Raw genomic sequence first — 68,175 nt, forward strand, 5'->3', positions numbered from 1 at the left:
GATGAGATCCAGATTGGTGTGTGCTGAGACAGAAAGTTGCTGTGCTCCCCCATATGAGGTAGCAGACTAGTTGTTGTCTGTATTCGGTTAGACAGTCCATGTGTACACTTCAGGAGTCATTACTTGCCCCAGCCAAATGAATAGCAGACATGATAGAGATGGGCAGGATTTCTTAGGGGGAGGTATGGTACAAGATTGTAAGAGAATGGGTTTTGATAGTCTTCCTGATCACAGAACAGCTTATTACTTGCTGGAATATGGAGATTATTTGGGGCGGGGCGGGGGGGGGAAGTATATAGGAAAAGTACTTGGAACATCTGTGTGTCTATTCAGCACCTCATTTCTAAACTTGTTTTCCTATGACTCTTGTTCTAGGAGTGCTTACTACGAACTGACATCATGTTGGCCCCGTCTGCTAATAGTAGGAAAAGCGGGATATGGACATGGTTTCTTATTTGGCACCCGCGGTGTTGCATGCTTTGGAGAAGTTTCCCGTTCACACCCTGGACTTATCCATTCTGTTTAAAAACGTTGCACCGCCAGAAGAAATATGCGGAGAGGTATCTTTTTTCTTTTTATTCTCATAGGATTCATTGACTGTACGTAAAGGATCAATTGAGTTGCAAGTAAGGTAAACAAAATTCATTGGTAATGGAGGTGGCCTTGTTTTCATGTGCTGTTATGTTTGCTTCTGTCTGAAAATCCACTTTTCTTTTAGATAAAACCATAAACAATATGGATGTTGTACACATCCACATTTTCGATACCAAATTTTACAGTGATGATGTTGCTAGCAGCTCAGGAAGCTGGGAGGTGCTGCTAATAGACCTCTCTTTGTGGAAAGAAATGCTGCTCATCTCAGTGGGATCCAGAAAGTAGTTTTCAATTGCCTCATAAGACTGTGTGCTCCAAGTAGATGGCTCTGTATCAGATTGCATGTCGTGTACTTTTTGTAGCCTTGTTTTTTATTCTGTTTGTAGGGCAAGCAAGGTTTGGGGCTTCGGTTTTGTTTTTACATGTACATATACAACTAGTGCTGTTGCAGTATGTGCAATAAAAGCATTAAAATTCATAAAATGCTTCATTTGCACACTGATGTGGTTTTAACTTGAAAAAATAAACATAAACAGATATGGTGTTTTTACATTTAGGCAGGAAATCCTTTTTGTTGTTTGGCATCACTATCTTAAAATATTTTTACCTTTAGTAAAAACATTTGAGAGCCACACAAGTAAGGACAGACCCGTTACATGACTGGATGTCTTAACAGGCTGTTCTACGTATTTTAGTTTTCTTATCCAAGCTTTCCTTTTCACTAGCTGATCTGAAATACTCAGAAGACAGCACCAAGCATAATTTATGTCCCAGATATCCATTTGTGGTGGGACAACGTTGGACCTGCTTTGAAACTTACTTTTCTAACTCTACCAGAGAACATTCCAGCATTTTCTCCAGTTTTGCTGCTTGCTACATCTGATGTGTGTCACTCAGATCTTCCAGAAGATGTATTTCTGTCAATACTTTGCTTCCTATTTCTTCAGTTTATTGTTAATTTAGGAATGCTTTCAGCATCAAAACGCTGCACTTTCTTAAATGCATACTGTTATTACTCAGCCACCCTAACAAATCTCTTAAAATTTGCTTAGAGAAAAAGAATACTGTGAAAGAATTTGCTTACGTTTTTTTTCTGAGTCAGGCAAGCAACTTTGACCCCCCTCTCACGCACGCAAATAGTAAATTTATTTAAGACAATAATTCTGATGGCTACAAAGTGGTTTAGTCAAGAATATGTAGTGCTTGAAATGTAAATGTCAAAAAGATATTTTTACTGAAGAGAGTTCTGACAGTCTGCCATTTCATGCTCTACTGGGTAAACTGCTAATAATGCAATTTATTAGAGAATAGAAACGCTTTAATAAAAAGTTCAACTTCTTTTTTCATATAGGCCAAAGCTTTCCAACTGGAAAGCTGAGTTCCAATTTCTGCTTAAGTAACTTTGAAATTAATTTTTACGTGTATTCCTAAACAAACTGTAGTAAAAGTACATGCATAACTTGGTTGACTTCTGAGAGTTTACATTAAAGGAAGGTGTTCAAAACAAGAACACGCTGTTCTCATTCTGATTATTTGTCTCAGTTATTGGGGGAGAGAATGGGTCTTACCTAGATGTGTTTATTGTCAACTGCTTTGAAAGTGCTTAAGTTTCCACAGAAGTTTTTGTGCTGGTTCTAAATTCCTTCTAAAATAAGTATTGAAATTCCTTACCTACCTTTTGATACTAGAAATTGAATAATGGAGGAAACCCGAGAAGTACTAGCTACTTCAGACACCTTCTTTTGGTACAGAAATAAAAACTCAGCAAAAAGCCCTCACTTGTCTACTGAAGCCCTTCTCTTCCCTCTATAGCCATAAAGGTTCTAACTAAAGGACAGCAAGGCAAGTAAATACGAAGTAAGCGATGATGGATATGGTGAATGCCATTACTTTATCAGCATATCGTACAATCCCTTCATTGAGATGTAATTCTACAGGTGCTTCTTAGAGGTGATATTTGAACTTGCCATGCCAAGATGTGGCAGCAACTATCCTACAAAGAGGATCCTGTCATTCCCTGCTGCTTTGGAAGCAGCTGACTTGCAATCATGGCCATAGATGTGATAGATTTATTAGTAATAAAAGATTGTCTGAAATGTAAGCCTTTCCTTTCTCTGAAGTATGAAAAATGAACTCATTTTCTCCACTGAAATCACATGGGATACTTAATCTGTTCTCTGAAGTGTCACATTCTATTTAATAGTGTAAGAAAAGTAGGATGTCACATATTGTTACTGTTTAACCTCTGCAAACATAAAGAACGTATTCAAAAGATCTTGTGTTCTTGTAAAGTTTTTTTTTTTTCCCATTGTTTTCTTCAGAAACTCCTGCACGCTGTCATTGAGCTAACTAAGGGATTTGACGTATTTCACTTGGAAAAAGTATATGGCACGATTAATCAATGTATTTACAAACATTGGGAAGACTATGACAAAACTGATTTCGTGGAAGTAACTTTTGTTTTGTATTATAGCACTTTCTCTCACTGTTATGCAGGATTTGTGCATTCTGGCTATCATGGTTATTTAGCATTGCTCTTTACTGCTTAGTTGTCTGTGCACAGACAACAACAAAAGTCAGACTTTCTCGTTTCAGTGTGGAAGACGTTTATCTGTATTGCAAAACCATTGTTATACTTGGCATAATTGTTGGCAGTTTCAGCAGGAAAAAGCTTGACCTTGAAGACAATGGGTCCACCCATACAGATCTTTCAAAGCAGTTAACCTTAGTCTGTCAGTAGTTTTTCAAGAGAACCATTGTGGGGGCAGGAGAGCTATGAAGGGAAGGTGCTTTTCTAAGTCTTTCACTTCCTCTCTCTCCCTCTACAGCCAGTCAGGCATGGTAATACTTTGTGGTCGTTCCATCTTTGGAGAGAAATTAAAATATATGACAAGAGTTTGAGACTTCTGTCTAGTCACACTCTAATCTCTTTTTAACTAATACGCATGACCATCTGTAATTTGGGAGATTTCTGCCTGTGCCAGTTTTACACTAATGAGTCAAATTCTCTGGTCTCTTCCTGTAAAAGATGATTTCCAAGTTGTCAGAACTCAGCAGAAATCTTCATGAGGCATCCATGGTGCAAGTTAGGTGTTCCCAGTATACGTTGGATATTCAGTCTTCAGATTCAAGATCCTTGAACCCATTTGTCTTGGGGTTGCTCGTGCTTGAGAACAGATAAAATTTGTTATGCCTATCAGTCTGCCCTAAAAAGAGAGTTCCTCTTTTTTCAGGCACTGGTCATCTCGATCTCTTCTTCCACATCTGAGAAAGAGTTAGAACGGACACTCTGTTCTGCCTGTGAAAGAGAGAGGATTATTTGGATTCAGGGAGACCGCTCCTGAAAACATGAGATCTTTCAGCTAGAGAAGGGCTTTATTTATGTTATCTCAGGGCCTGTGAACTTTTGTAACTTAACTTTTAATACTTAAGTTAAAAGTAATTAGCTTTCTTGGTTTTCCATTTCTTCCTTTAGCTTTAACAAACAAATCTCTCCTATTCAGAGAGCACTGTGCAAGTTAGTCAGGAGGATGCTCTACTGTAAGAAGAGAGAGGACTTAATGGGTAATTATTCAAAATCTAGACATTAACTTCTTGAGCTTGTTGTGGCTTTTCAGGAACTGTTTCTAACTCTTTCTAATTGTTGTGAAACCACTGCTGATACAGGTCCATACAGTTTATATCCTACTCTCTATTTTGGATGCATAAGGATGCATCTGAACGTAGAAGGGGTAATAGGTCATTGTGATGGTGGTAGCACACTATTTGCTAAATATTACTAACTCTATTACAGTCTTTATTTTTATAGTAATAGAAAGTGTTCTTAAGCTTTCATTTCTGCTTTCTGCTAATTTGTCTTTGTTTTTCTTATTAGCAGATTAAGAAAGAAATCACAGTCTTCCAGTATTACAAGTAATGGGATCTTCAACATACTTGATTTCTATTCTCCAAGGCACCTAAGTTTCAAAGCAGTGAAAAATAAGAAAAAAACATCATCCCAAGGTACCCAAGCACATAACCAGAGAACACAAGCTCCCCGTTTGAGCACCAAAGCATCTTCCCAGTGCATTCAAGCACCATTCTGGAGCACCCAAGCTTCTTCTTGGACGTGGTCTTAAACTGAGGACTCATTTCCATTAGATATTTGGAGGAAATTCTTCACACTGCCCTCCTGTGACAGCTGGGTGACACAGCCACCACTGCCCTCCTGCTCACCAAGGCCTCTCCTTTCAATACCCAACCACCTCTGTAGGACACAAAAGCATCTACAGGACTACTTGCTCATCTCCTGGGGACACCCAAGAACATCCTGGGAGCACCCAACTCTCTCCCCAACACACACTACCATATTCCATGGGAAACCAAGCACCTCCAAGAATGCCCCATGGCATTCAAGTACCTTCCTGGAGCACCCAAGCAAATTCCTGAGGCACTCAAGCATATCCCAAGCAAAAAACAAGCAGCTTTACAGAGCACACAATGCACTCACTGGAACATTCTTATATCAGTCCAGGGAACCCAAGCACCTCCAGGGAAAAGAAGGCATCAACCTGGAGCACCCAAGCAGCTCATTGCAGCACCTGACTGTCTCCCTGGACACAAAAATATTTCCCTGGAGCATTCAGTCTTTAAGAAGCAGGCTCCTGCCTTGGAGCACCCAAACACCTCCAGGGGAACACAAGCACCTCTTTGGGCACCTAAGCATATCCCCAGGAAAACCAATTACCTCCTGATGTACTCAGACACTCCCCCAAGGGTGCTTAGTTTCTTGCTGACTCACCAAGCATCTCCCTGGAACACCCAAGTTCCCCCCTGGAGAAAGCAAGCATTGCCCTGGTGATACGCAGAAACACTCCACAACTCACAATGAAGTTAAAAAGTGGGTATGCCTTTATTTCAGCGCCGTGAGCGTAAGGGATAATTCCTCGAAGTTACACTCACAGTTAACAATGTGTGCTCTAGCTATATACAGTGTAAGTTTACATATGCATGAATTTTGTAATGCGCTTATACATAAGCATACCCTATGCCCATCTGGTATTATAATTAGTTCCAAGAACTAATCTACATGTGGTCTTCCCATCCGCGCCTGTGTACTGCTCTCTGGTGGTCGTCTCAGGTGGTTGAGATGAAGTAAGGCTCTTCCTTCCTCTTCCTTGCATCTGAACTTTTTACCTCTTCTTCTGGTGCTTGCGCTTTGGGTCCTTGGCTCTTGTCTGAACCACAGGAGCGGTTTCAGCTGGTTCTTGAGACAGGTCCTCTATCTTCGTTAGGAGTTACCCTTTGTGAAAGGCCCCAAAATTTCTTGCTCCAATTACTTTGTACAGTAGTTAACAACAACATCTGCTAGTTCAATACAGCAATCTAGATATTCGTTAATCAGCATCCCATCTACTGAGATTCTCTTATCTCCATTTCACTGGGGCCAACAAGCACCTCCAGGGATCAGAGAATCAGAGAAGTGTGGAGATGTTTGAGTTCCCTGGGAAATTCCTGCCTGCCTAAGTGAGATGATTGTGGCATACAGGGAATTGCTAGAGCCTACAGCAACCAAGCACCTCCAGGGGGCACAAAAGCATCAATCATAGCTATCCCAGCATCGCTAGAGGGCATGCAAGAACATCCTTGGAACTCCCAAGCACCTCCGTACAGCCATCAAGCGCCTCCCAGGAGAAGACACACATCTCCCTGGAATGCCCAAGGATCTTTCTGGGTCACCCACAAACCTCCATGGACAACCTAAGCCCCTCATTTGGGCACACCACATGTCCCTGGGGCACTCAAGCATCTCTTTGGAGCACCCAAGCTTATCCAAACAGTAGATAAGCATCTCCCTTGAGGTTCCAAGGACCTCCTTGGGGTAGCATGGCATTTCCACAAGGCACCCAATCATCTTCCCAAGGGAAACAAGCACCTCTCTTGAGGCACCAAGCATCTCTGTGCAACACTCAGAAATCCCCCTGGAGCAATCAAGTATCTCCCCAGGCAACAGAAGCACCTCCATCAGGGCATCCAAGCACCTTCCTGCAGCACCCAAGCATCTCCCCAGAGCATACAAGCACATTCCTGGAACACTCAAGTAACTTCTGGGGACAGGTAAGAATGTAACCAGGGGATCCTTGAATATCTTGTGGGGTCCCGAGCATGTTTCTGGACCACTGTAGGAACATTCCAAGGCACTTTCCATGCCCCTGAAGGCTCCACGAATCTCCCTGAACCACGCAAGCATTAGTGCTGGACACCCAAGCATGGACGTTTTCAGGACCCAAGCAGTCCACAGGAGCAGAAAAACATTTCCAAGAGCACACAGGCATCTCCTATGAGCACAGAATCATATGCCTGGGGCACACAAACACCTCTTGGAAGCAAACAAGAGTATCTTTCAAGCACCCAGGAATGTCCCTCCTGCAATGAAGCTCCTCTCTGGAGAAACTATATGTCGACCTGGGTCAGCCAAACATCTTCCTGGGTACACAAGCATCTCCCTGGGGAATCCAAGCACCTGCCCAGAGGACCCAAGGAGTTTCTTGGGGTATGCAAGCATTTCTCTATGGCACGCCAGCACCGCAAGTGGCACCTAAGCACCTCCCTAGAGGCAGCCAGCACCTGCCTTTGGGTCACAACCTCCTCCCAGGAACACTCAAACTGCTCACAGGGACACCCAAGCAAATTCCTAAGGCAATCAAGAGCACAATTGGAGCACTCCAGCACCTTCCTGTAGAACACAAACTGCTCTCTGCAGTACCCAGGCACCTCCTTGGGCATCCAAGCGACCCCTGGGAACTGAGCAGCTTCCTAGAGAGCCCAAGGATATTCCCAAAGCTTACAAGCTTCTCCCCAGGGAAATAAGGCCAGGTTAGCTGACTTCAAAACCAAGTAAGATGAGAACCTGAGCAACGTGATCTAGTGTGTTGCATCCCTGCCTATGGCAGGAGGGTTGGAGTTAGATGATCCTTGAGTTCCCTTCTAACCAAGGCCATTCTATGATTCCATGATTGTATGATAAGTATATCTCTTGGGCACACAAAAAACCTCCCTGAGGCACACAAAGTTACCCCCTAATCACACGAGGTTCTCCCACAGTCACCCAAGCATCTCCCTGCAGCACAGAAGCACCTGCCTGGAACACCCAAGCACCTCACTGGAGCGCCCAACAATCTCCCCAAAGCACTCCTGCATCTGAATGGAGAACCCAAGCATCTCCCCAGGGCTCCAAAACACCACCTGGCGCACACAAGGCATCTCCCCAGAGGATGCTTCCATTTTCCTGGGGGACCCATGCATCTTCTAGTTGCACTCAAGCATCTCACTATAGATGCACTGAAAAATTCTCCCACACCACAAAAGCATCTCCTTGAAGAAGTAAAGAACCTACCTAGAGCACTGAACCATCTCCCTAGGACATCCAGGTACATCCTTCCAGGATCTCTCCTGTTGCATCCCAACACCTCTTTGCATTACCCAAAAGCATCTCCCCTTAGAAAAGAAGCATCTCCTTGGAGGACCCAAGCACCTTCCTGGGAAACAGTAGGCACCCAACTGTCTAAAAGGGGCACCCAAGAGCATCCTTGTAGCACCCAAGCATCTCCCTAAGGCAAACCAGCACATTCCGGGAGAAACCATTCATTTCCCTGGGACAGACAAACACCTCCCTGGGCAACACAATCACCTCCCTTGAATACCAAGGATCTCCCTGGTGTACCCAAGCATTTTCCCAGGGCATGCTGGCATCTCCTCAGGGCATTCAAGCACCTTTCAGGAGCACACAGTCTTGTCTGCAGAACAGAGTCTTATCCTGGAGGCACACAAGAACATTCCAAGAGCACCCAAGCATCAATTTAGAGCTGGAAAGTATAACACAGGGCGCACCCAGGCATGTCTCTGGAGTACCCAAGCATCTCCTTTGTGCACTGTAGCATCTCCTCAAGGTACACAAACACCACCAGGGGCATCCAGGCATCTTCCTAGGGACACCCAGTGCTTCCCTGTGGTGCACAAACACCTCCCAGGGGAACACAAGCTTGTTTTCAGAAAACTAGTGCTTGTCACCTGAGGAAACATATATCTCCCCAAAGCATCCAAGCATCATTCTTGAACACTCAGCAATCTTGTTGGTGCACCCAAGCATCTCAACGGGGCAAACAAGCACCTGCCCAGGGAACTCAACAATACTCCCGGAGCATTCAAGCCCCTTCCTGGAGGAGACAAACTGCTCTCTGCAGTACTCAAGCACCTCCTGGGGCACCCAAGTATCTCCCAGGGGAACCTTCCAGAGCATCTTCCTAGAGAGCCCAAGGACATTCCCAGAGCACACAAGCACCTCCCTCCCCAGAGCACATAAGCATTTCTCTGCTGCACCCAAGGTTCTCCCCTGGTCACTCATTCATCTCCCTGGAAGTCCTAAAACATCTTGGTGGAACATGCAAGCACGTCCCTGGGCACACCACCCATCTTTGTGGACCTGTCAAGCATCTCCCCAAGGAATCCAACATCTTCCTAGAGCACCCGACTGCCTTGCTCAAGTCAAGCAAGCACCTCCCTTGACACCAAAACATATCCCTGGAGAACCCATGCCTCTTCCCAGAGTAACCAAGGATCTCCCCAAGATACCCAAGCATCTTCCCAGGACACTCAAAAACTTTCATATCACTGCTTGGGCTGAAGGTCTGCAACACCATTTCTGCAGCAGATACTTGGTTCCCATTCTGCTGTGGGGGCTGCTCAAAGCCAGCCCTTGCTCGAGCAGCTGCTGAGCTCCAGCCCCTGCTCAGGCTGCAGCGGGACTCTGGCCCTGCTCAGCCTCGGACACTGCTTCAGCCCCTGCTCCATCGCTCACTCACCTCCCTGTCCTGCCCTGCTCCGCCCTCTGCTGCCTGCTTCCAAGGGCTTCCATCCTGACTGGGGCCTGCCTGCACCCCTGGCACTTTTTCCCACTTGGGCTGCCATGTCACAGCCCCACTGTGACAGCTGGGTGACACAAGCACCGCTGCCCTCCTGCCCGCTGTGACACCTGGGTGACACAGGCAGCGCTACCCTCCTATCCACTTTGACACCTGGGTGACACAGCCACAGCTGCTCCCCTGCCCCACTATGACACCTCGATCAGACAGCCACCAGTGCCCTCCTGCCCACTGGGACACCACTCAGTACCTATTTTTTTGGGCTCAAAGGTTTGTCAGTGACACTTAAATTTAAAAGAATTTGACAGATTCACCCCCAGAAAAAAATATTTCTGGCAAATTCTGTAAACCTCACTGGTAATGAATACCAAATAATTCCTGAAGTTTTAATCAAAAGTGATGGTGTTTTTATTTCTTTGTGTGTTTCTTGTCCATATTTAGCAAGTTTTTAATTTTCTTAAAGTTTAAAGTTGCACACATATGCTTTCCTCTTTCTCTAGCTAGGAAAGTTCTCTTATAAAAAGATCTATTTCTAGCTGCTTTCTTTACTCTTCTGTTAAAAAGAATCCTCATGGTTTGTGTCTTCTTGTCTCTATGTTTGCTTGGTCTGGTCTGTGTCTCAGCAATTCTGTTTATTATCATAGAATCGTCGAATCATTTAGGCTGGAAAAAAGCTCTGAGGTCATCAAGTCCAACCACTAACCCAGCCCTGCCAAGTCTACCACCAAACCACAGCCCCAAGCACCACATCTACACGTCTTTTACATAGCTGCAGGGACAGTGACTCGACTGCTTCCCTGGGCAGCCTATTCCAAGGCCTCACAAGCCTTTCAGGGAAGAAATTTTTCCTCATATCCACCCCACACCTCCCCTGGTGAAACTTGAAGCCATTTCCTCTTCTCCTGTTGCTTGCTGCTTGGTAGAAAGACCGACCCCCACCCTGCTACAACCTCTTAGGAGGGAGTTGTGAGAGCATTAAGGTCTCCCCTGAGCCTCCTCTTCTCCAGGCTAAGCAACCCCAGCTCCCTCAACGTCTCCCCACCAGACTTGTTCTCTAGAGCTTTCACCAGCTCTGTTACCCTTCTTTGCACACGCTGCAGCACCTCGATGTCCTTCTTGTAGTCAGGGGCCCCAAACTGAACACGGTATTCGAGGTGTGGCTTCAACAGAGCTGACTACAGTGGACAGTCACTTTCCTCGCCCTGATGGCTGCACTATTTCTGATCCCAGCCAAGACGCTGATGGCCTTGTTGGCCACCTGAGCATATTCCTGTGTCATAGTCATATTGTTGACCTTATTGGTGCCCCTTCTTGCTCTTATCTCAATTTAGAACCCCTCAATCGGGCAGCGTTGTGTGAGTCAGCATCCCCATGTTCTGTCCCTTTCCTTATCAATTGGCACAACTGACCAGGTATGGCTCCCATCATGGCCTCCCTTATCAGCATCCCTTGGTGCACTGGAAAAGGTCCTTGACCAGATATCCGGGCAGGAGCAGACCCTCTGCTTCTGCATACCCTTACACTAACCCTCCAGGAGGGTTTGAGAGCTCCTTGATGACATCCGGCTGACACGGGTGACTGAGGAGTCGGTGAGGTGAGGTGACCTGCAGGACCTCATACTTAGAACGCAACATAAATTTCTCAGGGATTTGAAAAAAGTGAGAAGGTAGAGTGGAGGATGCTGAGAGAGGGGACCAAGGCAAAGGAGAAGAATTGAGGTGAGCAGATTTGGGCCTGCTGAGGGACCTGCTTGGAGGATTCCTTTGGGATATGGCCCTGCAGAGAGGAGGGGTGCAGGGAGCTGGTTGGTGTTGGAGCATTGACAGATAGAATGGATTGGGTTGGAAGGGACTTTAAAGATTATATAAATATTACAGCCCTGCCATGGGCAGGGACACCTTCCACTAGACCAGTTTGCTCAAAGCCCCGTCCAACCTGGCCTTGAACACTTTCTGGGATGGGGCATCCACAGGTTCTCTGGGCAACCTCTTCCTAGGACTCACCACCCTGATAAGAAAATAATTTCTTCCTCATATCTAATCTACATCTACCCTTCTTTAAGATTCAAACCATTGTTCTTTGGTCTATCATCTCTTCGTCAAGCTCATGAATGATCCAACCTGACACATAGCAAGTGAGCAAAGGTGGCAGGAGGCTGGCACAAATGAGAAAGGAACTCCTGACCAAAATCAACAGCAGAAGGAGGCAGATAAATGGTGGGAGCTTGCTGCCTCCCAGCATCAAAGGTTCAGTGATTCTGTGCAGGAGAGACTCAGTACGGTTTGTGTGTTTAGGGAATGGGAGGGGATCGTGGGACAAGCTCCTGCCTAGACAGAAGGTCCAAGTCCAGCTGCTGGAGGGGTCCATGTTTTATGTGTGCCTGTGTAGGTATACATTTTCCTGTAAAATACCCTAGCAGGCAAACAGTCCAACATTCACTTACTCTGGTCCTGGTTTTGCTTGCTTTGTAGTGTCACTGGGTGTTTCAGAGATGGTTCTCATGGTAATTCCTGCCTGGGTCAGAAGTTCCACTAAACAAGTACCTCTTTTAGTGCCTGTAGAGTCCTGACACTCCTCATGGTGTTACATAATGAGTCACCACCATCAGGATGAGCCATCTGCACCCAACCATGAACAGGTGACAAAATGGAGCTTCAGGGCAGGGGGAATTGACCTTGGGAATTTCCATGCTTTCAGCCAATAGAACCCCCCTGAAGGTGGCAAGGAGATGTCGCCAGTGCTGCATGTGGGCCATCCATCAGGGTGGGGTTGGACGTGAGCAGCTGAGGAGGGACCCTGAGGAGAAGGGCCTGGGTGCTACGAGGACACCATAGGAGCCAGTGGGACATGCTGACAGGGAACAAGGCCAGCTCCTTATGGGGCTGCACTAGAGGCAATGGGGGCCACCCAGACCGCTTGAGTTATCATCCCCCTTGACTCAGTGCTGCTGTGGCTACCTCTGGAGCAGTGTATCTCAGGGTGCGGCTCCAGGTTTTGGAGGAGTGCAGAGAAACTGGAGAGTGTGGAGGGGAGGTCTGCCAATGTGGGCTTCAGGGACTGAAGTACATGAGATGAACAGTTTGAGAGACCTGGGATCCTTTGCCCCTGGTGTATGGAGGCTCCAGGCAGTAGAGAAGTACGCAGAGACTGCTTGAGGGGTGGTTTCAGATATGTAGGTGCTTTTCCTCCCAGTAGGAAAGAGCACGAGAAAGAATGAATATCACAAAATACAGCTGGGGGCACTGGGACTGAGGTGGAGGAGAAAGGTTTATTGAAGGACAGAGGTCACCCAGAGCCCCTGGCTTTGTGTTTCATGGATTACTGAGGGCAGATGGAGAGACATCAGTCAAGGCAGGAAGGTGCCTCAGTGCTGCTGTGGCAATTTCTGGAGCAGCGTGGCACAGGCTGAGGGATTTAGGCTTCTTTGGCCCTAAGTCATGCAGGCTCTGGGCAGCAGAGAATTATGCAGAGACTACTTGAGGGGTGGTTGCAGTGATGGTGGAGTTTTTCCTCTTTGTATGAAAGAGCATGAAAGAAAGAATATCACAAAATTCAGGTTTGGGCGTGGTTAGATGGGGGCTGAGTTGAAATGTTAATTGAAGGGTAAAGCTGTGGTGCAAGAGATCATCTTTATCTGCTGATCTGTGACTCTTGTCTTTGTCAATGACGCCTATAAGGAGACACTTTATTGTTACAGCATTAGGGTCTCAATGCCTCCTCATCCCCCTCCAAGAGCCTAGGAGATGTCCTCCTGTAGCCTTGTACTTGGCATTGCCCATCCCCACACTGAACTGACCAAGCAAGAGCCCTAAACCCCACTGGAGGGACAGGATCTCCCTTCCCAGAGGCTGGGCTTAGCGCCTGACTGTTGGACTTGATGAGACACATCAAGGTTTCCTGAGCATCAGGGCCACCTTAACTTTACCTTTGCATCCGTGTCATCACTGCCTGCACTTTTCTGCTCTCACAAGCCCATGGCGGGGGGGAGCTTTGTCAGTAATGTCCCTCAGTGGGACTCATTAACACTGAGAGAGGCTTTGGAGTTTGCATCAGACTTTGACTATTTGAGAAATATGTCTTCCGTTTCCTCTCAGTGTATGAGGCTCCTGGGCTCTGCTCAAACCCACTGGGGTTTGGGGGGTTCAGTAACATGCTTTGGCCTGAGCCTGTGCTGCTAAGCTGGGACGGCTCATGGGTTGGAGGGACGGAGCTCCTGGCAAGCAGGCAGCAATGCAGAGAGACAGCTCTGCCCAGGCGTATCTCCTCTGCAAGGTGCAGCAGGGCTGGGGAAACTGCTTGCAGCTGGCATGGGGAGCATGGAGAGGAGTGGGAGAGGTTCATGGTAGCCTGGGTTGGGAAGGCAGAGGAGAGCTCACTGGGGGAGAAATCTTCACACCTACCTCCCCATGGTAAGACTCTGGGTGCAGGGTAATGCCGCTGTGCACCCTGCCAGGCTCTCCTGGAGCTGGCACATCCCTCAGCCAATGGGAGCAGTCAGGAGGACACTTGGTGTTGGAGTGGATTTGGGATGGATGATCAGGAACTCGTCTGTACAAGTCACCTTCTCCTCCATTCTCCCCAGTACTGACAGCAACAGGAACAAAAGGATAGTGTCCATTAGCACATGGCTCTGTGTCTGGTGTCATCGCCAAAATATCAGGTTCTTTGGTGACAGAAAGATTTACCTGGCACCAGGCTTGCTAGCATTGGACACGATTCATCTTTCCCAAAGGGAGAAGAGTGTTCTCGGTCATGAGCTGGCAGGGCTGATTGATTGGGCTTTAAGCTATACTCGATGGGGGAGGGGGATAGCATCATGCATGCTGGTGATAAGGTACAGGATGACATGCTGTACCACTCAGGCCAGTTGAACACCACAGACAGCAAAGGATGCCCAGAGCCCAGAGAGAGAACAGAGTTTAACAGGAGAGCTACTGTTGGCCCACAAGGATGAGTTATAGTTGCCCCATCCAGAAAGGCAGACGCATTGGGAGCCCAACTCAAATGTCTCTGCATAAACACACATAGCACAGGGAATAAACAAGGGGAACTGGAGGTGTGCATGCTGTTGCAGGGCTATGATCTCGTTGCAATTACTGAGGCATGGTGGGACAGCTTCCATAACTGGAACATGGCCATGGACGGCTTTGTGTCTTTTAGGAAGGAGAGGCAAGGAAAGCGAGGTGGAGGAGTTGCTCTTTACGTGAGTGAGCAACTGGAATCTATGCAACTCTGCCTAGGGGGGGACAAAGTGTGAGTTGAGAGCCTATGGGTGAGGATTTAAGGGCAGGCCAACAGGGGTGACATTGTGGTGGTTGTTTACCACAGGCCACTGGATCAGAAAGAGGAAGTGGATGAGGCCTTCTACAGGCAGCTGCAAGTTGCCTCACATTCTCAGGCACTGGTTCTTACGGGGGACTTTAACCACACCGATATTTGCTTGAAGACAACACAACTCAGAACAAACCTTCCAGGAGGTTAGTGTAGAACATTGCAGGTAACTTCTTGATGCAGGTGGTAGGTGAGCCAACAAGGAGAGGGACACTGCTGGACCTGGTACTAACAAACAAAGATAGCTTAGTTGGAAACATGAAGGCTGAGGGCAGTCTCGGCTGCAGTGATCACGAGATATTGGAGTTCAAGATCCTGAGAGGAGGAAGAAGGGCAAAAAGGAGGGCTGCAACCCTGGATTTCAAGAGAGCTAACTTTGACCTCTTCAGGGACCTAACTGGAGGAATCCCCTGGGCCAGGGCCCCAGTGGGAAAGGGGGTCCAGGAGAGTTGGCTAATATTCAAGCACCACTTCCTCCAAGTTCAGGATTGGTGCATCCCTACGAGAAAGAAGTTGAGCACGGGAGGCAGGAGACCTGTGTGGATGGGTAAGGAGCTCTTGGGTAAACTTAAGCAGAAAAAGAAAGTGTATATGACATGGAAGAAGGGACAGACCACTTGAGCAGAATATAGGAACATTGTCAGAAAATGCAGGGATGCAATGAGGAAGGTCAAGGTCTAGTTAGAATTAAATTTGGCAAGAGACATCAAGGACTACAAGGGCTTTTTCAAATAAATCAGCAGCAAAAGGAAGACTAAGGAAAATGTGGGTGTACCGTTAAATGGGGCGGGTGCCTTTGTGACAGTGGATACAGAGAACGCAGAATTACTGAATGTTTTCTTTGCTTCAGTCTTCACTGCTAAGGCTAGCCTCCATGTGCCACTGAGCCCAGAAACAAGAAGAGAAAATCTGGAGGAAGACTTTCTCCTGGTTGAAGAGGATTGGGTTAGAGGTTATTTAGGCAAGCTAGTCACCTACAAATGACCCTGATGGGATGCACCTGAGGGTGCTGAGATAGTTGGTGGATGTGATTGCTGGGCCGTTTTCCATCATCTGTCAGTGGTCATGGTCATCTGGAGAGGTCCCAGATGACTGAAGACTTGCTAATGTGACGCCCATCTATAAGAAGTGTCGTAAGAAGGAATTGGGGAACTACAGCCTCAATGCCATTAAAGGTGATGGAACAGGTCATCTTGAATGCATATGCGGGACCACCAGGGGATCAGGCCCAGTCAACATGTGTTCATGAACTGCAAGTCCTGCCTGGCCAACCACATCTCCTTCTACGACCGGGTGATCCATCTGGTGGATGAGGGAAACACTGTTGACGTAGTCTACCTAGACTTCAGCAAGGCCTTAGACATGGTCTCCCACAGTATTCTCCTGGAGCAGCTGGAGGCCCATGGGGTCGGTGTTGGGGCCCATTCTCTTTAATATCTTTACTGATGAGTTAGACAAGGGAATTGAGTGCACCCTCAGTAAGTTTGCAGATGACACCAAGCTGGGAGGAATTATCGATCTGCCAGAGGGTAGAAAGGCCCAGCAGAGGAACCTGTATAAGTTGGACCAATGTGCAGAGGCCAATGGGATGAGGTTCAACATGGCTGAGTGCCAGGTCCTGCACTTTGGCCACAACAACCCCATGCAATGCTACAGGCTTGGGGCAGAGTGGCTGGAAAGCTGTGCAAAGGGAAGGGATATGGGGGTGTTGGTCGACGTTTGCCTGAACATGAGCCGGCAGTGTGCCAAGGTGGCCAAGAATGCCAATGGCATCTTGGCTTGTATCAGCAGCAGTGTAAACAGCTGGACCAGGGGCGAGATTGTCCCCCTGTACTCGGCTCTGGTGAGGCCACACCTCAAGTACTGAGTACTGAGGGGAAGGAATTCGCAGGTGGCCTTGCGCTGTTTCACACATCCCTGAACTACAGATAATGAGGAAGTAAGCAGTAGAAACAAAAACTTGAGCAAGGTTGAGATAAATACCTTGGCTGCAGTGTTAAAGATGAGCTTTGCGCAGTGGCCAACTGCTGGCTGGCTTGAGGCGCATGTCTGAGGATCTCTAACCAATTGTATGACAGGTTCAGGCGCTTGGACAGAGCATGGGGCTACAGGGAAAGTATATGTAGTGGAGAAAAATGGCAATAAATGTCTTCTGTTCAAAAGCCATCGGGAGTCCATGTCTTTCATCCCTTCAAATGGTGACCCCGACGTGATCGGGAAGAGAGCAATGCTAGAGAAGTGTCCAAAGGGACCCCAGCCGAATGACTCAAGCTGGTGGCAGGACCGCAGCTTTAATCCCAGGACATCACCTCAAGAAGCAGATGAGCGGCTGGGGCATTTACTATGGGAGCTAATCTATCGGCTGAGGAGGAGGAGATAGCTAACTGACTCAACTCCTGGTAAAAAGAGGAGTGAAATATGACCTGTATAAAGTGAAACGATTGCTAAAGTTCTTATGAAAGAATGGAGCCCCGGCAACAGCTTCGGTGGTGTTTGATGTAAAAACTTGGGAGAACGCGGGAACAACTATATGGGACACTGCCTCACGGGGAGATACAACAGCTGCTGAGGTGATGACGACCTGGCACTTAGTAACTGAGACACTGAAATCATGGCAAACGGAAAAAAGGGTACAGACAGCGGCTGCTCAGGGTACGCAGGCGGGTGAAATAAAAGGCGGTGACTGCGTACTGCCAGAGGAAGTAAACCTGACAGACTTGGGAACAGAGGCAGAGACAATATCTCAGCGGCTGTCAGCACTGCCACTGCCACCGCCCACAAGGCCAGCGGTGCCGCCCATGGGGGGTCCCTTTGCTCCTTGAGATCGTTCAATATCTCAGTGGCCCTCAGCACTGCTGTTGCCACTGCCCACAAGGTCAGCGGTGCCACCTGCAGGGGATCCTTTTGACCCCCGAGATCGTTGGAAATAACTTCATAGAGAAGCAATAAAGGGGGGGGGGGAGGGGGCGCAGGACTCGTTTTTCCAGTCCAAGTTCGGAATCGCGGGCAAAATGACTGAAACCCCTTCCAGTGGGACCTTATTAAAGAACTGTGTAAGACGGTGATCACTTATGGGTTATCGGCGCCGTATACGCAGTCCCTGCTGGAGAATGTCATGACAGGACAGCTTTTAACCCCCTTTGACATACGACAAATGGCGGAGATAATATTAACTCCAACACAAAAATTATTATGGGAAGAGAAATGGAGAGACTTGTGCGAACATGCAGTGCTTCAAAATTTAGAAAGGAAGTCAGGGGATCCGCTTTTCAGAGCCGGTATACCTCAACTGATGGATACAGACCCGATAGTGCATCCATGCCTTCAGGCGTGTCTAGATCCAGGCATCCTCCGGCTGACTGCAACCCTAGCCCTCCAAGCAATGTTAAGAATTCCAGAGACCAGAAAGCCCACGCTGTCCTTTACAAAGGTCCAGCAAGGGGTGTCTGAACCATACATGCAGTTCATAGATCAGCTTCACGATGCACTAGATAAGCAGATTGACAATAGGGAAGCAAAAGGCACCTTGCTACAAAAGCTAGTGGTAGAAAACGCAAATACCAACTGTAAAAAGGTGATACAGGCTCTGCCCATGAATACAACAATAGCTCAGATGATAGAGGCATGTAACCGAGTGGGTTCTATCGAACTTCATACTGAATTGCTGGTGTCCGCTTTTGCAACGCTAACCATCAGTCAGGACCGCAAGGGTCAGCAAAAATGCTATAGGTGTGGACACCCGAGCCACATAGTCTTCGCATGCACCCAGAGTGGGCGGGAGGGCAGCTCGCCAGCAGTTCCACCCACTTTGTGTCCCAGATATGGGAGGGAACGCCACTGGGCGAGCCAATGCCGCTCTAAATACAACGCGGAAGGGCAGCCTTTGCCGCCACGGCAGGGAAACGTGAAGAGAAGCGCGGGACAGGGCCGCGTGACGACACAAGCACCCCCGCCTCCCGGTCAAAGAAGGAACCTCCCACGAGGGAGGGCTCCAAATGTAATGCTAACGCAGGGTCCAGCGCCACCTGCAGCCCCGCTGCCACGGTTACCACCGTGGTCACCCTCTCAGCCAGAACCAGAGGGAGTGCCGGAGTGGATGTCTCCACAGTAACAGATGCCACTTCGTGGGATACTCACGTTCATAAAGTTCCATTGAACGTCAAAGGACCAATTGGGAATGACTGTAGTGCATTGATGCTAGAACGATCAAGTACAACTTTGACCGGATTCTTTGTTTTGCCGGGGATAATTGATGACAAGTATAATGGACAAATCCAAACTATGGCTTGGACACCGTCTCCACCATTGTCGATACCAAAGGGAACTAGAATTGCTCAATTGATTCTTTTCCAAGCGGTAGTACCAAAGGCTGTGGACGCTATCAGGGGAGCGGCAAGATTCGGGTCAACCGGATTCCCCAAGGTGTTTTGGGCCGCTGACATAACCCAGCATCGGGCAATGCTTACTGTTACCCTTTGGAATAACTCTGAGCACCCACACTCCAGTCAATGCAAGATGCTGGTGGACACTGGAGCGGATGTTACAGTCATTGCCATTAAAGACTGGCCCTCTTCTTGGCCCATGACAACTCCCACAGGCGGATTGGTTGGAGTGGGAGGAATGTCATACACCTTTCAGAGTGTGACGATGCTTACTATAAAAACCCAAGAAGGTACTACGGGCACAGTATGCCCTTACATTGCTAATATCCCCATCAGCCTGATGGGGTGAGAAGTGATGGGACAATGTAAATTCACCATCTCCTCCCCTGAAAATTTTCAGTAGCGGCCATTGATGGGCGACCGACACTCCGTCTCACATAGAAAGGTGAATCACCGGTATGGGTGGACCAATGGCCGCTTACAAGAGATAGGGTCACAGCGCTGCAGGAGGTGGTTCAAGAAAAACTCCAACAACGACATATTGTTCCGACAAAGAGCCCATGGAATTCACCAGTGTTTGTCATCAAGAAGAAGAGCGGGAAATGGAGATTACTGCATGATTTGTGACTAATCAATGCAGTGATCGAGGACATGGGCTCCTTGCAGCCAGGATTACCCTCACCTACAATGATACCCCATAATTGGGACATCGCTGTTATGGACTTGAAAGATTGTTTTTTCACAATTCCTTTGCATCCTGACGACGCTCCTCGTTTTGCCTTCTCGGTACCAAAGATCAATTGGAAGGAGCCTATGGACCGATATCATTGGACCGTACTACCACAGGGCATGAAAAACTCCCCAACTATGTGTCAAAACCATGTTGCAAAAGCTATCCAACCATTATGCCAATGCTTCCTGGAGATATATATATACCACTACATGGATGATATCCTACTAGCTGGACCATCTGGTGATAAGGTCCAAGAGGCACTGCCTGCCTTAAAACAAGCGTTACAGACAGCAGGACTCCAAATTGCCCCTGGAAAGGTGCAGACCCAAGCACCTTGGAAGTATCTGGGGTGGAAGATTTTGCAGCAAACCATTCAACCACAGCAGATATCCATTAATGCAGATGTTAAGACACTGAATGATGTAAAGAAATTACTAGGGAATATAAACTGGATTAGAGTACAGTGTGGGATGGACAATTTGATAAATGCCCCGAGGCGATGGATTGAGGAGGCTCATAAAGCATTGCAAATGGTTAACGAAAGAATCTCGGCACAGCAATGTCGTCGCCGTAGTGAGAACTTCCCCCTTCAATTATATATTTGTAATCAAGAACAACAACCAGTGACTATTATTGGGCAATGGGATCCCTGTCATAAGGACCCCCTTAGTAGTCCTGGAATGGGTCTTTTTACCCCATCAACACTCAAAAACTATTGCAATGTGAGTGGAAATGTTCGCTGTCCTAATAAAGAAAGGATGTGAGAGAATAGTTGAATTAGTGGGAGAAGAGCCCAATCTGATTATAATTCCCATAGTAAAAGACTATTTCATCTGGTGCTTGCAGAATAGTTTAGAGCCCCCAATAGTGTTAATGGGACTTGAAGGACAGGTTGATACCCACCATCCACCTCATAAAATGTTCTCCTTTTATAATAATATAAAAATTGAAAAGCGGCCGTTGTGCCAACAGCAACCAGTGAATGGGTGGATGGTCTTTACAGATGGGTCCAGAAAAACAGGGAAAGTTGTAGTAACTTGGGAAGAAGGTGGAAAATGGCAACACCGAATTGAGCAGATCCAAGGTTCCCCACAGATAGTTGAATTACATGCTATTATAATGGCTTTTAAGCACTGGCCAACAGTACCTTTGAATATTGTATCGGATTCGCAATATGCTGTAGGTGTCGCTCAGTGCATTGAGAGGGCACATTTGAGACATATCCCAAAGGAAAACTTGTTTCTAAAATTTAAGAAGCTGTTATTTTTGGTAGAGCAGCGAGTGCACCCATATTGTATTATTCGCATGCGGAGCCACACCATGTTACCCGGTATTTTTGCAGAGGATAACACACGTGCTGACCAGCTAACTAATATGACCCTGACTGCCCCTGTGCCTAAGGTGCTGGAGCAAACATGGTTATCCCATGCTTTTTTCCATCAATCCACCAAAGTCTTGGCAAAACAATTTGCTATATGGATCATTGATGCCAAATTGATTGTCCAAACATGTCCTGACTGTCAACAACATGTTTCGACCCCGTCTTTAACGGCAAACCCTAGAGGTCTACGGTCCCTACAGTTATGGTAGACTGACGTAATGCATATTCCAGAATTTGGTCGCTTGAAATATGTTCACGTATCGGTAGACACTTTCTCTCATGCTATTTGGGCGACAGCTGTGGCCGGTGACATTAGTCGCCATGTCCAGGCTCACTTCCATGTTGCTTTCGCAGTGCTAGGCATCCCAAAGGAAATAAAAACCGACAATGGCCCCACCTATGGTCACCCTTCAAACCTTTTTTAAAACTTGGGGTATTCAACACATCACAGAAATTCCTCATTCCCCCATGTGTCAAGCCATTGTTGAGCGCACACATCGCACCTTGAAAGCGCTGCTAAATAAACAAAAATGGGAAGACACCCAGGAAACACCACAGAACAGGTTGGGAAAGGCATTTCACGTAATGAATCACCTATCATTACCATTTCCTCACGAAGAAGTAGCACCCATAGTAAAACATTACAAAAATATGAATTCCACACTGTCACAGGTGCCACAACCAGAGCAGGCCTTAGTAATGGTAAAAAATTTAAATACAGGTCTTTGGGAGGGACCCCATCCTCTAATAACTTGGGGTTGAGGGTATGCTTGTGTCTCCACAGGTCACGGACCAACTTGGGTACCAGCAAGGGTGTAAGGCCATGGTTGGCCTCCTCCTCACTATCGCCACTGTCATCGGTCATTGCCAGCCCTGGGTCTCCATCCAACCAAGGCCGCAACTTCTGGGTCACCCTCACCAACATGACAGGACAAGAAGCGATGTGTCTGTCCCTGGCTAGTGCTAATGACCTATTTACAACATGACTTACTGTGGGGAGGTGGCTGTGAAAATTTCTCCGCCCGCAACCTCTCCTCTACCTTCCCCCCCCCCCACACACAGGGTGCCTTAAACCACTTTCACCCTTCTCTCCTCTCCCCATGTCAGCTGCAGGCAGTGCCCGTGGCCCTGCTGCACTTTGCAGAGGAGCTGCTCCTGGGTGGCTGAAGCAGCTTCTCAGGTAGTCCAAGCCTGATGCAAACTCCAAAGCCTCTCACAGTGTTAATGGTCCCACTGAGGGACATTACTGTCAGTGCCTCCCCAGGGACTTGTTAGAGCAGAAAAATGCAGGCAGTGATGATGGAGAGACTAAGCAAAGGTGGCCCTGAGGCTGAGGAAACCTTGATGTGCCCCATGAAGTCCAACAGTCGGGCCCTGACCCCATGTAGTGAGTTTACGTGGCAAGGTTTTGGCCCCCCTGCTAGGGGGCCATAGGGGTGACTTTTGTGAGAAGGATCTAGAAGCTGCCCCATCTTTGGTAAGGGCCCCACTGCTGACCAGAGCTGAGCCAATAAGTGACATTATTTTGCGCCTCTGTGAGAACATATTTAAGACAGGGAAAAAAAAACGCTGTGCCACACAGCAGCTAAGAGAGTGAGAGGAGTGAGGAACAGCCTTGCAGGCACCAAGGTCAGTGAAGAAGGAGGGGGAGAGGTGCTCCAGGCGCCAGAACAGAAGTCCCCTGTGGCCTGTGGTGAGGACCATGGTGAAGCAGGCTGTCCCCCTGCAGCCCATGGAGTACCACGGTGGAGTAGGGTTCCACGCTGCAGCCCGTGGAGGAGACCATGGTGGAGCAGGTGGACCTACACTGATGGAGAATGCGGCCTGTGGGAGACCCCTGCCGAAGCAGATTCTGGGCCGGACCTGTAGCCTGTGGAGAGGAGACCACGCAGGAGTAGGTGACCTGGCAGGAGCTGCTGCCCATGGGGGATCCAGGTTGGAGCAGTTTGCTCCTGATGGATGGACCCCATGGTACGGACCCATATCTGGAGTTCTTGAAGAGCTGCTGCCTGTGGGTAGTCCACGCTGGATCAGTTCAGCAAGGAGTGCATCCTGTGGGAGGGACCCCACAGCACAGGGGACAAGAGTGACCGAGAAGGAGCGGCGGAGAAGAAGCGCTAGAGACTGACCATAACCCCCATTCCCCCATTCCCCTGCGCTGCTCGGGGGGAGGAGGTGGAAGAGGGTGGATGGGGGGGAAGGTGCTTTTGGTTTCTTTCCTTTGTTTCTCACTTCTCTAGCTTGTCAGTAATAGGTAATAAATGTTACTATCTCCCTACGCTGAGTCTGTTTTGCCTGTCATGTTAATTACTGGGCAATCTCCCGGTCCTTATCTCAACCCTTGAGCCCTTTTCATGGTATTTTCTCCCCATTCCTCTTTGAGGAGGGGGAGTGAGAGAGCGGTTGTGGTGGAGCTCGGCTGCCCACCCGAGTAAAACCACCATACCCCAGCCTCTGGGAAGGGAGATCCTGTCCCTCCAGTGGGGTTTAGGGCTCTTGCTTGGTCAGTTCAGTGTGGGGATGGGCAATGCCAAGTACAAGGCTACAGGAGGACATCTCCTAGGCTCTTGGAGGGGGATGAGGAAGCATTGAGACCCTGTTGCTGTAAGGATAACGTGTCTCCTCATAGGCATTGCTGACAGAGACAAGAGACAGAGATCAGCAGATAAAGATGTCCTGTCTGTTGGGGACTTTCAGCCTTGCAAAAGAACCTTGACCATAATCAACACACGCTGTCCTATGCTGTCCCATGTCTACACCTGTTTCCATGTAGGACTTAGATACACACGGTGCTTTTCATCCTGCTCTGACCTCAGACCCTTTGCCTTGACTGATGTCTCTCCATCTGCCCTCAGTAATCCATGAAACACAAAGCCAAGGGCTGATCCAAACACCCTCTCCGTGATCTCTTGCACCACAGCTCTGCTCGTCAAGTAAGATTTCACCTCAGCCCCCATCTCCCCACGCCCAAACCTGAATTTTGTGACATTTTCTTTCTCGTGCTCTTTCCTACTAGGAGGAAAAACTCCACCATCACTGCAACCACCCCTCAAGCAGTCTCAGCGTACTTCTTTACTGCCCAGAGCCTTCATGACACAGGGCCAAAGAAGCCCTCAGCCTGTGCCACACTGCTCCAGAAATAGCCATGGCAGCACTGAGTCGAGGGGGATGATAACTCAAGTGGTCTGGGTGGCCCCCATTGCCTCTAGTGCAGTCCCGTAAGGGCCTTGCTCCCTGTCAGCATGTCCCACTGGCTCCTATGGTGTCCTCGTAGCACCCAGGCCCTTCTCCTCAGGGTCCCTCCTCAGCTGCTCACGTCCAACCCCACCCTGATGGATGGCCCACATGCAGCACTGGCGACATCTCCTTGCCACCTTCAGGGGGGTTCTATTGGCTGAAAGCATGGAAATTCCCAAGGTCAATTCCCCCTGCCCTGAAGCTCCATTTTATCACCTGTTCGTGGTTGGGTGCAGATGGCTCATCCTGATGGTGGTGACTCATTATGTAACACCATGAGGAGTGTCAGGACTCTACAGGCACTAAAAGAGGTACTTGTTTAGTGGAACTTCTGACCCAGGCAGGAATTACCATGAGAACCATCTCTGAAACACCCAGTGACACTACAAAGCAAGCAAAACCAGGACCAGAGTAAATGAATGTTGGTCTGTTTGCCTGCTAGGGTATTTTACAGGAAAATGTATACCTACACAGGCACACATGCAATGTGGAATCTTCCAGCAGCTGGTCTTGGACCCTGTGTAAAGCCAGGACTAGGCCCCAAGATCCCCTCACATTTGCTGAGCAGATAAATTTGAAGGGGAATCTCCCACGTAGAATCACTGACTCTCTTTCAGCATCAATGATGATGGAAGGCATCCAGATGCAACGATTTAACTGCTTCCTTCTCCTGTTTGGTTTTAGTTAGGAGCTCCTTTCTCATCCGTGACAGGCTCCTGCCACCTTTTCTTGACTTCGTTTGTATCTGGGTGGACCGCACTTGGGTTCAAAGATGAAATCCTCAAGCATTAACTGTTCCTTGTACCACTGCTCTCTGCAGGGCCATATCCCATGGGATTCCTCCAAGCAGGTCCACCAGCAGGCCCAAGTCTGCTCACCTTAAGGCCTCTGCTTTGCCTTGTTCCCCTCTCTCAGCAGCCTCAACTCTATCTTCTCATCCCTGCCTTTTACACCCCTAACCACCTCATCCTGGTTTATAATATGAGGTCCTGCAGGGCACCTCATCTCATTGGCTCCTCAGTCTCCCATGCAATCAAGATGTTGTCAAGAAGCTCCCAAATCCTCCTGGACGTTTTGTGTAAAGGTATGCTGAAGAAGAGAGTCTGCTCCTTCCAGTTTATCTGGTCAAGTACCTTTTCCAATGCACCAAGAGACGATGTAAGGGGACCAGATCTAGATACCAGATCTTGGGGCCAGGTCTGGGGACGAGATCTGGGTCAGCCACGGGCTCTGGGGCCCAGAGTTGGCGCTCAGGGTGAGCCGCGGGGCCTGGGGCACAGACTCGGTGTTTGGGGTCAGCCACGGGCTCTGGGCTCTGGAGTCAGTGCTTGGGGTCAGCTGCAGTGTGTGGGGTCCAGAGTCGGCGCTCAGGGTCAGCCTCGGGTTCTGGGGCCCAGAGTCGGTGCTCGGGATCAGCCGCGGGGTCTGGGGCCCAGAGTCGGCACTCGGGGTCAGCTGTGGTGTCTGGGGCTCCGAGTCAGTGCTCGGGGTCAGCCGCGGGCTGTGGGGTCCAGAGTTGGCACTCAGGGTGAGCCGTGGGGTCTGGGGCCCAGAGTCAGTGCTCGGGTTCAGCCACGCTGTGTGGGGTCCGGAGTCGGTGCTCGGGGTCAGCCGCAGGGTCTGGGACCCGGAGTCGGCGCTCGGGCTCAGCCGCGGCGTGTGGGGCCTGCCGTCGGTGCTCGGGGTGAGCCGTGGGCTCTGGGGCCCGGAGTCGGAGTTGCTCCACTCAGAATACAGTCTGTTGACGGAGCTTGGTTGTCCCTGTGAGATACTTGGGTGACCCTGGACTCTGGGACCCTGTCTTTCTTCACGTTGGTGCAGGGTGTGAAGAAGTTGGAGTGGGGTAAAGGGGCTCATCTTAGAGACTTTGGTCCCTGATGGGGGCAGCAGGAGAGGTCCCCAGATGGGGTAGGGTGCCTCTGAAGGTTGGTTAATTCCCAGAGAGAAGGCCTGTGCATGGTGTGAGCAGAGATGGACAAAAGGAGGACACCACGATTTGCGTTGCCCTGATGGGCAGTGCAAGGAGCCTCAAAGAATACCCCCCCCCCCCCCCCCCCCCCGCCAGGTGCTCTCTTGCTTGCAGAAATTTATTCACAAGTAAACACAGAGGTTTGTGTAAGATCACTGGCATGAACAGTGTGCTGCCTGAGATAGGGAAAAGCAAAATCAGGATTATTTGGGGGTTGGACCTGATGACATCTTGAGGTCCCGCCCAACCCCTACAATTCTGTGATTCTGTGATTATGAGTGAGGATCTTCTGCAAATGACTCCGCCTATGTGATATCGATCAAAACAGAGATGCTAATCATCTAAAATTGTTACTTTCACAGTTAATGCTGAGCAGAGGTACTGCATTGTCTGGAAAGATTACGGTCTGGGGATGCTGTTGCAATTCACTCTACAGGATTTTTATGTTAGATGAGTAGCAAGATACTTTTTCAGTTTAAGAATGGAAACTTCTGTCCACTGTCAGCCCAGTTGAAGTCTGGTTGTTCATCATAGGAAAGACTGTTACGTTTAGGGCAAGAAAACTAAAGCTTGAGGACAAAATGTCTAAGCAGAATGTTGTGGAAGTCATCTGACTAATGTGTGACCTCCTGGGACTGTGTCTGGGCAGTTTTTGGTCCTCTTCCAGCTTTGTGTGTAGGAGGGGAAGGAATTGCAAAGGAATACCCATTCCCTGCTGGCTTTAGAAGTGGCTGGTGAGTAAAAAAAAAATCTGCTGTGGGTATGAGTGGAAAAACTTACCGCCTTTTGAGCATGTTTTTTCCCTTCAAGGAGATAGATCTCTGCACTAATAGCAGGGTCTACATTCCTAGCCTTTTATATTTAATGCTCTTCCATTTGCTTTTCATATAGGAAATTTTAACAGCCAGGGCCCTTGGGCTTCTGGCATTACTCCCCAGCCCTGCCTAGCAGCCTTGGGTCTTCGTCCCCATACTGAGTGTGCCAGTGCGAGACGAGCAGAGCCAGCAGTGTTACAGCTATGGCCACCGAAATCTCCCCAGGATTACCTCCTTCACACTCTCTGGCCATCCCATCACGACTTAAATCACCCAATGTCACTCCCATCCAGCAGCTGACACCCAACAGCTCCTCTGCAGATGAAAGGAACAGGACAAGAAAGTATTTTGTGGCTGACGATTAAAGGAATATTCATTGGCTCTCCCCTGCTGTTTCTCCCTAGGAAGGGTTTAGTCAAGAGGCTTTGTGCTGAGATTCAGCACCTGCCTTTCTCAAGGTCTCGGCCCCGGCCACGCACAGATCCAGGCTGATCACTGCAGAAGTTCCCCGTCCTGAACAGTAGGGGTCTCTAGAGGATCACAAAAGCTGCCGAAATTCAGTAGCGGCTCCAGTAACACATGAGGTGGGGCTGAGGTTTTACTTTGCTTTCCTCCATTTGACTAAAGGTTCCTTTAGCTACAGCTTCCTACATGTCTTTTTAATCCTTTGGCATTCAGGGTGTCATGCTGTGTGCTTGGGACAAATATTTCAGTATTGGCAACCAGAACAACATCCCTTCTCAGCAGAGTTTATGTTAGTTTAATTGAAATTTCAGGAATCTTAATCATAATGTGACTGGTTCATCGTCATCCCGTCACAGGAATTAGGCAGTCGCGGCTCAGATCGAGCTGATACACCACCACCTTCCTGGGTGCGAGGGTTGGAGAGATGGTAAAGTGCTTCAGCACCTTCCTCCTGCCAAAGCTCTGCTCTGAGCTCCTGCCTCCTGCTTGGGGTGTCTAAGTGCAAGCTCTTGGGGTGGCTGCCACTTTTTGATGCAGTCCTAGATCTCCTCGCCCATAGCAGAACTGCAACTTGATGTGGCAATGCAACACGATCTGCTCTTCTGCTCTGTTCGTCTTCCACTCTTTGGCGGTTTTCTCTGGGCTTCCCTGCAGAGTGTGGGGCTGTGGAGTTCACCTGCCAGCCTGCAAATGGCCTGGCTGCTATTGTAGCTGAGTTGGAGGGACCAGTATCTGCAGTCCTGTGTGTCTGACAGCCCCCTTCCACCAAACCAAAGCCCTGAGGAATGGTTTGTGAGCCAGGACACCTCCCTCCAACAGTAAAAGGAACAGAGGGAGTGATAAAGTCATTAGTCTTAGCCATTACGGTGGGCTTCGAATGCATTGCTTTCCAAGAGGGCCTCCAACACCTGCTAGCAGATTTACCACTATGCATCACAAAAAGATAAAAACCAGGGGAGTACTTGGATTGGTAAAGAGCCAGCTTGTCTCTGTGCAAAAGGGGGGAACAAAATGGGGAAACAAAGCACCCTCAGTCACTGCTGAGTGTAAAAGGTGATGCAAAATGAAATAAGTGCCTGCCTCCGAGTCACTTAAATGAGCTGCCAACTTCTGTTTTGCTGCAGCTGGACATGTTTCCTTCATTATCTCCATGTACTCCTGTTGGATCTGCATCAGGGGATGGGGGTGACACGGGGTGATTTAAGAAAGCCAGGGAGGTGACCCTGGGGGACCCCAGGGAGATATCTGAATCTACATCACTGTCAACTCTCACCCCTGTACAGTACTCCTGTATGGCTTCATGCTGAATTGGCTAAATAGCTAGAAACATTAAAATTACCAGAGGAGGTCACTGTTGAGCAGCCTACGGATGGATGTCTTCAGAGGTGGCCTCGCTGCAAACTTGTGAACCAGGCTGTGGATAAGGTTACTACACACCTGCAGTCCCTTGAGATAGGGAGGGCTCCTAGAGGAGAAGAACCAGGGACACGGTCAGGAAGGAATCTTTTGGTAGTCAGATGGAAAGGTGGAGGAAAAACAGCCCTCACTGAAGAACTACAAAAAATCCAGTAGTTACTCATCCCTTATAATTAAAAAGGAGTTACATGTGCTAGGGACACTGAGGTTTTAGAGAACATGTATTTTGGGTTTTAATATAACTGCCCAACCACTCGATAGCTTCATAAAAAGAAATGCAGTCTGGTGGTTGACCCCAAAACATGAAGACTCAGGACTGTGTGCATGACTGGTGACCCAAGGTTTATTGCATGTTGGCCCGCTCAAGATGTGGTGCTCAAGCTGTGGTGCAGCTTGACCAGCTACAGAAGAGCATAGTGTAAGCTCCCTGAGGCTTCACTGTGATTGCCTTGGAGACACGTCTTGTTGGAAATCTGGTATTGCCATACTTTCCCCAGTCCTTAGCTTATGAAAAGTAGCCTTTTGGGGAACAGATTATTGGATACTGTTGCCAGTTTTGCATACCAAAGTTTGCCACCACTGTGCATTCAACTCTAACACATTCTGCAGACTGGGGGATGAATGGACTGAGAGCAGCTCTGTGGAGAAGTACTTTGGAGTGTCAGTGGATGAAATACTCAACCATGAGCCAGAAGAGTGTGCTTGCAGCCCAGAAAGCCATTTGTTTCCTGGACTGTATCAAAAGGAACCCAGCAGCAGGCTGAGGAAGGTGGTTCTCACCCTCTGCTCCACTCTCATGAGACCCATCTCGAGCACTGCATCCAGCCCTGGGGTCCCCAACACAGGAAGGACATGGACATGTTGGATCGGGTCCAGAGGAGGGCCATGAAGATGATCAAGGGAGCACCTCTCCTATGAAGACAGGCTGAGGGAGCTGGGGTTGTTCAGCCTGGAGAAGAGAAGGCTCTGGGGAGACCTTAGAGCAGCCTTCCAGTACCCAAAGGGGGCTACAAGAAAGCTGGGGAGGGACTCTTTATCAGGGGTTGTAGTGATAGGACAAGTGGCCATGGTTTTAAACTTAAAGAGGGTAGATTTAGATGAAATATAAGGGAAAAAAATGATGTAAGTGATGAGACATGGGAACAAGTTGCCCAGTTGTTCCCCTGTGGATGCCCCATTCCTGGAAGTGTTTAAGGCCAGGTTGGATGGGGCTTTGAGCAACCTGGTCTAGTGGGAGGTGTCCCTTCCCATGGCAGGGCACTGGAACTACATTACCTTTAAGGTCCCTTCCACTCCATACCATTACAAAATTCTATAAATGTGATGTTCATAAGGAACTGAGAAAGAGAACTCAGACTTCCCAACTTTAAAGAGAAAAGAAATGAAGTTTCAGCACAGCTTGGCAACCTTTGTACAGTTGTTCACTGCATTACTTTTCTCAACAAATTACAACACGGTCCAACAGATACAGCAACACCCAGTCTCCCACAATATAAGGCAGAATTTGTTATTCGCAAAGCTCTTAAACAATCCCCTATATTTTTACTCCTTTCTGCACAATGAAACTGATAACATAGAAGAGTTATATTCTAGTGAAGAGAATGCAAGGGCAAAATGCACCTCAGCACTATCAACTGCAATTGGTGGTGCTGAGCTCTCCTAGGCCTTACTCTAAAATAAGCCCCTCAATATTTACCAGAGGGGGATATGTAGAGGCACAGAAGGTGCAGCCCGTTATTCCAGGCCTCTCATTGTAATCCGGGCTCTAAGCATGCACCAGCAATGAAAATAAAGAAAAGGTACAGACCTCTACCAGAAATCAGCAGTTTCGTTACCAAAAATGGTTACTTCAGTCCATACTTTTGGTTTCTTCTCTTCTTCAGGGAAAGAAGATTCCCTGATTTCCGGGGGAAATTTGTCAGCTATTTTTCATGTGCTTTCATAGCCTGGAGTCTGAAGAAAAAGGAAGAAGACAGTAATTTGAAGGGAGATTAGAATAGCTCCTTTGTGACTTTCAGTAATATCGGGGTCATTAAAATATCTTAACGTTATATGAAAGTTCAGACTTTCTGAAAGCAGACACCACCACCAAACTTGAGCTGAGCAGATCCTAGCTCAGTCAGAACAGGGCTGCTCAAACAAATCCAGTGGAAACAGGTCACATGGATCTGAATAAATAAAAAAATAAAGCTTTACTTGGTACGATGAACCCTTCTTCTGTGAACACTGCAAAAAGAAACATTCAACATGACTCCAAGGAAATGATATCACTGCTTACAAAAGGCCTTTGTGTAGCTCCAAGGATTATCTGTCTTTCAGCAAACCTCTTACCAAGTCCTCTCATCTCAGTGCCTTGCTCAAATGAGCTGCAAAGCCTAAGATTGTGAATAAGTTCAAGTACAAAAAACTTGTAACCAAGTGCAAGGTCCTGCACCTGTGTCAAGTCAATCCCAAACACAACTACAGGCAAAAAATGGCTTGAAAGCAGCCCTGAGGAGAAGGACCTGGGGGTGTTGGATGACAAGAAGCTCAACATGAGCTGGGAATGTGAGCTCGTAGCCCAGAAAGCCAACCATATCCTGGGCTGCATCAAAAGAAGCATGGCCAGCAGGGCGAGGAAGGGGATTCTCCCCCTCTACTCAACTCTCATGAGACCCCACCTGGAGCACTGTGTTCAGTTCTAGGTCCCCCAGCACCAGAAGGTCATGGACCTATTAGAACAAGTCCAGAGGAGGCCCACAGAGATGATCGAGGGGCTGGAGCACCTCTCCTGTGAAGACAGGCTGAGAGAATTGGGATTGTTCAGCCTGGAGAAGAGAAGGCTCCAGGGAGACTTTAGAGCAGCCTTCCAGTACCTAAAGGGGGCCTGCAGAAAAGCTGGGGAGGGACTTTTTGTCAGGGAGTGTAGTGATAGGACAAAGAGGAATGGCTTTAAACTAAAAGAGGATAGATTTAGATTACATTTTAAGACTTTTTTTTTTTTCCTGTGAGGGTGGTGAGGCACTGGAACAGATTGCCCAGAGAAGCTGTGGATGCGCCATCCCTTGAAGTGTTCAAGGCAAGGTTGGATGGGGCTTTGAGCAATCTGGTCTAGGGGAAGGTGTCCCTGCCCATGGAAGGGAGGGTTGTAATGAGATGATCTTTAAGGGCCCTTCAACCCAAACCATTCTATGATTTATTCTGTGATTCTAATCTCACAGGGCTAGGAACACACAACCTTTTTGCAAGAGCTCAGAGCCTCGGCCAGAAGACTGCTTGTTTGCAAGAAGTCATCAGTGGAGGCAAGCACAAGGGAAGGCACACTGTAGAATCCAAGAAAAGTTGGGTTTGGAAGGAACCTTAAGGATGATCCAGTCCAACCCCCCAAAACCAAACACCAGGGACCCTTCCCACCTCTTGGGACATCATGCTTCTTGAAGGAGTCTGTAGGATGCAGAGAGAAACAAGGTGAAAGGACACTGCCTTCATCCAATTTCCTCTTGAAAGACTAAAAAATAATACTAAAACAAAGTTAAAATAAACATTTAAAAAATAATTAAATTTAAAAAATAATCCACTCATGATTGTCAATGATGACAAGGAGGTGCTTTGCTTTTAATTCAGGTTGGGCTGACAGCTGAGTTTGAGGGAGCTTTTCAGAATCTAAAAACCAACAACAACCCTGTCAAAGTATTATCGATTTCAATGCAGCAAGTAGTAGTTTCCCATAAAGCAATCCTAAAGAACTGAACTACCAGATCCTTAACATAACTTTAGGATTTTGCAGTAACCCACTACTATTCTCAAGAATATAAGCTGCACCAGCTTCAGACCAAAGCAGATGGTGCAAGGTTTTCTATCCTCAAGCACCCAAGACTTACAGGTAATGCACTCCCTGGATGAACCCCTGAGACCCTCTAGAGCCTGCTAACTGCATCTCTCCACCAGTGCTGGTGTATCCTGTAGTTGTATTCCTGTCTTTCTTCTCCCACTATTAAAGTCCATCCTGAAAGAGCAATTACGAGTAATCCCATGTCTGACATTAATGGGAGAGTTTCCTGCAGGATGTGCTGTAACCCACGATGGCATAGACGGCCCTTGAGGGTTACATCTAAATGGGGCTCTCAGATTTTGCTGCTAGTGTGTCAGCTGAATACACCCAGCTGTAACAAGCTGTGCATATTGGTGTACAAATCCAGAACACATCCATATCCAAAGCACATTGTTTCTCCATAGCATGGTGAACTGTTTTGGCAGCCGCTGGCCCTGGGTTTTGCAGCATATCCCCAAAAGCCCTGTCACTGTGACACTGGGGCTGGAGACAGAACTGTTAATAAAAATCCCATGGACCTTGAGACCCAGCAAGTTTTCTCATTCCTGGTACCCTAGAGCTGAGATTGGTGGACCAGGAGGTTTCTCCCATCCTGGCACCATAGATGCAGCCACTGCTTTTACCACTTACAGGTACAGCTGCTCCACCTCATAACTGATGCAAGGCATTAGTGCAAGATTGCACTTTTTGCACAATGCTTTTGTGCATTGCTTGTTGCAAATATCATCCAATGCGTTGTCCACCGAATGTTGCTGTGGCGAGCCTGCAGGTGCTGCCTGGGGAGGCTTCAGTGCCATGAAAACCAGGCTGCTCTGGAGGAATTTGGTGACACCAGGATCCCACCCTACCCCCTCAGCTGCAGAGGGCTCATGGGCACCTCACTACGATTTGAATGCCAAGAGTTACAGCGGTGAAAATCCCTCTTCAATGCAGCTCAATTTCAGCTTCATCAGCAGTTTGATGGAGCTGAAACATGGGACTGAGCTGGTTCCTCTGGGATGAGGGAGTTTTCCACCCCTGGCTGCAGGGATCAACACTGTCCAGCCCAGCATTGCTGCCTCCAGGTCCACAGTCCCTGGGCTGGGATTTAGGAGAGACAGCTATAATTGAAAAGCATCTGTACACATTTCAGCTGCCGGTGTCAGGCTCTCGGCACGAGTCCCAGCTGCTAGGCACCCCATCCACATTCCCTGTGCCTCTCCCATCCCCTTCATCCCTCCAGCCTGTCCAGCTCCTGCAGAGAGCTGGGGCCCAAAGCCCTGTGGGGTTTGAGCTTTGCTCGGGATCTGCCTACCCCAAGGAGAGATGCTAACAAGTGCACGTGCAGGGCATTGGGAGGAGTGGTGATGCCAAGAGAGGGTGAAATCATAAAATATAGAATGGCTCAAGTTGGAAGGGACCTTAAAAATCATTCCATAGGCAGAGATGCCACCCAGCACATCAGGTTGCTCAGGGCCTCATCTAACCTGGTCCTGAACACCTCCAGGGATGGAGCATCCACAGCTTCTCTGGGCAACCTGTGCCAGTGCCTTACTACCCTCTGAGTGAAGAATTTCCTCCTAGTGTCTAATCCATTTCTCTGCAATGTGGAGATCAGGATGTCATGTGGGACCATATCAAAGGCCTTGCAGAAGTTCAGGTTGGTGACATCAATTGGTTTTCTGTTGTCGACTGATGCAGTCACTCCATCATAGGCCACCAAGTTGGTCAGGCATGATTTGCCGCTGGTGAAGCCATGCTGGCTGTCTCGAATCACCTCCTTGTCTTGCATGTGCCTTGACGTTGCTTCCAGGAGGATCTTTTCTATGATCTTTCCTGGCACAGAGGTGAGGCTGACTGGCCTGTACTTCCCTGGGCCCTCCTTTCTACCCCTTTTAAAAATGGGAGTGATGTTTCCCTTTTTCCAGTCACTGGGGACTTTGCCTGACTGCCAGGACTTCAAATATGATGAAGAGAGGCTTGGTGACTCCATCAGCCAGTTCCCTCAGGACGCTGGGACGCATGTCATCAGGCCCCATAGTCTTGGGTGCTTTCTTACCCAGGGGATGTGCTCTTAAGTCCTTGTGCTCTAAGGGAAACATCCTTAAGGAGCTGCCAGCCCTGCTCAGCTCCTTTTCCAGCAGACACCGGGTACTGGAAGTCCCCCATCAGGATGACAGCATGTGAGCATGATGCTTCTTGTAGCTGAAGCAAGAAGACCTCATCCACAGGCTGCCTTCAGTCAGGCAGCCTGGAGCAGACCCCGACCACAAGGTGTCCTTTATTGGTGTGGTCCATAACTCTTACTCAAGCTCTCAGCCCAGCCAGCTTACTGCCCACAACACTCTTGCCCCACCTGGACAGCTGCACCCCATCCAGCATCAGCACACCTGGTCCCTCAACAATGCATCCAATGTCACAGAACCCAAACCCTTGGGCATGGCACCAGCCTCTCAGCCAAGCATTCGCTTGTCCCATGTGTCTCCTTCTTCGTGCGTCCCAGTCACCAACTGGGAGGCCAAAGGAGAACACTAATTGTGCTCCCAATCCCTTCAATATTTTTCCAAGGAACGTAAGATCCTTTTAGATATTTCAGAATTTCTTTGTTAGAGCATCATCTTGCTACTTGACAATGTAGGAAGGGGTGGTGGTCTTTGGGACCCAAGAGAATTGTTAGTCCTAATATCATGAATACAGGCCCCAGGCAGGCAGCAATTCTCTCAGAAGAGATTGTCTGGATGGCAAATGGGAGCCTTGGTGCCTCTTGTAGAGGAGTCTCCAATGACTTAACACCCTTCGTGTCTTCTTTGTGGCACTGGTTTGGATGCAGTTGGGAGAGAATGAGCCAACCATGTGCATTGGTCTTTCTGAGGTCTTTACTATTCCTCCCCGAGTCTTCTCTCTCCGGCCTTAGGACCTCATTTCTATTGTGCAGGGGCACTTCAGGGGCAGGGGGAGGTTTCTCATCCAGCTCCGATCAGACAAGGGTCTGCTCTCCCTCATCCTGTGAGTCCAATACCCTTCCAATACCTCCCTCTGCAAGCGTGGCACCCAGAGGAGATTCAGGGCTCGTGGGAAAACACAGTTATAAAAAGGCAAAACAACAGAGAATTTTATTAACTTTCAGCACCTCAGCTGATTTCCATCTCTCCTTCCACTGTGCAGCGGGGCTCCTCTCACTTGGCAGGAGATCACAGAACCAAAGAACGGTTTGGGCTGGGAAGGACCTTAAAGACCATCTCTTTCTAGGTACCCAGGACACCTCCCACCATACCAGGTTGCCCAAAGCCCCATCCAACCTGACCTTGAGTACTTCCAGGGATGGGGCATCCACAGCTTCTCTGCATGACCTGGACCACTGTCATCATGAAGTATTTCTTTCTAAGATCTAATCTAAATCTACACCCTTTTATTTTAAAGCTGTTACCCCCCATCCTATCACTACACAACCCAATAAATCCCTCCCCAGCTTTCTGGTGGGCTCCCACCAGCGATGGGAAGGGCTGGCATGCTGCTGGCAGCACTCAGCAACCCTCTGGGCTCCCTGGGCAGAGCAGGGTGAGCCTGGAGGGAGCAGGTTTTTTGTCCAACCGGCATGCACTGTGCTCACCCCAGGTGAGCTCCACTTTGGTGCAAACAGCCCAGACCTCAGCGGCTTCACCTCTGGAACCCCTCTGCTGATATCTGTGACACTTCAAGCTGCTGATGCCCGTTCTCCTGACACGCCCCCCCCACCACCACCTCCTCCACATCCATTGCCATCCCAGCTCACTCTCTCTGCTCTCTTCAGACTTTTGTATTACCCAGTCCTTGTGGTGCAGATTATCCCGCCTGTGGCAGAGCCTTGCATAGCTCAGAGGGAGCTGAATCCCACGTTGATCAGGTTTCCACCAAGCACTAAATTCGCCCTGCGGCTCCTCCCAGCCCAGCTGTGTGCCTGGAGGGCTCATGCTTGGTTCTTCAGCTCATTAACCCCAAGGAGACTGCTTGGCATCTTAACTAATTACAGCAGGGATGACAGCCTCCTCACACACACGTGCAAGTAGGGGAGGTTGGACCCATTTCTGAGTTCCCCTGCTGTTACTGAGCCGTTTTTGCAGCTGCTCCTGCCAAGGCCTTGCTCCAGCCTTAATGATTTCTGACTGATTGCTCTCCTCCCACTCCTCTGTCAACCTTTGGCTGCTTTTCCCTTGGCTTCTCCTTGCCACCCTAGCACATTTGTTAATCAGGCATTTTGTCATCATGAGTGATGTTCATTAACAGCAGGTGAGGTGCTGAGATGGGACTGGCATCCCTGACCCCCCCCCCAAAATGCTGCCCCGAGCATTGCTCCTCCTTCCCTTGCCTGCAGCACTTTCTGGCACTGTTTGCTGCCTCTGACCCTTACACCCAGGGTACTGCGTGCAGACCAAGTTTTCACCCCAGCCCACAAGAAGACCCTGGCCCAGACCTCAGGACCCCCCTTGCTGCCTATCCCCGGGGCTGATGGAGATGCTGACTAGTGGCACAGGGCGAGGGTACCAGAAGGCGGTGTGGGTACACCGTCCCCGCTACTGTAGCTGCCATCACCCTGCTCCCCAGCACCTGCAGCATCCCTCACACCCCCTCCTGAGCCACCGGCTGGGGCACAGCCCTGGGTAATGGGGGTCTGGGAGTTTCCTGCTGCTGCCTCCCCCCTGTTGCCACCATCCAGCCGAGCCCCGGTGTCCTGTCCTGTCAGCCACGGCAGGGACAGGTATTTCTGCACCTCGATGGCTGGGCTCCGGCGATCGGGGTCCAGCCTCAGCAGGCGACGGAACATCTCCTGCGCCCCGTAGCCAAAGGCCTGCCAGGATGGAGGCGCCTCCCGCCCCTCTGCACCGCTCTGCCAGGCGCTGAAGTCCTCGAACTGGGGGTCAGGGCTGGCAGCCACAGCCCAGGGGAAGCAGCCGGTGCAGAGGCAGAAGAGCAGCACGGCAAAGGCCCAGACATCGAGGCTGGAGTCCAGCTCCAGCGTGTCCAAGCCCTGGAGCAGACAGAGCTCTGGTGGGGAATAGGGCAGGGTGCTGGACATCGCACGAACGGCAGAGCCCTGCAGGCGGGTGAGCCCGAAGTCGCCCAGCTTCACCCGCCGGCACTCACGGTCGAAGAGCAGCACATTGTCCAGCTTGACATCCCGGTGGACCAGGGCCCGGCTGTGCATGAAATCCAGAGCCTCCGCCAGCTGGGAGGCGCAGCGCTTCACCAGCACCTCCGCCAAGCCCTCCTGTGGGAATGGCAGCACCGTCACTGCCTGCCACAGAGGGTGCTGCAGCCCCCAGCACCCTGCCTGGTGCCACCAGCATGGGCTTCAGCCCAGAGCAGCCCCCAGACACATCCCCGTGCTGCCAAGTGTGTCCCAATTCACAGCAAGAGGTTGGTTAGGCTTAGGCTTAGGCTTAGGGTTAGGGTTAGGGTTAGGGTTAGGGTTAGAGTTAGGGTTCCTGCCCCCTCCCTGCACCCCTTGCCAAGCCACCCCGGTACCTTCTCCTCCCTATTCCCTCCCCAGCGGCCCCTCATCAGCCCCTCAGCCCTTGGCAGAGCCCCTGTACGGCACTCACCCCAGGGGTGAGGAGTGTGCACAGGTCCCCAGCAGGAGCGAGCTCCTGTCCGAAGGCGAAGTGTGTGGCACTCTCGAAGGCGACGGGCAGGGCACGGATGCAGGCGGTGTGGCCAGAGAGGCACAGGGCAATGCAGTACTCCCTCAGGAACGCCCTCCACTCCGTGTGCTCCTTCAGCATCAGCTTGAGGACCACTGGTGAGCCTGAGAAGTGGGGAGAGGGTCAGCACTTTGGAGGGATGTCAGGGATGAAGTGGCCATGGGGCGAACCAGGGCAGGGACCCCCCAGAGCTCCTCACCACCGTCGCGGGGCTCGGTGAGCACCACACGGCCATAGGTGCCGCTGCCCAGCTCCTCCAGCACGGTGTACTGCTCCTCCAGCTCCTGCCGCGGCACGGCCTGGCCTGTCCGCATCATCAGCTGCTCCAGGAACACCTCGTTGTCCTCCCCGTCCTCCTCTGACTCCTCCATGGGCCCTGCGGAGCCAAAGCACCCCACACCAGTGTGATGTCCCCCCTTGTCACATGCAGGGGAAGCCTGGGGACACCCAGCTGGTGCTGCCCAGTCTAGCCCAGCTTAGTCCAGCTGAGTGCAGCCCACACCAGTATGGTCTGAAACAGCCCAGTACAGCCCTCTTCAGTCCTGTTCAGCTCTCCCAGCCCAATGCTGCCCAGTCCAGTCCAGTCTAGCTCAGTTCAGTCTAGTGAAGTGTGAGGTCCAATCCTCTCCAGTCCAGCTCATTCCAACCCAGTTCAGCCCAGCTCAGTCCAGTCCAATGCAGCCTAGCCCAGTCCAACCCATTCTAGCCCAGTCCAGCCCAGCCCAACCCAGTTAGCCCAGTCCAGCCCAGCCGGGATGCTCGGCCCCCATGGACAGCCCCACATCCCACCCCACATCCCCCCACGGCAGTGGGTCAGTGCTGGCTCGGCCCTTTGCCCACTCCCAGCACTTCTCTCCTCCATCCCCACCTGTGAAACAGGACCCGGACCCTTCTCCCATCCCGCTGGCTGCAGCCCCCTGCACCGGCACAGCCACAGGGGGGTCACAGCCACCCCCGGGTGTGTGGGGCAGGAACAACAGCCCTGTCCCCCCCTCCCTGTCCCCTGCCATGGGGGCTGAGCTGTGCAAGAAAGCCACAGAGCGAAAGCTGGCATCTGCTGGGGTTGCACAGGGACAGCCCGAGCAGCGTGAGGCTCACCGGTGTCTCTGCGCTGTCCCTGGGGCACGGCGCGGTGCCACTGGCCCCGCAGCCGCCCCGGAGCCCGGAGCCGTGACTCAGATTTTCCTGCGTGCTCCGAAGCCGCTGGACCCAGGGCAGCGCCGGCCCGTGCTAATCTCTCCCGCTCGAGCTGGGAACATGTGTCAGGCACAACGCGTGCCGACCTCCAAACATAGGCAGGGGCAGGACGGACAGGGTATTGCGTGGGGACAGACAGACAGGATGGAGAGAGGCATTGGGGGACTGACGGACAGAACGGAGTATGGAAGGGAAAGACAGACAGGGCAGTCCAGGTGGGGACAGACAGAAGGGATGGAGCACGGCAGGCAGGGGCACATGGAGCACGGTGCATGGCCAGATGGACAGAGCACCAAGGGCATGGACGGAAAGACAGACATGGGGCATGGCGCGGGGGGAACAGACAGGTCTGGGTGCGTGGGTGGGTGGGCAGACAGCACAGCACCCTGCAGGAAGGGACAGCTGAAAGAAGGAGCAGAGTGTGTGGGGGACAGATGGACAGGGAGCTGTGTGGGATGGACGGATGGACAGAACGGAGGACAGCTTGCAGGGATGGCTGGACAAAGTGTGGTGTGTGGGACAGGCACCCTGCTTGGACAGACAGACGGCGCAGGGATGGACAGACACATGGCACGGAGCCTGCACTCTGTACCAGTGCACTGCTAATGTCAGCGGGAATGTCACAGCTCCTTGACATCCCCAAGCCACTGACCCCGCACAGGACACCTCCAGCAGCAACCCCCCACACCTTCACTCCCCTGTCCCCTGCTTGCAGCAGCTCCCTGGCCACTGCTACCACCCCGCAAAGCCACGGCTCCAGCCTTGCCAACACTTGTTGCATGTTCGTCCCTCCTCTGCCTCAGTTTCCCCACTCCCATATCTGGGCCCTTCTGTGCTCCCTCCCCCTCCCCAGCGTCTCACCACACTCCCCCCTGAGGTTGGCCCCTATTCCCATGGAGGTTTGCCCCACTGGTCCTATGGAGCTGCGGGAGCAAGCAATGGGCACCAGACCCCCAGGTGTGGGGCAGGACAGTCCAGGGACAGGTTTTGGGGTGTATGTATGGATCAGCCCCAGCTGATGGCCCAAGGATGGGGGGCACTGACCCCAGGCTGACACCATCCCTGCACGGAGCCCCCTCTGCCACCATTCCCAGCACCCCCTGCCCACAAATTAACCCGCGTCCCACCACTCTGACTCACATCTGGGCCCCTCTGCAGGAGCGCTCCCGGGGTCTATTTTGAGCTGGGGCTGGCAGAGCCCTGCTGGTGGCGCGCGCGCGCACTCACACACGCGTGCATGTGTGTGTGCGCATTGCCCTGCCAAGGAAGCAGCGCTCAGACGCAGCGCACCCAGCGCTCGTAGGGGCAGGAGGAGTAGGCACTAGTCAGGCTTTGCCCCACAGGAGATGCGGGGGGCCCCTTGATGCTGCTCTGTGCATGGGGGGGTGGCACTGGCACCGGATGGGGGGAGCAGGGGGTGTGAGGCTGGGCTCATCCCTGCACCTGCTCAGCGCCCCGATATCAAATCTGCCCCACAGCTGCACCCCCAAAGCTGCTCCTGCCCTGTGCCCCTGGGATGTGGCCTGTCTCTCTCCTCCGCCCCAGTTCCCAGGCTGTATCCCTCCCTCTCCCCCTTTTCCTATGTCCATATCTGCCCCATCCCCCTGTTCCCATGTCCCTTCCTCTCCCTCTTTTCCCACATCCATACCCTTTCCCCGTTTTCCCCTGTCCATACCACTCCCTTTCCCCCTTTTCCCACACCCACAGCCCTCCCTTTCCCCCTTTCCCCATGTCCATATCCTCCCTCTCCCCGATTTCCCGTGGCCTGCTCCCTCCTCCCCATTTCCCACATCCTCATCCATCCCACTCCCCAGTTCCCACAGCCACATCCCTGCCTCTCCCCAGGCCCCCTGCCCTGGGAGCTGTTGTTTCTCCCTCTCCCTCCCCACCTGCTCTTTCCCCCCATCCCAGCTGCTTACGGCTGCCCTGACCCCAGCCTGCTGGGAGGTAATTAATACTTGACAGCACATTAACAGGACCCGCTTGGCACGTGGCCGGACGGGAGAAGGTCACATAACCCCATCACTCACCCTGCCCTCTCCGTCCCCAGTATGGGGAGCAGAGGCTGCTGCTGGGGTTGTCCCCCCTGCCCTGGAGCAGTGGTTTTGGGGCTGGCCCCCTGCATTGCCCTCCTGCCCTGCCAGGAACCATCCCCAGGGGCCAGTGCCAGCCCCACAAATTTCAGCCCCACCGGCACGTCTCCGGCCCCGGCGGCATGCAGAGGATGCAGAGGACAGGGACAGGCAGTGGCCTTTGCTGGCCAGGTCCCCAGTGCGTGGGAGGGAGCGTGGTGGCCAGGCTGCGGGGGTGGCGGGGGGCGGAGGTACCAACAGCTGCGGGGGCACCGAAATAGCCGGCGGGCAGCCGGGCCAGGTGGCGAGAGCTCAGGCCCGTCCCTGTCGCTGGGCTGGGGACAGAGCCCGGCATGGCCCCATGCTACAAGAGGAGCTGGGGACGTCCCTCTGCCCCCAATTTGTCCCCTGTCCCCTTCTGCTGCCAGGGATGGATTGTGCTTCCCCCCCCCCCCCAATCATCCCTACCACCCACAGTCCCCAACTTCTGCCCCTGAGCTCACTGCCCCATGCTATGACCCTCTGCCCCCCAGCCCCCATTTCCAATTCCCTGCCCCTCTTCTCCTCCAGCTCCCATTTCCAACTCCCTGCCCCTCTTCTCCTCCAGCACACATTGCCCCACTCCCTGCCTCCTTGCCTTCCCATTGCTCCCCACTGCCCCACTCAACGCCCCTCTGACCCTCCCCAGGCCCCACTGCCCCACTCCATGCCCCTCTGCCCCCCAGCTATACTGCAATCCCCCAATCCCAGCACATCTGCTCCTCACTGCCCTGTGCCCAGCCCGTCTGCCCCGTCTGGCCCCCATTACCCAATTCCCTGCCCCTCTACCCCCTCAGTTCCCATTACCCCACTCCCTGCCCCTTTGCCCCCCTGTTCCATGACCCCACTCCTTGCCTCTTTGCCCTCCATTGCCTGCCATTACCCCACTCCCTGCCCCTCATCGTCCCTATTGCACCACATCCAGCCCCCCTGCCCCCATTTTTTCCCCCTACCCACCCCCAGCAGGGCAAGGCCTGGCCCTGGCCCCATGGCTGAGAGCTGCTGGCAGGCAGCCGGTCCCATCCCCCCGGCCGGGCTGGGTGCCGGCAGCGGACAGGTGGCCTGGCGGGATCAGTGCTAACGAGATGTTTCGTAACGGGGTCAGGGGGCCGCGGGGGAGGGCCTGGGCAGGGGGCCAGGCTGGGCACAGTGCCACACCTGGGGTGGCCGGGACCCCTGCCCTGTGCCGGACCCCCACGCAGCGCACAGCACGAGAACCCGCAGCCCCATCTCAGTGTTATGGCTGCTTTGCATTTAATAACTGGGCAAGGGGCATCGGGGGCTGCAGCAGGAGCTCCCACGCCCACTGGTGGGCTTTGTCGGGGCAAAGACAGCCGTGAGCGGGGTCCTGTTTGGGTTTGGGGTCCCCCCGCTGGAGGCATTGCAGGAGGGGTGGATGTGACGGCTGATGGCGGCAGGGATGGCCATGGGCAGAGCCGCACTGCTCAGGGGTCCTGTGAGAAGAAAAGGCTGAGCATGGCCACATCCTGCCCCGCAGGGCCCTGTGGCCACACCAAGCCTCACATGGGGCAGCAGGGATGGTCCCGCACCTGGCAGACCACGCCGACATCCTCATCATGGGTGCAGTCGTGGTACCCCCAGGCTCGGTGGGCACAATCCTGCAGGGTCCCCTCCTGGCCCCGGCACCACACATCATCCAGCCAGATGCGCCCTGTGCCGGGCCCGAAGTGTGGCCGATCCCCACGGAGCTCTGCTGGCACCTCCCTGCAGCCCAGCTCCCGGCACACCACTGCCGCATTCGCTGCGCTCCAGCCGTCATCGCACACCGTGCCCCAGCTCCCCTTGCGCTGCACCTCCAGCCGCCCTGCGCACCGCCCGGGGCCCCCGGACAGCCGCAGCCCAAATGGCTCTGCAGGACGAGGGGGGGTCAGGCCAGGCCCAGACTGACCCCCCCCACTCCAGGCTGAGCACCCCGCGGCCTGCCGCATGCTCACCCTCGCAGTCAACGGCAGCCAGCCGGTCTGAGGGGCAGGACGGGGTGTCCCGTGGCTGCAGGCCACAGTGCGCCAGGGCCGGCTCCTGCCCCGAGCACTGTACCTGCTGCAGGGCCACTGGGGGCCCGTCGGCCGCTGTGGGGCTGCAGGGTGCGGGGACGAGGCGGGGACGGCCACAGCCCAGCTCCCGGCAGAGCACACGGGAGGCTGCCCGGTCCCAGCCTGAGGCACAGACAGAGCCCCAGGCGCCGGCCTGCAGCAGCTCCACGCGCCCGTGGCACCGGGACCGGCCACCCACGAGCCGGACGGGCACTGTGGGGAGAAGAGCACAGCAGGGATGCATAGGGAAAGGGGTCCCAGTATCCCCAGTGCAGCCCCTGGCTGCCCAGCTCAGCCCCCGTACAACCCCAGCATAGCCTGCCCAGAAGAGCCCCAGTCTGCCCAGCTCAGCACCAGCTCAGCACCAGCATGACTCCAGTCTGCCCAGTATGGCCTCACTTTGCCCAGTAGAGCCCCAGTCTGCCCAGTCCAAGCCCTCCCACCTATTGCCCCTGCCCCAGTGCCTGCCACATCCAGCAGACACTGACCGCAGGGCACACAAGTGGCACCCAGGGGACACCCCCCCCCCAGTGACACCCAGCAGCACCCACATACCAGATCCAATCACGGCGCCGCAGCACAGAGCTGGAGGGAGAGAGGGAAGAGTCGTAATGGGACGGAGGCAGCAGCACCCATCCCATTGACCCCCCCCCAGGACCCTCCCGAGCTGACACCCCCATGTGCCCTCAGCTCTAAACCCCGCCCCCCACACACGTACCCCCCAGCTCTGTACCCCCCATGTCCCCCCCACCACCCGGTCCATCACCCAGGCACAGCCCCAATCCGTGCAGCCTCCCCATGCTGCCAGCCTGGGGTCCCTCCACCTCGCGGCCACCCTTTTAACGCAAGGTCTGGGGGTGGGGTGTGTGTGTGGGGGGGGGAAGTGAAAGCCAAGGGGAGGAAGGGGAATGGGGCAGCAGCCAGGCAGGCGCCGGGGGGGGCAAGCTGGGAGGGCCCCAGATGGGGGTTCTGGGGGCTGGAGATGGGGAACCCCAAAAATGGGGCGAGGAGGGCACAAAGGGGATTGCCAGCCTCAGGAGCCTTGGCCGCTGCCTCTCTGGGGGGCTGCAGGGGGAGATAGGTGAAGGGAAGGGCAGCAGGGCACAGGGAGGGCAGCATCCCAACAGCCCCACAGCTGCTGCGGGCACTCTAAACCTGGGGGAGGGACGGACACCCAGCAGGTTGGGGGGGGGTGCCCAACACTCCCTCTCCAGGACTGCAGTGGGTGAAGTCCCCATACCCCCCAAAAAAAACAATGCTCGAGATGATTTGGGGAACTGGCCCGGCTTTATTTCACTTGCAGCCCCTACAAAGACCGCCCCGGGTGCCCACTGCCCCATAGAGCCGGGGGGGGGGGGCCCAGGAGTTGCTGGCTGAGGGCAGACAGCCGGCCCAGTCGGCGGGCAACAGCCTCCAGGCGCTGAGCCCCCCGCCGCTGGGCACGGGCCAGGGCCCGTAGCTGCCCCCGCAGCCCCCGCACCTCCCACAGCAGCACCCGCAGCAGGGGGGCCATGCAGGGACCCCCCTGGCCCCCCACCGAGGGTGGTGTTGGCACTGCTGGTGGAGCTGGACCTGCGGGATGAGAAGCAGAGACACACTGTGCGTCATTGTGCCCCCCCTCAAGCCCCCCAACACCCCCCCAACACTGGGGGCCCTCCCAGTGCTCATCTCAGGCGTCCCAGGCAGGGACTGCTGCCCCCCACCCCCAGTCCCATAGACCTACCTGCACATGGGGGCCCAAGCAGCATGGGGCTGTCCAGGGGGCTGTCAGGGGCAGTGTGGAGGAGCTCTGTGGGTACTGGGAGGGTTTGGGTGCCAAGGGTCTCCATAGGGTGCTGGGGGGGTGCTGGGGGTCCCTGGGTGCCAAGGGTCTCCATAGGGTGCTGGGGAGGGATTGGGGGTGTCAGGGTGCTGGGGGCTTTCACGGGGTGCTGAGGGGGTGCTGGTGAGCCCTGGGTGCCAAAGGTCTCCATAGGGTGCTGGGGAGGGATTGGGGGTCCCTGGGTGCCAAGGGTCTCCATAGGGTGTTGGGGGGGTGCTGTGGGTCTCAGGGTGCTGGGGGGGTTCATGGTGTGCTGAGGGGGTGCTGGTGAGCCCTTCATGCCAAAGATCTTCATAGGGTGCTGGGGGGATGCTGGGGGTCCCTGGGTGCCAAAGATCTCCATAGGGTGCTGGGAGGGTGGGGGAGTCCTCTGGGTGATGAGCAACTTCATGGAGTGCTGGGGGGGTGCTGGTGGTCCCTGGGTGCTGAAGGTCTCCACAGGGTGCTGGGTGGGTGCTGGGGGGCCCTGGGTGCTGGGGGGCTCTGGGTGTTGCTGGGGGGGTGCTGAGTGGGTCTGGGTGTCAAAAATCCCCATAGGGTGCTGGGTGTGTGCTGGGGGGGTCCAGGTGCTGGGGGGCTCCATTGGATACTGGAAGGGTGCCAAGGGGCTCTTGGAGCTGAGGGTGTTAGTGAGGTTCTTGGGGGGCGCTGGGGGGGTTGGGGTGCCAAGCAACTTCACGGAGTGCTGAGGAGATGCTGGGGGACTCTGGGGGATGGGGAGCTCCATGGGGTGCTCCAAGGGGGCAGCAAGCATGTAAGGGCTGGTGGCACCTGGGGGGAGCACAGTGAGTGCTGGGGGGCTCTGGGGGCTGCGGGTCCCTGGTGGGGACTGGGTAAAGCGGGCTGGGGGCATCCAGGAGCTGGGGGGCTCTGCAGGGGGGTGCTGGGAGAGCACAAGCTCCTTCCAGGCAGGGGGGGTCTCCACGGCGTGCTGGGTGTGTGCTGGGGGTCCCTGGGTGCTGGGGTTCCCCGGGAGGCTCTGGGTGGGTTCTAGGTGTCCGTGGGTGCTGGGGGTCTCCTCTGGGTACTGGATGGGTGCTGGTGGCTCCCAGGTGCTGGGGGGCTCTGTGGGGTGCTGGGAGCGAGTGGCAGAGTCCGGACCCAGTTGGACTGCAAGGGCAGGGGGGCTGGCCGGCCACAGGGAGGGGGGCAGAGATGAGGGGGGTGATGGAGATGTGGTGGGGGGCACAGAGACCCCAGTGAGGCCCAAGCCTGTGCCAGCACCTGGATGGGGAAGGGACACAGAGTCCATGAGACAACCCCCTCTCCTTCCCCTCCTGCCCCCCTTTCTTTGTCATCTCCTCTTCTTCTGCCCCTCCCTCTCAAACCCTTCCACTCAACAGCAGCCCATCCCACCCCACCCCACCCCATCCCATCCCATCCCATCCCATCCCATCCCATCCCATCCCATCCCATCCCATCCCATCCCATCCCAACCCCATCCCCATCCCCAACCCCATCCCATCCCATCCCATCCCATCCCATCCCATCCCATCCCATCCCATCCCATCCCATCCCCCTCCTCCTCACCCCCACACACCCATCGGTGTGCTCTTCTGTCCACCTGCCCTCCCTCCCCTTCTCTTCGCCAACAGTTCACCCATCCATATAGCTCCACATGGTACCTTCTGGGCCTGGTTCTGATGTGGGACGTGTGCTCTCCATGGTGCCTTCTAGACCTGGTTCTGCTGAAGGATGTGCACTCCTCATTGTTCCATTGAGATCAAAATCATCTGAAGAACGTGTCCCCCACGTAGTACTGTCTCGACCTGATGCTGTTGCAGGATGTGAGCTCCTCATGGTCCCATCTGGATTTGGTTCTGCTAAAGGGTGTGTGCTCCACGTGTGAACAACTGCTGTGGGACGGGCACTCTGTAAGGTATCAGCCAAGCCCAGTTCTGCTGAAGAATGTGCACTCTGCGAGGTGCCATGTAGACCTGGTTCTTCTGGAGGATGTGTGCTCCACATGGTACCTTCTGGACCCAGCACTTCTGGAGGATGTGTGCTCCACATGGTACCTTCTGGACCCAGCTCTTCTGGAGGATGTGTGCTCCTTATGATACTTTCTGGATACAGTTCAACTGTAGGATATGTGCTCCTCATGGTACTTTCTGGACCCAGTTCAACTGTAGGATGTGTGCTCCTCATGGTACCATCTGGACCCAGTTCAACTGTAGGATGTGTGCTCCTCATGGTACCATCTGGACCCAGTTCAACTGTAGGATGTGTGCTCCTCATGGTACTTTCTGGACCCAGTTCAGCTGTAGGATGTGTGCTCCTCATGGTACTTTCTGGACCCAGTTCAACTGTAGGATGTGTGCTCCTCATGGTACCATCTGGACCCAGTTCAACTGTAGGATGTGTGCTCCTCATGGTACTTTCTGGACCCAGTTCAACTGTAGGATGTGTGCTCCTCATGGTACTTTCTGGACCCAGTTCAACTGTAGGATGTGTGCTCCTCATGGTACCATCTGGACCCAGTTCAACTGTAGGATGTGTGCTCCTCATGGTACCATCTGGACCCAGTTCAACTGTAGGATGTGTGCTCCTCATGGTACTTTCTGGATCCAGTTCAACACCCAATGTGGTACCTCCTGGACGTGGTTCTGCTGTGGGATGTGTGTTCCATATGATATCAACCAGGTCCAGTTCTGCTGCAGGACTTATGCTCTGTGTGTTGCCTTCTGGATCCAGTCCTGCTGTGGGATGTGTGCTTCTCATGGTACCTCCTGGACGTGGTTCTGCTGTGGGATGTGTGTTCGTCATGGTACCTCCTGGACTTGGTTCTGCTGTGGGATATGTGTTTGTCATGGTATATTCTGGACCTGGTCTTGCTGTTGGATGCATGCTCCACATGGCACCATCTGTATCTGGTTCTGCTGTAGGATGTGTGCTCATCATGGTATCGTCTAGACCTGGTTCTGCTATGGGATGTGTACTCATCATGGTACTTTCTGGACCTGGTTCTACTGTGGGATTTGTGCTCCACATGGTACCTCCTGGACCTGGTTCTGCTGTGAGATGTGTGCTCATCATGGTACCTTCTGGACCTGGTCTTGCTGTGGGATGTGTGCTCCACATGGCACCATCTGTATATGATTCTGCTGTGGGATGTGTGATTCTCATGGTATCTTCTGGACCTGGTTCTGCTGTTGGATGTGTGCTCCACATGGTACTTTCTGGACCTGGTTCTGCTGAAGCATGTTTGTTGCCGCTAGGATCTGGTTCTGCTGAAGTACCCATTCGGGTACTGTCCAGATCCAGTTCCAACACAGGGCGTGTTCTCATGGTACCTTCTGCCCCCAGTTCTGCACCCACAGGACATGTGCTCCTCATGGGACCTTCAGGACCTGGTCTTGCTGAAGGACGTGGATCCCATGTGGTACCACCTTGCCCTGGTTCTGCTGTGGGATGTGTGCTCCATACAGTATCATCCAGGCCCAGTTCTGCTTCAGGATGTGTGCTCTGTGTGCTGCCTTCTGGATCCAGTCCTGCTGGAGGATGTGTGATGCTGATGGGACCTTCAGGACCCAGTTCTGCTGTGGGATGTGTGCTCCCCATGGTACCACCCAGATCCAGTGCTGCTGCAGGATGAGTGCTCCTTATGGTCTCTTCTGGACCTGGTTCTCCCAAGTGGTGGTTCCTCCACATGGGGAGCACCGTGGTGGGGGCTGAGTCCTGCCCTGCTTTGGGCCGTGGGTGCCACCCATAGGTTTGAGTGGCACTAACAGGATCCCGTCCTATCAGCGTCTGGGTGCTCCTGGTGGTACCAACCGGATCCCAACCTGCTTTGGGCTTGATGCCTTGCGTGGTCCCCACCGAAACCCAATGTGATGGGCTCATGGTGGTCTGTTTGCCCCCCACCACAACCCGCTCAGCTTTGGGCTGGGTGATCTGCACAGTGCTGAGCGGATCCTGTTCTGCTTTGGGGTGGGTGACATGGATGGTACCAACCTGATCGCGTCCTGCCTTGGACCTGTTGGTGCCAGCTGGATCCTGTCCTGCTTTGGCCTTGGTGATGTCAGCTGGATCCTGTCCTGCCCTGGACCTGTTGGTGCCAGACAGATCCTGCCCTGCTTTGGCCTTGGTGATGTCAGCTGGGTCCTGTCCTGCCTTGGACCTGTTGGTGCCAGCTGGATCCTGTCCTGCTTTGGCCTTGGTGATATCAGCTGGATCCTGTCCTGCCTTGGATCTGTTGGTGCCAGCTATATTCTGTCCTGCTTTGGGCTTGGTGATGCCAGCTGGATCCTGTCGTGCCTTGGACCTGTTGGTCCCAGGTATTTTCTGTCCTGCTTTGGGCTTGGTGATGCCAACCGGATCCCGTCCTGCCTTAGACCTGTTGGTGCCAGCTGGATCCCATCCTGCTTTGGGCTTGGGGATGCCAACTGGATCCCGTCCTGCCTTAGACCTGTTGGTGCCAGCTACATTCTGTCCTGCTTTGGCCTTGTTGATGGCAACTGGATCCCGTCCTGCTTTGGACCTGTTGGTGCCAGCTGGATCCCATCCTGCTTTGGGCTTGGTGATGCCAACTGGATCCCGTCCTGCTTTGGACCTGTTGGTGCCAGCTGGATCCCATCCTGCTTTGGCCTTGGTGATGCCAACTGGATCCCGTCCTGCCTTAGACCTGTTGGTGCCAGCTGGATTCTGTCCTGCTTTGGGCTTGGTGATGCCAACTGGATCCCGTCCTGCCTTGGACCTGTTGGTACCAGCTAGATCCTGTCCTGCTTTGGGCTTGGGGATGCCAACTGGATCCCGTCCTGCCTTGGACCTGTTGGTGCCAGCTGGATCCCATCCTGCTTTGGACCTGGTGGGGCCACCAGGCTCCCGTCCCACCTTGGACCTGGTGGTACCAGCTGCACCAGGTCCTGCCTTGGGCTTTGTGCTCTGGATGACGCCAGCTGGATCCTGCTCTGCTTTGAGTCGGGTGATCCTGATGATACGAATGGGATCCCGCCCTGCTTTGGCTGGGGTGGTGCTGACTCGATCCTGTCCTGGGGGGCGCTGGGTGATGCTGGGGACAGTGCTGGATGGCTCCTGTCCCAAGTGGCGCCGGGTAGTGCTGGGGATGGTGCCAACTCGATCCAGTCCTGGGGGCCACCGGGAGGTCCCCATGGGTGATGGCAGGTCCTCTGGCCCTGCAAGAGTGAAGGGGGGGGCTCAGTCTTTGTCCCAGCCCCATCATGTGCATGGGGGCCCCCCGTCCCCTCAGTGCCCCCAGGGTGATGCTCCCTGCTTGGGGACCCTGCCCACCCCCGGGGGCACCCAGGGCCAGAGGCTGGGGCATGCCTTGGGGACAGGGACTTGAGGAAACAGGGAGGGACCCCAGCAGGAAGTGGGGTGCACAGGAAGGGCTCCGTGCCCCCCAGACCTGCTCCAGCCCCCAGCCATGACATGGAGCAGAGATCAGGGTGGCTGCCCCATCCTGGGGCCATCCCACCTGCGCAGATGACAGCAGCATCCTCATGGTGGTTGCAGTTGTGCCTGCCCCAGGGCTCAGCCGGGCAGCGCCGCAGCGTGGGCTCCGTCCCCTCGCAGTTCACCTCGTCCAGCCAGACGGGGCCGGTGCCAGGGCCGAAGTGGGCACTGCGGGGGGCTTCACGTGCCACCCCGCAGCCCAGCTCCCGGCAGACCACGGCTGCGTCTGGCAGCCCCCAGCTGTCATCGCAGACGGTGCCCCAGCGCCCAGCGTGCAGCACCTCCACACGCCCCGCGCAGCGCCCGGGGCCCCCGGCCAGACGTAGCTGGGCTGGAGCTGAAAAACAGCTGGTGTCACACCGCTGCTGGTCACTGGTGTCTGGGGACGGGGTCTCCGTCCTCATTCCTTCATTACTGCATCCCCACTCCTTCCCTGTTCTCCTTCCCTTCTCCAACACCAATTCCTGCCCCTCTCCATCCATGTCCACACCCAGTGATCCCATCTCCATCCCTGCTCCATCCCCCTCAATCTCAACTTCGTCCCCTCTCCATATGTCTATCCCAGCTCCATCCCAGCTCCTTCCATGCTCCATTCCTTTTCCTTCCCTGCTCCATCCCCCCGCCATCCCCGGCTCCTTCCCTGCTCTATCCCAGCACCTTCCACCCTCCTTCCTTTCCAATCCCCATCCCTGCCCCATCCCCACTTAATCCCAACCCCATCCCCGCTCCATCCCTCCTTCTCCTACCCCTGTGCCCCATCCCGGCCACAGTCTGGCTGCTCGGGGCAGGCTGGGGAGAGCTGGGGATGTGGGGCCGGGTGGTCTCGTGTGGCAAGGCAGAGGGGGGCACCCGAGCTGGGCTGGTTGGCAGCTGGTGGGGACTGGGCTCCATGGGGTCCACAGCGGTCAGCTCATCTGGGTGATGCAGGAAAGCAGTGTGAGTCCTGCAGTGCATGCGGTGCATGTGCACCATGCATACATGCCACACCTTGCCTGTCCATACACTGTGCCCTGCAGCACTGCACTGCACAGTCACCAAATTTGCAATTTAGCCATGGCAGCCCCTTGCCCATGCGCTGCACCAGGACCCTGTGGGTGCCCACTGCACAGCCCCTGTGCGTCTCCGCAGCACTGCACGCCGGCCAGGAGCACACCAGGGCATGTGCATGCAGCACGGGCGCAATCCCCAGCAGCCTGGGCACCGCACATTCCTGGCACACAGAGCAGGTACCTGCACAGACGACAGCCGCGTCCTCCCGGTGCTGGCAGTCCGTGATGCCCCATGGGGCAGTCGGGCACTGCAGCAAGGCTGACTCGTTCCCCTGGCACCGCACGTTGTCCAGCCAGATGGGGCCAGTGCCCTCGCCAAAAAACGCCCCACGGGGTGCAGCCAGCGCAGCGCCGCAGCCCAGCTCCTGGCAGACCACGGCCGCGTCCTCAAGCCCCCAGCCGTCATCGCAGACGGAGCCCCAGTGGCCGGCATGCAGCACCTCCACGCGCCCCGCGCAGTGACCCTCAGCCCCTACCAGCCGCAGCGTGGGGGTCCCTGGGGAAGAGGCCGGAGTTGGCAACAGTGCAGGGAGAACAATGCAAGTGTCACGCACCTGCAGGGTAGGGTGCATGGGGACGGGCAGGGCTGCAGGCAGCAGCTCCTGGGTGTGGGTACAACGCACACCAACGCTGTACCTGTGCATGCCACGCTGGTGTCCTCCTTGTGCCCCGTGCAGCGTCTGGGACCCCCAGCCAGCCGCGGCACTGTGTCACCTGCAAGGCAGTTGGTGTCACTGTGGGGCACAAAGCGTCCTCCCCGTGTGGCTGAGGACACGGGTGTCCCTGGGGATACCACTCACCAGGTGCTGGGGTGCTGGCAGTGGTGGTGGAGGGCGCAGGGGGTTCCATGGTGCCCAGGGAGAGGAAGGGGTGAGCTGTGGGGAAAGGCAGTGAGGCGGGGGTCCCATTTAGCTGGGAAAGAGCCTGGCAGAAAAAGACCTGGGGACATTGGTCAACAGCCAGGGAAGTGGTTGAGTCACCGTCCCTGGAGGTATCCAAAGGACACGCAGATGTGCCTGGGGACCTGGTTTGGTGCTAGACTTGGCAGTGCTAGGCTAACCGTTGGACTTGATGACCTCAGAGGTCTTTTCCAACTTTTGTGCTTTTACCATTTCTGCCTTTCCTCCCCCGGTGCTGGGGTCACAGCCCACCTGAACACACGGCGCTGGCGTCCTCCTCATGGGTGCAGACGTGGCTGCGCCAGCCCCGGTGTCGGCACTGGGCCAGGCGCCCCTCGCTGCCGCGGCACCGCAGCCCGTTCAGCCAGATGGGGCCGGAGCCCTCCCCAAACCAGGCGCCCGTGGGGGCGGCAAGCGCGGTGCCACAGCCCAGCTCCCGGCAGACCACGGCTGCGTCCGGCAGCCCCCAGTCGTCGTCGCAGACGGTGCCCCAGCGCCCGGTGTGCAGCACCTCCACGCGCCCCACGCACTGCCCGGGACCCCCAGCCAGGCGCACCGGGAACAGGCCTGGGGAGGAGGGCAGACATCAGGCACTGGGGCTGCCGGCACCCACTGGAAACCCCCAGGGATCTGCTGGGACCCCTGCATGCACTGGGACATGCTGGGAGGCTCTGGGACCTGCTGGAACCCACTGAAATGTACTGGGATGTCTTGGGACCCCTATGTGCTCCGGGACGTGCTGGGACTCCCTGGGACCTACTGGGACCCACTGTGTTCTCCAGGGTGTGCTGGGACCTGCTGGGACCTGCTGGGACCCCAGTATGCTCTGGGACCTACTGGGATGTGCTGGGACCCTTGTGTGCTCTGGGACGTGCTGGGAGGCTCTGGGACTTACTGGGACCCACTGAAACCTACTGGGACGTCTTGGGAACCCTGTGTGCTCCGAGACATGCTGGGTCTCCCTGGGACAACTGCATGCTTCAGGACTCGCTGGGACCTACTGGGACCCCAGTATGCTCTGGGACCTATTGGAACGTGCTGGGATCCTTTTGTGCTCTGGGACCTGCTGAGGACCCTCTGGGACCTGCTGGGACTCTTTACAAACACCAAAACCCACTGGGACCTGCTGGGATCCACTGGGACCCCTGCATGCTCTGGGAGATACTGGGACCTCCCAGACTTGCTGAGACCTACTGGGACCCACTGGGATCTACTGGCACCTGCTGGGACCCTTGCCACACACCAGGACACACTGGGACCCACTGGGACCTACTCAAACACACTGGGACCTGCTGGGAAGTGGTATGACCCAGTGGGACCTGTGCATGCTCTGGGACCTGCTGGGACCCACTGGGATTTGCTGGGACCCTTTGCACAAACCTGGACCTGCTGGGACCCACTGGGACCTGCTATGACTCACTGGGACCCCTGCATGCTCTGGGACCTGCTGGGACCATTCGCACACATCGGGACCCACTGGGAGTCACTGGGACGCGCTGGGAGCCCTGCACACCTGGGGACCCACTGCAGGCTCCCACAGGCTGCCAGCAACTCGGATGCACTGGGGCAGGAACCCCCCCCAGCCCAGCCCTGTCCCAGTACCTGCGCCGTGGGGGGCCAGCAGCCCCACTGGAGCCAAGAGAGGAGGGTGAGGGGGGGGGGGGGGCGCACCTGGCTGAGCCCCTCCTGGCCCCCCCCATGGGGCCACGAGCAGCTCGGAGCCCGTAGATGTTTTTGCAGTGCCCAGCACCATTCCAGTGTCCCATTCCCAGTGCCCCACGCCCCGAGACCAGCAACCAGTGTCCCACACCCACTGTCCCACTCCCACTGCCCCATTCCCACTCTCCCATTCTCACTGCCCCATTCCCAGTGCCCAATTCCCACTGTCCCACTCCCAGTGCCATTCCCAGTGGTCTTCCCATTGCCATTCCCAGTGCCCCATGCCTCCAGACCAGCAACCAGCACCCCAGTCCCAGCGCCCCATTCCCAGTGCCCCAAGTGCCATTTCCAGTGCCCCATAACCAGTGCCATTCCCACCACCCCATTCCCAGCCCCATGACCAGTGCCCCATGACCATGCCCTTTCCCACTGCCCAGTGCCTTTCCAGTGCCCTTCCCAGTGCCCCATGCCCAGTGCCCAGTGCCACACGTGCCCAGTTCCCAGTTCCCTTCCCAGCAGCCCATGCCCACCACAGCCAAGAACATCCAGTGCCCTGCACAGCGCCCCACAGGCTTCCCAGTACCCACCGCCCAGTGCCCAGCACAGCCTCCAGTACCCACTGCAATTCCCAGTGCCCTTCCCAGTGCCCCATTCCTCCCCCACTGCAGGGCTCTAACTGGGAGCAGTGCCTACTGCATTGCCTGGCATTCCCTGTGGTACTGCTGCAGTGCCCCATGCAGTGCCCAGTGCCCCATGCAGTGCCCAGTGCCCTGCTATGCCCTGAGCCATCCAGGCCCTTTGCAGTGCCCCTCCAGTGCCTGGTGCAGTGCCCAGTTTCCCTGCAGTGCCCAGTGCCTTCGCAGTGCTCCTGCAGTGCCCAGCCCCCATGCGGTACCCGGGGCAGTGCCCTTCCCTTTCCAGTACCCAATGCAGTGCCCACACCATGCTCAGTTCCCATGCGGTGCCTGTGCAGTGTCCAGTGCAGTGTCCGGCTCCCTGCAGTGCCTGCGTGCTGCTCAGTGGGGTGCCCAGCACCATGCAGTGCCCAGCCCCACAGTGCCTGGGTACTCTCTGTGCAGTGCCCTTGCAGTGGCCAGCACCGTGCTCAGTCCCCCAGTGCCCATGCAGTGCCTGTGCAGTGCTCAGTCCCTTGTTGTCCTCACCCCTTAGCCATGCAGTGCCTGTGGCCAGGCTGTGCAGTGTGCAGTGCACTTCTCAGCTGCCCCATGCCCACGCCATACCCACTGCTGCACCCACGCAATGCTCGCCCCCTGCAGTGTCTGAGCCCAGCCACACCATGCCCAGCGCAGTGCCCATGCAGTGTCCGGCCTGCCCAGTGCCAGTGCTGTGCACTGCGCTGGTTCTGTGCTGTGCCCACTGCAATGCCCATGCAGTGCCCAAACCCTCAGTGTCAGTGCAGTGCCCAGTGCTGGATCCTCATCACGTGCACTGCAGTGCCCGTGCAGTGCCTGAACCCTCAGTGTCAGTGCAGTGCCCAGTGCTGGATCCACGTCATGGGCACTGCTGTGCCCACGCAGTGCCCATGCAGTGCCCATGCACTGCTCGGTGCAGTGCCCATGCGGTGCCCAGCACAACGTCCATGCAGTGACCGTGCAGTGCCCGTGCAGTGTCCATGCAGTGCCCATGCTCAGCCCCCCTCCCAGACCCCAAACCCATGCCATAGCCATGCAGTGCCCGTGCAGTGCCCGTGCAGTGCCGTGCAGTGCAGCGCGGTGCCAGGCGCTCACCCAGCAGCAGCAGGGTCGGGGCCATGGCGGGTGCCGGCGCGGGGAGGGCGGGATGGAGGAGGAGGAGGAGGACGGGGACGGGGCCGCGCGGCCGGGCCAAGGATGACTCAGTCCGTCCGTCCGTGTGGCTGTGTGTCCGTCCAAGGCCGCACCCGGCCCCCCTTGGCCGGGATGAGAGGGGCCGGGGGGGGATGATACAACAGAGGGACCCCCCTGGGAGGGAACGCACGGGTGCTGCTCCCCCTCGCAGGCCACGGACGGGGGAGGGGGAGTCCCAGGGGGCTGGGGTTAACGCTGGGGGGGGCCCCAGCACGTGCAGGCGCCCACGCACCCACGTGGCACTGGGGCGCGGGAGGGGGGGATGGAGACGCACACGTGGCTGGGGGGCTTGGGGCCACGTGTGAGCACCCTGCACCCATGGGGGCCCCCCCCCGGGCACCCACACACGTGGCTGCTGCATGCCTGGGTGTGTGTGCACGTGTGCATGCAGCCACTGCATGTTGGGGGGGGGGCAGTGGGAGGCAGTGGGGGCAGTGGGAGCACACTGGGGGACAGTGGGGGCACACTGGGGGTCAGGGGGTGCACGCTGGGGGTCGGGGGGGCACACTGGGGGTTAACGGGGCCATGCTGGGGGCCAGTGGGGTCATGCTGGGGGTCAATGGGGCCACGCTGGGGGTCAGTGAGGTCACGCTGGGGGTCAGTGGGGGCACACTGGGGGTCAGTGTAGCCGTACCAGGAGGGTCACAGGGAACATACTGGGCATCACTGGAGCCATACTGGGGGAGAGTGGGGCAGTAGTGGGTGGGATATCGGTAGCATAATGTCGGGGTCAGCAGGAATATGCCGGGGGGGGGGGGGGGGGGGGGGCACAGGGGCCATACTGGGGTACAATGGGGACTTAGTGTGACTGGGCCACATAAAGCGGGGATACTGGGGCCACACTGGTGGGCAGTATGGCCATACTGGGCATAATGGGGCCACACTGGGGCACAGCAGGGACACAAAGGCCTATGCTAAGGGGGCTATTACGGCCACACTGGGGGCCGGTGGGGGGTGCCCCGAGCTCGGCAGGGTTATACTGGGGAGCACTGGGAGGGGGGGATGAGGACAGAGGGGCCATACTGGGGGCACTGGGCCATACTGGGAGAGGAGCAGGCACAGAGTGCCTGTGTGCGGGGCTGCACTGGGGGGCAGTGAGGCTGTCCCTGGGCTCGGGAGGGCCGTGCTGGGGCCGAACTGGGCCGTACTGGGGGCAGCGGGGCTGTGCTGGGGGGACGAGCGGCTCCCCGTGCCCCCCTCCCAGCGAGCCATGGTTTCAGCCGCTCCCCCCCCGCCCAGCCCGGCCGGTGGAACCGCCAGGCCCCGCCCCTAGCAACGGTCGCCATGGCGATACCCCGCCCCTAGCAACCATAACGGAGCGCTGCCCCGCCCCCTGGCAACAGTCGTCGTGGTGACGCCCCGCCCCTAGCAACCATCACCGGGGGAGCGGCCCCGCCCCGCCACCGCCCGGCCCCGCCCCTTTCCCCGCGCAGGAAGGAGGGAGGCGGCGCGTGCCCGCAGGGTCCGTTTATTGGTCGGGTCTGGGTGGAGCCGGTGCCACCGCGGCGCTGCCCCCCCGGCTCCCGCACCCCCGTGCTTACAGGGCCTCCCCGCCCCTTCGTCCTGCTGCAGCACCGCGAGGGGCGGCCGGGGGTGGCCCTTGGGTGGCCACCAGGGGCCACTGGGGGGCTGTGGGTGGCCACTGGGGTCCTTGGGTGGCCACCAGGGGCCACTGGGGGGCTGTGGGTGGCTACTGGGGTCCTTGGGTGGCCAGCAGGGGCCACTGGGTGGCTGTGGGTGGCCAGCAGGGGTCCTTGGGTGGCCAGCAGAGGCCGTTGGGTGGCCAACAGGGGCCCTTGGGTGTCTGTGGGTGGCCAGCAGGGGCCACTGGGTGGCTGTGGGTGGCCAGCAGGAGCCCTTGGGTGCCCACAGGGCGCCATGGGGTGGCAGCGAGGTGGCTGTGAGGTGGCCACGTAGTGGGGGCCATGTGGGGGCTGCGGTGGCCCTGGGGGTGCCGCGTGGCCACCCCGGGGGCAGCAGGGTGGCCGCGGTGGCCGTGGGGTCCGTGCCGCTTGCCCCCCTCAGAAGGTGTGCACCAGTTGCGCCCCCGGCAGCGCCTGCACCCCCTGCACCGCCGGCAGCTGGGGGGCCGGGGGGCCGGGCAGCAGCTGCACCACAGCCTGCGCCCCCACCTCGCTGCCCGCTGCCCCCCCCCGCCGGGGCTCCCCCCTCAGGACCAGAACTTTGGGGGGTCCTGCAGGGGGACCGGCCGAGGGCTGGGCGCCCGCCCCCCGCAGCACCAAGATGCTCCGCAGCCCCTCGGCCGTCTGCAGCACCCCCAGCCCCACGGCCGGCGCTGCCCCCCCCTGCACCAGCAGCACCTCCGGCGCTGGAGGGCCCCCCGCCAGCGGCACCCCGGGGGGCTGCGGCGTGGGGTGTGCCCCCGCCGAGGGCTGCAGGTGGACCGGGGGCACCTCCACGGCCTGCAGGTGGACAGCGGGCACCTCAGTGGCCTGGAGGTGGAGGTTGGGCACCTCCATGGCTTGGAGCTGGATGTCGGGCACCTCCGCGGGCTGAAGATGGACGTTGGGCACCTCCGGGGGCTGCGGAAGGGTCTGGAGCTGGACGCTCGGGACTTGGGTGGCTTGGAGCTGGAGGTTGGGCACCTCGGTGGCTTGGAGATGGACACCGGGCACCTCGGTGGCCTGGAGCTGGAGGTTGGGCACCTCGGTGGTCTGGAGATGGATGTTGGGCACCTCGGTGGCCTGGAGCTGGACGCTGGCCACATCAGTGGCTTGAAGATGGACGTTGGCCACCTCGGCGGCTTGGAGGTGGATGCTGGGCACCTCGGCGGTCTCCAGATGGATGTTGGGCACCTCGGCGGTATCCAGATGGACACTGGTCACGTCTGAGGTCTGCAGCTGGATGTCGGGCACCTCCGCGGCCTGGAGATGGACGCCGGGCACCTCCAAGGGCTGCGGCAGGGCTTGGAGCTGGACGTTGGTCACTTGGGTGGCCTGCAGCTGGACATCGGTCACCTCCGCGGCCTGGAGGTGGACGCTGGGCACCTCGGCAGCCTGGAGCTGGATGCTGGTCACCTCCGAGGGCTGCGGCAGGGCTTGGACCTGGATGTTTGTGACCTCTGAGGGCTGTGACAGGGCTTGGAGCTGGACGTTGGCCACCTCAGTGGCCTGCAGCTCGATGTCGGTGACATCCGCGGGTTGCGGCAGGGCCTGGAGCTGGATGTTGGTCACCTCTGGGGGTGGCGGCAGGGCTTGGAGCTGGACGTTTGCCACCTCGCTGGCTTGCAGCTGGATGTTGGTGACCCCCGGGGGTTGTGGCAGGGCTTGGAGGTGGACGTTTGTCACCTCGGCGGCCTGCAGCTCAATGCTGGTGACATCTGGGGGCTGCGGCAGGGCCTGCAGCTGGACGTCTGCCACCTCGGTGGCCTGCAGCTGGATGCTGGCGACCTCCGAGGGCTGTGGCAGGGCTTGGAGGTGGACATTTGTCACCTCAGCAGCCTGGAGCTGGATGTTGGCCACCTCAGAAGGCTGCGACAAGGCTTGGAGGTGGACATTGGCCACCTCGGTGGCCTGCAGGTGGATGTTGGTGACCTCTGAGGGCTGCGGCAGGGCCTGGAGCTGGACGTTGGCCACCTCAGAGGGCTGCGACAAGGCTTGGAGGTGGACGTTGGCCACCTCGGTGGCCTGGAGCTGGATGTTGGTGACCTTCGAGGGCTGCGGCAGGGCTTGCAGCTGGACATTGGCCACCTCGGTGGCCTGGAGCTGGATGCTGGCGACATCTGAGGGCTGCGGCAGGGCTCCCAGCCGGACGCTCACCCCCTCTGCTGCTGCCTGGCCCTGGGGGGCACCTGCCTGGCGCGGGGGCTGCTCAGGGAGGCCCTGCAGGACGAGGACGCCGGGCCCCGGGCCCTGCGGGGTGCCGGTCACCGCCTGCAGCCGCAGCCCAGGCAGGGCCGTCCCCGTGCTGGGCATCAGCAGGAGGCTCTGCCCAGGGCCCGGAGGCTCCCCCCGGCGTGGGGTGGGCTCGGGGGGCTGCCGGGGGGCAGCGGGGAGCAGGATGAGCTTCTGGGGGGGAGGCGGAGGGCTGGGGATGAGCTGCAGGCCCTGCGCCGTCTGCACCAGCAGGAAGGTCTGGGCGTCGGGGGCCGCCACCTCCAGGCTGAGGGTGGCCTGCAGGACGGGGACGTCGCGGGGGGCGGCGCGGGGGGGCCCCTTGGGGCCCGCGGCGTGGGTGCGGAGGTGGCGCTGGAGGTAGGAGGCCATGACGAAGGCCTTGGGGCAGAGCGGGCACTGGTGGGGGCGGGCGCTGGAGTGGGTGCGCTGGTGGAGCTGGAGGTTGGAGGAGTGGGTGAAGGTCTTGCCGCAGTGGGCGCAGGCGTAGGGCCGCTCGCCCGTGTGGGTGCGCTGGTGCTGGCGCAGGTTGGAGGTCTGCGCGAAGGCCTTGCCGCACACCGGGCAGGCGTGGGGCCGCTCGCCCGTGTGCAGCTGCCGGTGCCGGCGGAGGCACGAGGTGTTCTTGAAGGCCTTGGGGCAGTCGGGGCAGGCGTAGGGCCGCTCGCCCGTGTGCAGCCGCAGGTGGTACTGGTAGTGCGACGACCACTTGAAGGTGAGGCCGCACTCGGCGCACTTGAAGGCGCGCAGCCCCGTGTGCACCCGCTGGTGGATGGCGAGCAGCGAGGAGCGCTTGAAGGCCTTGGGGCACTCGGAGCACTTGTAGGGCCGCTCGCCCGTGTGGTCCCGCATGTGGTAACGCAGCCCCGAGGAGCCCTTGAAGGCTTTGCCGCACTCGGTGCACTGGTAGGGGCGCTCAGCCGGGGCCGGGACTGCGGCCAGGGCCGGGGGGGGCCGCGGCGCCTCCGACTGCGCCGGTGGTGGGCGCTGCTCGGCCGAGTGGCCGCGCTGGTGGCCCAGCAGCCCGGCCAGCTGCCCGAAGCTCTTGTGGCACAGCGAGCACTTGTAGGGCCGCTCGGCGGCGTGGCTGTGCCGGTGCCGTGCCAGCCCCGAGCCGTTCTTGAAGGTCTTGCCGCAGGTGGGGCAGCGGTGGGCCGCCGCTGTCGCCGCGTCCCCCGGCGTCCCGGGCCGGAGGTGGCCGCGCTGGTGGCCCAGCAGCAGCTCCTGGCTGGGGAAGGCGAGCTGGCACTCGCCGCACTTCCAGAGCATCCCCACCGCCTCCACCGCCTCCAGCAGCAGCGGCGGGGGCTGCGGCGGGGGCGGTGCGGCGTGGCTCTGCAGGTGCTTCTGCAGGCAGGCGTCCGAGACGAAGGCCTTGGGGCAGGCCGGGCACTTGCGGGGCCTGGTGGCGGCGTGGGTGCGCTGGTGCAGGAGGAGGTTGGAGGAGTGGGTGAAGGTCTTGCCGCAGTGGGCGCAGGCGTAGGGCCGCTCGCCCGTGTGGGTGCGCTGGTGCTGACGCAGGTTGGTGGACTGGGTGAAGGCCTTGCCGCAGGCGGCGCAGACGTAGGGCCGCTCGCCCGTGTGGATGTGGCGGTGCCGGCGGAGGCTGGAGGAGTTCTTGAAGGCCTTGGGGCAGGCGGTGCACTTGTAGGGCCGCTCGCCCGTGTGCTGCCGCAGGTGGTACTGGTAGTGCGAGGACCACTTGAAGGCCATGCCGCAGAGCGCGCACTTGAAGGCGCGCAGCCCCGTGTGCACGCTCTGGTGGATCTGCAGCAGCGAGGAGCGCTTGAAGGCCTTGCCGCACTCGGAGCACTTGTAGGGCCGCTCGCCCGTGTGGCTGCGCTGGTGGTAGAGCAGTGCCGAGGAGCCCTTGAAGGCCTTGGGGCACTCGGAGCACTTGTAGGGCCGCTCGCCCGTGTGGGTGCGCTGGTGGTGGATGAGCCGCGACGACCACTTGAACACCTTCCCGCACTCCAGGCACTCGTAGGGGTGCTCCCCGCCGCCCGCCGCCGCCGCCCGCCCCGCCGCCAGCTCCGGCTGCTGCGCGCCCACCATGGCGGCCGCCCTGTGGAGACAGGGCGGGGATGGGGGCGCCGCACCCGGCTGGCCCAGGGACGGTGGGGACAGACCCTGGGGACGGGGACGGGGACAGGGACAGGGAGCGTGGCTGGCTGCAGGGATGGGGATGGGGATGGGGATGGGGACGCGGATGGGGACGGGGACAGGGACGGGGATGGGATAGGGACGGGGAGGGGATGGGGACGGGGAGGGGATGGGGACGGGGACAGGGACGGGGACAGGGATGGGGACAGGGATGGGGATGGGGATGGGGATGGGGATGGGGATGGGAATGGAACAGGGATGGGACAGGGATGGGGACGGGGACGGGACGGGGATGGGACAGGGATAGGGACGGGGATGGGGACGGGACGGGACAGGGACGGGGACAGGGATGGGTACAGGGACAGGACAGGGATGGGGATGGGGATGGGGATGGGAATGGAACAGGGATGGGACAGGGATGGGGACGGGACGGGGATGGGGATGCGACAGGGATGGGGAGGGGAATGGGACAGGGATGGGGACGGGACGGGACAGGGACGGGGACAGGGATGGGGATAGGGACAGGACAGGGATGGGGACGGGGACAGGACAGGGATGGGGATGGGGACGGGGACGGGACAGGGATGGGGACAGGGCAGGGACGGGGCCTGGCCTGGCCTGGCCAGGGGGAGCCACGGGCAGGGGGCGTGGCCGGCCCTGTGGTGGGCGTGGCCAGGCCGGTGGTGGGCGTGGTTATGCAGAGGATGGCTATGGTCAGGGCCACAGTGCTGTGGTCATGCCTGTGGTGGGCGTGGCCAGGTCAGTGGGCGTGGTTATGCAGATGAAGGGCGTGGCCGGGCCAATGGCACAGTCGTGGCGGTGGCAGGCGTGGTCAGCCCCGCGGTGGGCGTGGTCAGCCCTGCGGTGGGCGTGGTCATGCCGCTAGTGGGCGTGGCCGGGCAGGTGCTGGGCGTGGTTGTCCCGGCGGTGGGCGTGGCGACACCAGGGGGCGTGGTCCCGCCGGGGGCGTGGCCACCGCTCAGCACCGGCCCCGCCCCTCCGCCTCCGGGCAGGAGACCCCGGCGGCCGCGCGCCCTTTAAGGCCCCGCCCCCTCCGGCGCCCGGCGCAGGCGCCGCCGTCACCGCCGCGGCCCGGCCCGGCCCCGCCGCCCCGCCCCGCCCCTCCCCGCGCCGCCGCCGCCGCCGCTCACCTAGGCGGGGAGGGCCCGCGGGTCCCCGGCCCCGTCCCGCGCGGGCAGGGCCCGCTCCGGCCTCCCGGAGGCCCCGACGCCCGCCCGCCCCCGGCGGCGCGCACAGCAACGGCGGCGCCGCGCGCACGGCCCCGCCCCAGGCCCCGCCGCGCAGCCCCATTGGCCGCGCCCGCCGCGCGGGGCCGCCTGGGAAATGGAGTTCGCCTCGCCGCCATCTTGGCGCGGGGAGGGGGAGGGGAGGGGGAGGGGAGGGGGAGGGGAGGGGGAGGGGAGGGGAGGGGAGGGGAGGGGGGCGGGCGGGCGCGTGACCGCCCGGTGCCTGCCGTCGCGGCGGCGTGACGTCACTGCCGGGCCGCGGAGTGGTGCTCCCAGTGCCCTCCCAGTGCTCCCAGTGGTCTCCCAGTGGTCTCCCAGTGGTCCCAGTGCCCTCAGTGCCCTCCCAGTGCTCCCACTGTCCTCCCAGTGCTCCCCCAATGCTCCCAGTGCCCTCCCAGTGCCCTCTCAGTCCTCCCCCAGTGCTCCCACTGCCCTCACAGTGCTCCCACTGCCCTCACAGTGCCCCCCCAATGCTTCCAGTGTGCCCAGTGCTCCCAGTGCCCTCCCAGTGCTCTCCCAGTGCTCCCCCAGTGCTCCTCAATGCTCCCAGTCCCCCCCCCAGTGCCCACCCAGTGCTCCCAGTGTTCCCCCAGTACTCCCCAGTACCCCCAGTTCTCCCCCCAGTGCTCCCATAGCTCCCAGTGCCCCCAGTGCTTCCCCAATGCTCCCAGTGCCCCCAGTATCCCAGCGCTCCCCCAGTGCCCCAGCACCCTGTCCCCAGCCCCTCTGCACCCCCCAGGACCCCCAGGGCAGCCCCCAGGGCACAAGGGAGTCTGTGGGTGTGCATGTGTGCATGCGTGTGCATTCGTGTGTGTGCATGTGTGAACATTTGTGTGTGCACGTGTGCATGAGTGTATACATGTGTGCACGTTTGTGCATGAATGTATACGTATGTGCACGTTTGTGCGTGTGCATGCACATGTGTACGTGTTAATACACAGAAACACTCCACAACTCATGGTAAAGCAAGTTATGAAGCGGGTATGCCTTTATTTCGGCGCCGGGAGCGTAAGGGATAATTCCTCAAAAAGTTATGCTTGCTCTAAACAATGCGTGCTCTTGTTATATACAGTATAACTTTACATATGCATGAATTTTCATAATGCGCTTATACATATGCATAGTCTACCTATGCACATCTTATATTATAATTAGTTCTGGGAACTAATCTACATGTGGTCTTCCCATCCGCGCCTGCGTACTGCTCTCTGGTGGTCATCTCTGGTGGTCTCTTAAGATGAAGTAAGGCTCTTCCTTCCTCATATCTGAACTTTCCACCTTTCTCCCTGGCGCTTGTGCTTTGAAGTCCTTGGCCTTTGTCCAAACTACAGGAGCGGTTTCAGCTGGTTCTTGAGGCAGGTTCTTCATCCTTATCAGGAGCTGTCCTTTGTGAGGGGCCCCAAAACTTCTTGCTTCGGTTAATTTGCACAATAGTTAGCAGCAACATCTACTAGTTCAATACAACAATTCATTAACCAGCATCCCATCTACTAAGATTCTCTTAACTCCCTCTATGTGCATGCACGCGTGTGTGCATGCGTGTACGTGTGCATGCTCGTGTGAACGTTTGCACATGTGTGCATGCATGTTGAAGTAAGAAATAGATGCTAAAGGGTTAACTGTGGAACTACAGCAGGTCTGGAGAAGTCACCCAGTGCTGATTTTGCAAGTTTTGGCCACAATCAGCCATGAGGACAGGAGTGAAGCATGGAATATCCACAGGACAGCCCCGGAAGATGAGGGACATCCACAGCCCAGACCAGTGTGCAAAATGATTAAACATGAGCTAGCACGAAGGTCATGATGACCTTATCCCACGCTTCACGGGCCTCATGGCTTCACATGGCTTTCAGTTGCCAGCCTGTTATTTTTCAAGTTTCTTTTGAATTTTTTTACTCTGTGAGGTGGCAATGTTTCTTTGGTTATCTGACTTGACACCATGATTTTCGCCTAATTGCACTCAGGAGTCCGGTTGTCTGCATTTTACAAGGTTTTCTGGTAAGCTTTCTCATCACAGCAAGCACATCTTAACACCACATTCCTTCCTCCTAAACAATGTAACATCTCTGCAAAAACACAAAAACGCTCTTTCTTACAATTCCCTCCTTTTTTCTTTCCACTATCTTGTTGTTTTTGCATTTTATTCAATTATTACAAATTCAGTTTCATTGGTTATATCCTGAGTTACTAGGAGAATCTTTTCTGTGTGCCTGTTAATAGTTACTATCTTCACAGAGTTTAGGACTTAATTTACCGTTTTTCAAATTAATCATAAAAGAGATTAAACAAGTCATCATCAACCCAAGGAAGGTGGGTTTCTAGCACTAATTTAGTTAATTGCTTCTTTAATGTCTGGTTCATTCGCTCCACCTTCCCAGAAGAGGATGGGTACCAGGGGGCACTTGATGTAACAGTTAATATTTGCTTCATTAGCACTTTATTCAGCATTTCTCACCCATCAGGAAGTATCCATTTTCCTTCAGACTTTGTGGCTCTTGATTCCTTAAAAAACAAAACAAATCAAAACAAAACAACAGCAATAACAACAATGACAACAACAAAACCTTTCTCTTAAAACTTTTTAGTTGTTTCTTAGTTTTGGGTAGGGGTAGCCCAACAATTCCCTGAATCCTCTCTGGATTTATTCTTCATTTTCCCTCAGACATTAGATGCCCAAAATACTCGACTTCTCTTTCTACATATTGTAATTTATTTTCCAATACTTTCAAGCCCTGTTTTCCCAGACAGTTTAATAGCTTGTTAGTGGCTTCCTTCACAGCTGTTTTCTCCTGTCCTGACAATAGAAGATGATCCACATATTGTAACAGTAACACTTCCTTTGGAGGTTGGAATTGCTCAAAAATTTCTTCTAGAACTTGCCCAAATAAACTTGGTGGCCCTGTAAGCCCCTGAGGTAAAATTGTCCATCTGTATTGCTGCTTCCATCCTATTTCAGGGTCTTTCCACTCAAAGGCAAATATATCTTTGCTCTCAGGGTCTGAGAGCACTCCATTAATAACACCGTTATTCCAGTCTAACAATTTACTATTCAAATGCCCAATTTCATCATCAAATCCTTTCCCAACAAGTTAGTCCCTGCCTCCGGTGCACACAATAATTGCCCAGTGATCATTTTATCCCCTAGTCTCAGCTTGGTATCCTCCAAAAGTGGCACTCTTATCCCAGCCCCTTCTACCCCCATCACATTTAGGGTGTCATTAGTTAATTTAAGCTCTGATATTTTACAGGCCAGCAATGACCTACTTGCCTCAGTGTATTGGATTTATGTGGCAAGGTTCTTGTAGCGGGGGGCCTGCAGTAGTAGCCCTTGTTGAAGTAAGGAATAGATGCTAAAGGGTTAACTGTAGAACTATAGGTCTGGAGAAGTCACCCCATGCTGATTTTGCAAGTTTTAGCTAACACGGATGTATATCATAGAATAGCCACATGGACAGGACTGAGACGGATGGTCCTGGAAGATAAGGGATATCTATAGCCCAGGCCATTGTAAACACTAATTAGCAAGACAAGAAAAGCAATAAAATGGGAAGATAACACATTCCCTGTGAAGCAAGAACCGGTTTAGCCGAGTTTTGCACCTGAGGTAAAAAGCCCATAGCGAGGAAGATGTACAGCCTTCATCCCGAAGACCCCGGCCCCCGACCACCAGAAGACCCTACGCGTGGACAGCCGGGAGGAATTAAAGGCGGAGACGATGGAAATGATTTATCATTGTAATAAAGAACTCATTGTAATAAAGACTGCCCCTTCGGGGAGAGGTTATGAATAGGTGTTTCCTTTATCGTGTAACCCCTTCTGTATAAATACAAGAGGAACTACAGCGGTGGGCGCGCACGACTGTGGTGGGGCGACCCCCCAGTGCTGCCCAGCGCTGAACAAACATACCTACTTTACAACTTTACAGGCTGTGGAGTCAATTCCAAAATCCGTTGGAAAAATTCCAAAAGCCAGACAGGACACAACTCTGCTCGGCTGCGGGATCGACTGCGGAGCGGACGCCCCTAGGTGCGCCCCGAGCATTTCCCTCGAAGGAACCTCCACTCCCAGCCGCTCACCACTGGGGTACACAACAACCTCCTGAACCCACGGATAAATGGTATGTTTTACAACGGGGCCAGTAAATCATAGAGAATACCTATGTCTGGCCAGGGCTGCCTATAAACCACGCAGAGACATCTGGCGTACAGCATAGTCCCCGTACGGGAC

The 68,175-nt window shown here is 55.4% G+C and overlaps 5 protein-coding genes and 1 long non-coding RNA gene across 23 annotated transcripts in view; 1 reads left to right on the forward strand and 5 right to left on the reverse strand.

Moving 5' to 3' along the window:
• Nucleotides 1–2,412, forward strand: part of LOC121062551 (ATPase family AAA domain-containing protein 2-like) — an 8,859-nt gene extending 6,447 nt beyond the window's left edge. The window contains 4 exon segments of the mRNA XM_040542594.1: nt 334–448; nt 450–560; nt 1,320–1,505; nt 2,407–2,412. Coding sequence (XP_040398528.1) covers nt 334–448; nt 450–560; nt 1,320–1,505; nt 2,407–2,412 — 418 coding nt within the window.
• A 2,194-nt stretch (nt 2,413–4,606) lies between these two features.
• LOC121062577 lies at nt 4,607–9,532 on the reverse strand. The gene is made up of 3 exons (XR_005815621.1): nt 8,610–9,532; nt 7,970–7,977; nt 4,607–4,801 (listed from the first exon to the last, which is right to left on the reverse strand). It is a non-coding gene; the product is annotated as an uncharacterized LOC121062577 (long non-coding RNA).
• Nucleotides 9,533–37,326: 27,794 nt separating this feature from the next.
• LOC121062589 (uncharacterized serine/threonine-protein kinase SBK3-like) lies at nt 37,327–39,060 on the reverse strand. Its single transcript, XM_040542631.1, has 3 exons — nt 38,891–39,060; nt 38,593–38,795; nt 37,327–38,258 (listed from the first exon to the last, which is right to left on the reverse strand). Exons 1-3 carry the CDS (start codon nt 39,006–39,008, stop codon nt 37,512–37,514), a joined length of 1,068 nt encoding a protein of 355 aa, XP_040398565.1. The 5' UTR covers nt 39,009–39,060; the 3' UTR covers nt 37,327–37,511.
• A 4,164-nt stretch (nt 39,061–43,224) lies between these two features.
• LOC121062583 (CD5 antigen-like) lies at nt 43,225–44,911 on the reverse strand. The gene is made up of 5 exons (XM_040542628.1): nt 44,820–44,911; nt 44,609–44,638; nt 43,955–44,266; nt 43,550–43,869; nt 43,225–43,453 (listed from the first exon to the last, which is right to left on the reverse strand). Exons 1-5 carry the CDS (start codon nt 44,851–44,853, stop codon nt 43,445–43,447), a joined length of 705 nt encoding a protein of 234 aa, XP_040398562.1. The 5' UTR covers nt 44,854–44,911; the 3' UTR covers nt 43,225–43,444.
• A 410-nt stretch (nt 44,912–45,321) lies between these two features.
• On the reverse strand, nt 45,322–56,777 carry LOC121062578 (soluble scavenger receptor cysteine-rich domain-containing protein SSC5D-like). Of its 2 annotated transcripts, XM_040542607.1 has the most exons (11): nt 56,646–56,765; nt 54,841–54,867; nt 53,491–53,805; nt 53,140–53,214; nt 52,976–53,053; nt 52,521–52,835; nt 52,037–52,204; nt 51,313–51,627; nt 47,501–51,010; nt 45,777–47,099; nt 45,322–45,625 (listed from the first exon to the last, which is right to left on the reverse strand). In XM_040542607.1, exons 1-11 carry the CDS (start codon nt 56,668–56,670, stop codon nt 45,360–45,362), a joined length of 6,417 nt encoding a protein of 2,138 aa, XP_040398541.1. In that variant the 5' UTR covers nt 56,671–56,765; the 3' UTR covers nt 45,322–45,359. The 2 variants fall into 2 exon arrangements, with proteins under 2 accessions (XP_040398541.1, XP_040398542.1); XM_040542608.1 differs by lacking the exon at nt 54,841–54,867 and having other exon boundaries at nt 56,646–56,777.
• A 1,844-nt stretch (nt 56,778–58,621) lies between these two features.
• Nucleotides 58,622–62,739, reverse strand: LOC121062579 (zinc finger protein 628-like). Of its 17 annotated transcripts, none has more exons than XM_040542622.1 (3): nt 60,413–62,739; nt 59,753–59,824; nt 58,622–59,650 (listed from the first exon to the last, which is right to left on the reverse strand). In XM_040542622.1, exons 1-3 carry the CDS (start codon nt 62,651–62,653, stop codon nt 58,766–58,768), a joined length of 3,198 nt encoding a protein of 1,065 aa, XP_040398556.1. In that variant the 5' UTR covers nt 62,654–62,739; the 3' UTR covers nt 58,622–58,765. The 17 variants fall into 17 exon arrangements, with proteins under 17 accessions (XP_040398556.1, XP_040398558.1, XP_040398557.1 ...); XM_040542624.1 differs by lacking the exon at nt 59,753–59,824 and adding an exon at nt 59,723–59,752 and having other exon boundaries at nt 60,383–62,739; XM_040542623.1 differs by lacking the exon at nt 59,753–59,824 and adding an exon at nt 60,269–60,298 and having other exon boundaries at nt 60,383–62,739.
• Nucleotides 62,740–68,175: the final 5,436 nt, after the last annotated feature.

This window comes from Cygnus olor, chromosome 32 (genome assembly GCF_009769625.2).
Source record: "Cygnus olor isolate bCygOlo1 chromosome 32, bCygOlo1.pri.v2, whole genome shotgun sequence".
Classification (NCBI taxonomy): Eukaryota; Metazoa; Chordata; class Aves; order Anseriformes; family Anatidae; genus Cygnus; species Cygnus olor.

Excerpts from the sequence above, each read along its gene's own strand:
- LOC121062578 (XM_040542607.1), bottom strand. The coding sequence starts at position 56,670 with ATGGCCCCGACCCTGCTGCTGCTGG. Across the intron at positions 52,205-52,520 it reads CGCGGCTGTCGTCTGTGCAG|ATGAGCTGACCGCTGTGGAC; the intron begins GTACCTGCTCTG and ends TGCATCACCCAG. Across the intron at positions 47,100-47,500 it reads ATCAGAACCAGGCCCAGAAG|GTGCTGGCACAGGCTTGGGC; the intron begins GTACCATGTGGA and ends TTCCCCATCCAG.
- LOC121062589 (XM_040542631.1), bottom strand. The coding sequence starts at position 39,008 with ATGATGCGGACAGGCCAGGCCGTGCCGCGGCAGGAGCTGGAGGAGCAG. Across the intron at positions 38,796-38,890 it reads CACCGAGCCCCGCGACGGTG|GCTCACCAGTGGTCCTCAAG; the intron begins GTGAGGAGCTCT and ends CCCACTTCTCAG. Across the intron at positions 38,259-38,592 it reads GCACACTCCTCACCCCTGGG|GAGGGCTTGGCGGAGGTGCT; the intron begins GTGAGTGCCGTA and ends CCATTCCCACAG.
- LOC121062579 (XM_040542609.1), bottom strand. The coding sequence starts at position 62,653 with ATGGTGGGCGCGCAGCAGCCGGAGCTGGCGGCGGGGCGGGCGGCGGCG.
- LOC121062583 (XM_040542628.1), bottom strand. The coding sequence starts at position 44,853 with ATGGGGAGGCTGCACGGATTGGGGCTGTGCCTGG. Across the intron at positions 44,639-44,819 it reads CGGATTGGGGCTGTGCCTGG|CTCTGTGCTGCGGCGCCGTG; the intron begins GTGATGGACCGG and ends CTCTCCCTCCAG. Across the intron at positions 44,267-44,608 it reads CGGCGCCGTGATTGGATCTG|TGCCCGTCCGGCTCGTGGGT; the intron begins GTATGTGGGTGC and ends TTCTCCCCACAG.